Source organism: Crinia signifera, chromosome 2 (assembly GCF_055691185.1).
Source record: "Crinia signifera chromosome 2, ASM5569118v1, whole genome shotgun sequence".
Classification (NCBI taxonomy): domain Eukaryota; kingdom Metazoa; phylum Chordata; class Amphibia; order Anura; family Myobatrachidae; genus Crinia; species Crinia signifera.
This window is the reverse complement of record NC_139218.1, coordinates 138,864,745-138,925,692: the sequence shown is the minus strand read 5'-3', so window position 1 is coordinate 138,925,692 and position 60,948 is coordinate 138,864,745. Positions and strand designations below refer to the sequence as shown.

Genomic DNA, 60,948 nt, shown 5'->3' with positions numbered 1-60,948 from the left:
TAATGATGTGTGATAAACATCCCCAGTGGTAAAAACTTTGCATTTTAGATTTAGTTATAAGCAGGGTAACATGGTATTATATGCTTAAACGCAAATATTTGCAGGTTATTCAAATATAAGTTTTTGGCTATTTAGCGCCAGGTGGTAATCACAGTTTAAGGGTCCATTAGTCCCGTTAACAAATATATTTCGAATGAACATCCAAACATAGGTATGAAAAACTAATCAGATGGAGCGCCTTTTCAGGTCATAGTATGATCATTAGACATGAAATTCAGTTCAACACATAGTTTAATATTAAGTCTTACCGGAGGTGTACCACTGGATCGTTCCACGTGTCTGACTGCAGACTACTGAACCGTCTGTGCCTCATATATAAGGCTACAGGCGTGTGACATCACTTCCGGTTAGATGTATCGTTATTAGAGTTTAAAACTATACTTTTTAGGGGTTGTTACTGACTTCAGTCGCGTCAGTTCGCCTGTCTTTTCAGACGTTTAAGTGTCCCGGTTTAATAGAGGTGCTTGGATAGAGCATATCGCTCCATTATTGGTATGCGTTCCATATGCGTTCCACTGCGAACGCTGCGGGCATTTCCTCCTTCCGGGAGAGGTACTTTCTGCTATTGGAGGAGGGAATTCCTAGAGTGACGGGCGGTATCGGCCACATCTTTACCCTTTGTTTGCTGGATGAAAGTATTGCTATATTAGCTTCATATTCTCCTTGAATGGACGGCACATTTGCTTAATGTTTATCGTGGGGGCTTTATGCAAGCGGAATTAGTGATGATGATTAATTTTAATGCCATATACTTTTGGTTAGCAACATGATGTGTTACGATCTTACTTGCTCCTCTGAATGGTGAATCATTTACACTTATGATACATTGCAATGAAACAATATTACAGTGTTGGTATTATGCGCTCTAACATTTGTTGCTAAATAGATTGCTATATTTGCCTATTCATCACAGATATTACAGTGTTGGTATTATGCGCTCTGACATTTGTTGCTAAATAGATTGCTATATTTGCCTATTCATCACAGATACAATTTATGCAGTCTTAAACTCATGTACCTTATAGTAGGCTACATTTTTTCCGTATTTGTGAACCTGTTCTGATATTAATTTGGTTCAGCGGGAACCGACGTTCTGCTATTGTAGGTTTTAAATTCATAAATTAAACTTTAAATAAGCTAGTCCCTTTTCTGCATATATATACGAAAACGGAAACTGCACATTTTATGATTCCAACATTCCCAAGTTATACATTTAACATAGACTAGTTTGATTCCATTGTCTTCGTATACACGGAAACGGACAAATGTACATTTTTCAAATTACACACTTTTTGCATATTACGTGGTGACGCCTTTAATGAAGGTGATAAGCCTGCAGTGTGCAATAGTGACGGCTTGATAAACGTGACTGGGTCACTGTTCTTAGTGATAGAGTTTAATACTCTTGTGAATTATATTAGGGGGTATGCTTACGTGATTATTCTTAGCGTCCGTGCTCTTATAAATGGCTAATATGGATTGTGACAGTGAAACATAAAAAAATCACAAATAAAAAATAAAGAATAATGATAATAATAGAGTTGATAGTCCGTGATTTCATCAAAACTTAATACAGACAAGGTGCTAAGTGATGTCTGTTAGTGGTAGCTATTTTGTGCTAGTCTGGGAGATGGTGCATGGTTCATTATGTCCTTGGGTATGTACTTATGAGGAACCATTTGTTGTGTATGTTCCTTATGTATAATGGGTCTGCTGACTATTGGAATGCCAATTATTATATGAAGAAATTGATTTGCGAAATTTTTTTTTTAAAAGAGTTTACATGAATTCATTATAAACGCCTATAATAGTATTTGTTTCGATCTATTGTGAGTGTGATGTAGCTACTCATGGATTCTAACCAAACTTTAGATTATTTTTTCCCGGAGGAAACTAATTCCCGATTTTGTTTGTGGCTTGGACTGCAAATTGGTTATTTTTTCCCTAGAAAGGAAACTATATCCAGATTTTCATTTAGTCCTGCTGGTTGTAAAGCATTGAGGGAGTATATCCAAAATGTTTCTTTGCGTGACAGATCTTCGTCTCTGTTGCCTCCCCTTGGATTGATGGTTATATGCTCTAGTACAGTAAATGTGAAGTTTTCTTTATTGACTGTGGATTCATGTTTTTCTTTGAAATGTCGAGGGAGACTGTGCGATGTTAGTTTATGCTTGATGTTTCGAATGTGCTCTTGTATCCTTAATTTCAATTGTCTTTTTGTTTTGCCGATATAATTCATACCACAGCCACACGTAATTCTGTACACTACGTAGGTGGATTTGCAGGTACAAGAAATGTTCAAAGAGTAGGACTTTTGATGTATCTTGGTTTTGAATGTTTGTCTCTCCATATGTTTACAGCAGATACAGTGACCGCAGGGGGTGCATCTGATGTTATTCCCAAGGAACGTGGTTTGCTGAGCGGGGGGTTCCAGTTTGGTTTTGATGGTACTGGGAGCTATTAAACTTTTGAGGTTTTTCGCCCGTCGAAACACAAGGTTGGGTTTTGATGGAAGTACCGGACCCAGAATATTATCTTTCTTCAAAATGTCCCAATGTTTGTTGAGAACTCTCCTGATAAGATGACTTTCTTTGTTATACTGTGTGATGAATGGTCTTTGATGTTGTTTCTGAATTTTTGTGGTGTCTTTTGGCCTGGTTGTGAGGAGTTCTTCTCTTGGTTTAATACTTGCTTTGTGTTTGGCCTCTTCTATTTTTACTGAATCATACCCTCTTTCCACGAATCTGCCTGCTAGCATGGATGCTTGTGTTTGGAAGTCTTCCATAGTGGTGTAATTTCGTTTCAATCTTGTGAACTGGGCGTAAGGGACATCATCCTTCCATCTGACATGGTGGCAGCTGTTGTAGGGGATGAAGCTGTTTGCATCTACCTCTTTGAAATGAGTTTTGGACAATATTGGCTCGCCAGGATTGCCCATTAGAACAAGATCTAGGAAATCTATGTTTGTTTGACCCGTTTTATGAGTGAATCTGAGGTTGAACTCATTCTGATCCAAAGACCTTATGAATTCATGGTGTCCCCACTCCATATAAATATGAGATCGTCAATGTATCTCATGTAGAACTTAATGTGTTGTTGAAAGGGGGAGTTGTTTAGGTGTTGTTCCTCCCATATTCACATGAATTGGTTGGCATATGATGGGGCGAATTTTGTCCCCATCGCAGTGCCCGTTATTTGAAGGTGGAACTTTCCATTGAACTCGAAAAAATTCTGTGTGAGGATATACTGAATGCTAGATAATATTAGTTAAATTTCCTCTTTCGTTTTCCCGTCATCTCTTGAGAGGATGGTTTTGACAGCTTGGATTCCTTTGACGTGGGGTATTGATGAGTAAAGGGCTTGTACGTCCACTGTTACCCAGGTGAAATGGGATTCCCACTGGATCGTTGTCAATTTATTCAGCAAACTCCCTGAATCTTTGAGGTGTGATGGATTTTCTGATACGTAGGGTTGAAGTATCGTATCAATGAAGTGGGAGAGGTTGCTGCTTAGCGACTAAATGCCCGCCACAATGGGCCTCCCAGGAGGTTTCTCTTTGTTCTTGTGCACCTTTGGAATATGGTAAAACGTGGGTATGAGTGGGTGTTTAACATAAAGGTAATTGAATTCTTCTGAACTAATGAGGGTATTACTTTTTGCATCAAGGAGTAGTTTATGTAGTTCTTCCTGGAATTCTGCGGTGGGATCTTTTGGAAGTTCTCTATAGGTCGTTCCATCTTCCAATATGTTTTCAGCTTCTTTCAAGTACATTTCCTTGGATTGGACTACCACTGCCCCTCCTTTGTCAGTGTTGCGGATGATGATGTCTTTGTCTTTCTTAAGTTGTTGTAATGCTTTTTTTTCCTGAGCATTTAAATTGCTGTTAAACTTGGTGTTTGTAGTTTTGATCTTTTTAAAATCTTCATTCACAAGATTAAAGAATATATCCAAATGACTCCCCCTTGATTCAACCGGGTAAAATTTTGAAGGGTTACAGACCCTTGGTTGGATTTTGTCCATTTGTTCAGGTATTGGGTTTTTGAGAAAATGGCGTTGCAGAGTGAGATTTCTCACAAATTTATTCAAATCTATGAACAGATTGAATTTGTCCAGGTGACAATCAGGAGCGAATTTAAGGCCTTTATTTAATAGAGAGACCTGGGTGTTAGATAACTCCCTCTCAGCGAGGTTAATAAGCCCTGTTTCTGACTGGTTTGTTGTGGTGCTTCCTTTTTCTTTTTTTGGGCTTCTTTCGTCCTCCTCTGCATCCTCTTCTTCTGTACAGTTCAATATTCTTTTGGTTCCTTTGGGGGATGCGATTCTGTCGAATAGGACCTCTTCTTTTTGAAGTCTGAAGGGTCTCCTGGCTTCCCCTAAAAAATGGCTTTGTGTAGATCTTTCTTGTGAGGGTGATCTTCTAGATCTTTTTGGTGTGGGTGATCTGTATATTTGTCGCCTTTCTAAAGGTTTGTTTCCATATGGATGGCCATATGTGTGGTCATGATGAGCGTCCTCCTTTCTATCTCGATATGATCGGATACGACTTCTATTTCGCCTGTGGTCATCATTGTAAGATGTAAATTGCCTTTGGTAGGATCTTTTGTATTGATCATTGTGTTGTCTTCCTGGGGATCTTCTATGTTGATCATTTTGGTATCTTGCTGGAGGTCGAAAGGGTCTCTCTCTATGTTCGTTGATTGTGTAGTTTTCAAAAACTGGTTGCTGCCATTTTTGTGCATTAGAACGTCTTGTATTATCCTGTTGGTGTCTGTTCATATTAGTATAATTATACCGATTGTCCATGATGCGTTGTTCTTTATTGGATCAATTTTGAACTTGACCGTTGATGTAGTCGTTTCTATCCCGGATAAACTTTTTTCATTTTCAGATCTTATTTCATTTTCAGATCTTTTTAATTTGTGTTTCAGGTCTTGAACATCCCGCTTGAATTCTTCACTTTCAGAGAATTTCTCCACTAATTTGTCCAATTTGTTGATTTCTATTTCAATTTTGGAGATTTCTTTTTTTCTTTCGTTAACGATGAGGGTCATTAGTTTGTTAGAACACTCCTCCAGTGTGTTGTTCCAATTTGTCATGAAAATTTCAGTAACATTACCCAATGTGGGTGTTTTTATTATTCTAAGGCCCCTTGGTATCCTTTTTACTTCCAAGTATTTTTCAAGCGTGGTAATATCGTACCAGCATTTCAATTCCTTCATAGCCAGTTTTTCCACGTTATTTAAATGGCTACAGTAATCCTCATCATCAGATATGTATACATGCTCCTTCTCCTCCAGAAAAATATTCTTAGCTCTAAGTGACCTTTTAGATCGATCATTGAACATGGGCATATTGGATGTAAGCAGCAAACTAAGTCACTAACAGTTGGAATGGTGTATATGGGAAAGAAAGACCTTCGTTTGCGCTATTGTAAGCAGCTACTCTAAAGGACCTCCCTGTTAGTGAAGGACAGTAACGATGGATATGTGGAAGAGAAATAGATATAGAGAGCGCTATTAAGGAACCTCCACCTTAGTGTATTGTGCAGCAGTAGGTACAGATTTTTACAATTTGTAAAATGACTTTATTAAAACATAAATGGTGTAGTCGATGTCAGACACAATTGACAACATTGATGGTACATTTATGGTACATGAATTTCAGGTGAGTCGAGACCCAACGCGTTTCATCGCTGCACGACTTCCTCAGGGGTGATAGACTCTAAAAGGATATATACAGCCCTTAAGATATTTAACTTAATTTAAAATCACTGGTGTTTAACGGTATGGATAATTGTATATACATACCGAGTTTTCTGAGCTTTAGAAGATGTGTGAAAAGTTTAAAAAAAAACTTTTTTTTGACGTTGTGATGACGTCTAAAATATTAAAAACATATATATATATATAAGTAATGGATGAGGAATGAGCATGTGATGGGAGGATATGAATAAGTGAAGTGGTGGCGCTTTCGGCCTCTTAAAGGATACATACCCTTAGATGACGGAAAGTGAGATCCTGCAGAAAGGCTGGATTCGCTGTCCGGGATTATAATAAATACCTAAATGATAATGTGTCTTATTATTCATGAGTGGAATATCTGCTTTGGTAATATTTTTAATTTATTACTTATTTATACCACCCGATATCGCTTAATATGCATGACATACAATCACACAACTCTTCCAAATAACGCACCTTTTAATAAGAGTTAGAAGTTGTCTCTAGGCATAGATCCAGGAGCATATATTTAAACATCCCAGCATCTTACTGTATGTGTTCCTCATCTAGCATGTATAACATTTCACATTTCTTAACATATAACTAAAACTGAAATAACGACTCAGAGACTTTGGCAGAAATTGTTAGCTGATTTATTTATCGAACTTTTAAGCTAAATTTATTAGTAATAATTGATTAACTAATGGTGGCCAAGAAAGAATGGCTAATTAACTAAAACTCCACCCAGTGGTGTAGCTAGGTGCCACGGTGCCCGGAGCAAGGTCATGTTTCGTGCCCCACCCCGATTTGTAGTAGGTGGGGCTCTGGTGAAAAGGGGACGCGGCCTAACATTATACCACACACCGTAATGCCCATTGCACATAAAGCCACATGCTGTAATGCCAATTACACATAAGGTCACACATGATTCCCATTACATACTCCAGGGGCGGAACTACTGGCAGTGCAGACGGTGCAGTGCACCGGGGCCCAAGGAGTTCATGGGCCCACTGACCATCTGCACCACATACTGCTGTTCCAGTTTTTGTTTTTTTTAAGTATGGCATGCGTCCAGGGGCCCGAAAATGGGGAACTCACTGCAGACTGTGTTACGCGGCGGCAGTGGCAGGTGGGCTGTGACGGATTAGATCTCTGTTGTGGATCCAATCCGTGCTACTGCTCCCTCCTGTGACAGCCGTCACAGCCGCTGCAGATTCAGTGCGGCTATGACAGCTGAGTCTGAGCACTGTGATTGGGCAGCCTGCGCCGGGAGTGCAGGAAGAAGACCAGCCTGCGCCGGGAGTGCAGGCAGAAGAACAGCCTGCGCCGGGAGTGCAGGCAGAAGACCAGCCTGCGCCGGGAGTGCAGACTGATTCAGCCCTGCAACTAACATCATCCTGCCCGCCCGCACAGCTCCCCCGATGTGCTGGTAAATGTGGCTATCAGAAGGGGGACCATGCGGCTGCCGTGCGAGCTCCAGAGTAACAAACTTAAAAAAGGTTAGAGAGAGAAATGCGGTGGTGATGGTTATGGGATGGTATGTTGGTTACAGTGGAAGAGTAGGTTGTGTAATTGGAGTGGTGCGTGTAGAGGATTATGGAGTGTATGTGGAACAAACGGGGACTAGGGTGTATATGGGAGTAAAGCATTATAGGGGGGCTGTGGGTGGAATAGGGTGTTTGTGGTGAAGATATACTGTAGGGTTATGGGGTGTATGTTGGGGGACAGGGACTTAAGTGTAGGACGTGTTGGGGGTAGCGGTATATGAGTTAGGTTGGGGGTAGAGGGGTATGGGATGCGTGTAAGAAGACACTTTGGATGGACAGGGGGAGAAGGGTGTGTGGGTATATGGGTATGGAGATAGGTGTTAGGGGTTGTATGTGGGTTGTGCAATGGTGGTGAATAGGGGGGCAGAGAAGTGCAGGGTTAATGGGGGCGCAGAGATTCAGGGGGATGGAGAGGTTCATTGGTGAGAGAGAGGTGATGGGAATGGAGAGGGGAAGGGAGTGAATATGAAGGGGGCGGTGAGGTGGAGGGAGTGAGAGATGCAGGTAAGGAAGGTCTAAATGGATGAACAATACCTTAGGGCCCTCCTGCCTTAATTATCCCATGTCCTCCAGAGCCTTAATCCTGGTCTGCAGAGGAGTCGGGAGCAACATATCTAACAGCCAAAGGTATAAGTTAATATAAGGGGAGGGGTGTCTGCAGAAATCTTAATTAGAGGACAGGGGGCTGTTAAATTTAATAATACAACAGGGAGGGGGCTATTAACACAACTACAGGGAGGGGCTGTTAATAAAACTACAGGGATAGGGCTGATATACTGTATTATAATTATACTACAGGGATGGGGCTGATATACTGTATAATAATTATACTACAGGGAAGGGGCCATGGCCTGATAAACCAAAAGGCTGATCAGGCTTCAGCCTAGAGCGCTGGGTCCTCTGGGAGGGGTGCACATGGCCACTAATCGCCATGGCTCTTTGTGGTGTGCCCTCAGCTCCTTGGCTGTTGAGGAGCTCAAACCAGCGCCGACGGACATTTGATATATTGTTCCTGCCCACCAGCCTATCAGAGCTCACGGACAGGCAGCCACAGTTAGTGATTGGCTGCCGGACCATGAGCTCCAATTGGCTCACTTGCCTGTGCCATAGTTGAAATGTCTGTCGGTGATGGTATGAGCCGCTCAACTGCGTAGGAACTGAGCACACATCACACAGGGACGTGGCAATGAGTTCTCTCCTCCCCTCTTATATGGAATTAATATGGGAATGATTAAGGGGCACTACGGGGGGAATTATGTGTAAGGGACAATACTGCGGGCGTAATATATCATGGGCATTATGTGTGTGGCATAATGTGTAATGGGCATTACAGTGTGCACCAATGTATAATGGGCATTCCGGTGTGCGCCAATGTGTAATAGGCATTATGGTGTGCAACAATGTGTAATGAGCACTATAGTATGCAGTGTAATGTGTAATGGGAAGAAGAAGAAGAACAGTATGTCCTTTTTGTTGGTGCACCTATATTGTTAAGATTTAAATTTTATTAAGTATTAGTAAAATAGCTGCGAAATATAAAAAAACACATTTAACACAGAGTGAAATAAAGACACAACAAGACAATCGAGTGTTTTTAAAACAAAGGTGGCGAGCAGGTGGCACATTAGAATAAACAATTTTGATTTATACAGTCTCAGTGTTCATTCTTTATTAGTTGTGGATTTGTTTTGCTGTGGCATATGGTTTATTTCTCATGCTTTCCCCTAATGCTGGCTAAATAGCCTGGGAATCAATTGCAACAAATTTACACTATCTGTAGCAGAGAGAGATTTGCAACAATTTGTAGCAAGTGCTGAGTGTAGAGAGTGACAGTTTTAGTGGTTGTATTTCTAAATTCTTCTGGGCTTGGGGATAATCTTTAGGAGGTGTATATTCCACAATGGGTGTATTATATATTAGCCCCTTAGAGCTGTCGTTACTGTCAATCCTGAGCCACACTGGATTCAAATTGATCCAATGCTCTTATCATGTGTGTGATACAGCTGAGGGGACCGACTTAGGATAAGATGTATACTCAGTACTCAAATATCATTAAACACAAAGCATCCAAAGCTGTTCTCAGAGTTTTGCTAATTCTACTCCACAGTTTGATGCAGTATATGTTGTGTGTTCAATTATATGACATACAGCGGGCAGCACTTTCTCAGTGTAAGTCCGCCCGTGTGTCTCTCAACTGATATGGTATGCTGGAGTTATAGTATATGCCGGCTTAAATTAGCTGCCGATTATTAGTCTATGATATCTTGGCTTGCCGGACATACAGTGAGCGGCACTTCTCAGTGAGTGCGCTCTGTCAGTGTCCTCTTATATAGCCCAATTGACTGTCGGCTTATTTCATATGATAACTTTATCCACTGCTGTCCCATCTCTGAAGATTCTGCGCCAGTTTGGTGATCTTGCTGTTAATTGTACTGATCAGATCATAAAGGTAGAACAATGATTGCGCTGAATAAAGCTGCTGGTTTTGAGAATACAAATTTAAATGATTTTGCTAGGCAAAATATAGCAACATAGCTGTCAAGTATAGCCTTTTTAAGGCCTGGATATGAGCCTTTAAGTCATCATGCAACACTTGAATCTGAGTTTGCAGGCTCTGCATTTGGTCTTAATGTTTAGCAGCCAGATCCTGTTGCCATGCATGTATTATCTGGACCTGAGCCTGCTGTCCATCATATACCATCTAGACCTGACTCTGCTGCCTAGCTTCCAGTTCAGCAAACTTTTTTAGTAACTCCTCCATATTGCAATGCGCTTCCCCTTTAAGGGCAAACTTAGGGTGCTTAATATACTGTACATTACAACAGACCAAGTTGACACCCGCCTGCTTTGCTGACTAAATAACAAAAAAAACAGCAAACAAATTTTACAGTGTTAAAGTGGCCCTTTTAAGGATGGCTGCCTTTTACACACTGCTATCAACTCTTAAATTGCTCTGTTCTAATAATACAGGCTTAACATGGGGATGGGGATATTGGGACAAATAACCTGTGCACTAGTACCACATTTAATTATCAATACAGTATGCGTATGGTATGTAATGATCCACTATTTAAATATATCAGGTGCCTCTGCACTAATAGGTATTGTGGAGGTGCTCCCCTGAGAGTAATGTATAATGCAAAAAGAAGGAAAGAAAGTACTCTCTTTTTTGGGGGGCACGCTTTGAATTAAAACTTAACGTTTAATAATAAGTTTATTTAAAAAAGATTTTAACATGACATAACAGGACGAACACACATTAAACATACAAATTACTGAAAACTCTTATTTGTGAGAGTTCTATAATAATTGTGGATTGGTCTATATCAAAAAGGCTTGTCAATCTAGAAAGATTCTGATTCGGAGCTGCCAATCACACAAAAGGGAGAGAGGTACCACAATGTATGGAGTGGACCGTGAATATGTATATACATTTTTACACCAAAGAAATATATATATATTTATGTTTGTAAAGCCTTTTCTCTTACTAATATTTCAAGAGATAAGGGAAGGAATCCCTTCTGCTGGGGTGAAAATACGAGATTTGTATGAGAGAGTACTCTCTAAAATTCTTTTCTGCTCTTGCTTTGTTTCCACCTTTTCCTATATAGTCCTCCTGCTTGTATTTTTCAGTTGCACTTAAAGGGAGAGTACACTGCTCATCGCCCACCAATACTGAAAAGCATGTGGGAAAAAGCAACGTGTACAGACACCCAATAGTACAACACATCTGCTCCTAATCTGTATACACTTTCGGGGTAAAACCTCTTTGATTGTGGGTAGACTTCCCTGCAAGGGCATTGCCAATCAGGGGGTCACCCACTCTAACATTGAGAGATTGAATACCTCAACTTTTTCACACCCAAATCTGCAACTGTCACACGGATAGACCCGCTCAATTGTAAGGACTGGTAGAGCCAGTCCGGATAGAGCAATCAGCAGCAGTCACCGTGGAAACAAACAAACTGCAGGGATGTACTGACACTAATTTACTCTATTTCTCTTTCTTTTTGTGTACCAATTTATGGCTGCATAGAGAGTACTCTCTCATACAAATCTCGTAATTTCACCCCAGCAGAAGGGATTCCTTCACTTATCTCTTGAAATATTAGCAAGAGAAAAGGCTTTACAAACATGATATATATATATATATATTTCTTTGGTTTAAAAATGTATATACATATTCGCGGTCCACTCCATACATTGTGGTACCTCTCTCCCTTTTTTTTGTGTGATTGGCAGCTCCGAATCAGAATCTTTCTAGATTGACAAGCCTTTTTGATATAGACCAATCCACAATTATTATAGAACTCTCACAAATAAGAGTTTTCAGTAATTTGTATGTTTAATGTGTGTTCGTCCTGTTATGTCATGTGAAAATCTTTTTTAAATAAACGTATTATTAAACGTTAAGTTTTAATTCAAAGCGTGCCCCCCAAAAAAGAGAGTACTTTCTCTCCTTTTTTCTAATAATACAGGCACAAACTGAGTTGGTTTTCACAGGCTAACCAACCTTTTGAGAGTTAATTTGGCCAAAACCAATGAGTCTCACAAGTTTTTACTTCCTTGTTCATGTGCATCCATTCTGTTGAATGGTCTGTAATAAGCCAAAATGATCACCCAAGCAAATTCTATTTTAGTGATTCTACTGCCCATTTCATCGATAAACACTCTTGTTCCACAGTAGAATATTTGCTCTTGGGGCAGCATTTCCGGCTGAGGTAAAGGATTGGTTTCTCCCCCCATCTACCTCTATGGAAAGGACTGCCCCTAACCCTGTTCCAGAGGCATTTTCAACTAGTTCCTCTACAGGGGGCATAGGATAGGAGTCAAACTGACAAACTTTATTCAACCTTCAGTCATTACAGTACCTTAATTAATCCAAAGGCTTGGGCACTAGGACAATATAATTATTTAATTCACTATTTGACTCCTCTATGAGCCCTAGACACAGCATCTCCTCGACCTCCTATTTTACTGCTGCCCTTTATGCCTCAGGTATATGGTATGTTATATGGTATGGTTTTATCACTGATCTAGATGGAGTAAGAATATCATGTTTTAGGATTTCAGTTTTTCCTGGGATAGCCGAGAACACATCCTGGTATGGGGCCACTAAGCCTATGACTTCTTGTTGCTGCATGGGACTCAAAGTAATTTCCATGGGTACCTGACAATTTGGCCACTAAAAAGTGTTGCCTGGTATCTTCTTTCCAAGGTTTTAATAAATTATCATGATATATTTAGGTTTCCTTCTGTCTACCCTCTTGCCGAACCTTATAATTAATAGGTCCACTGCCTCTATGATCTGGTAAGGGCCTCACCACTGGGCACACATTTACTCCTAGTGCTTGACATGAGAACCAATAATTTATTTCCTGGTTTGAAGGATTTTGCTGCTGCTGAGCCCTGTTCATGTATTTGTTCGTTTGCCTAAACGGTCATATAGTTGTGCCACAAACTAAATGATCTTAGGCTCTTGAGGTGAATGTTGCTCCCACTCTTCTGTCACCAGATCTAAATACCCCTGGGCTGTCTACCATATGGAAGTTTGAAGGGATTGAACCCATTAGAAGCTTGGGGTACCTACCAAACAACAATTATCAATGGAGGCTTCCACCACTGGAAAATTAAGCCCTGAAGGGTCACTTCCGCTCCTTCATAATGCCAGCTGGCTCAGAAAGCAAGTATCCATGGGCCCCCGTCATCAGCCACGGATCGCAGCACAACAGTAATAGACAGCCAACGGCGTTGCATAGCTGTACTGCAAGTGGTTGTCCAGTAGAATTTAAATCTGCAGCCTGTGGTTCGAGAATAGGATGGCGGGCAGGCTGCAGTGCAGGAGCGGGCAGGAGGCCTTTAAGGCACATACAGCTGCACACAGATAAGAAGCACACAGAGCGCTGAAGACACAGGGATTTTTGTCACTCAATGCAGGTCCTGCGGCTTCTGGCACCATGACTGCAGTACTGTCGCTAAGGTAAAGGCTGCTGACGGAGGTCTTGCAACAGTATACTCCTCAATGCTGTACTCTCTCCCAGCAGGTAACTCTAGCATGTGCATTACCTACCTGACCCCCCCTCTCTCAATCCTCTCTCCCTGACAGCCCCTCTCTCTCTCTCTGCCTCACCCCCCTCTCTATGGGCCAGATGTACTAAGCTTTAAAAGTGATACAATGAAGAGTGATAAACAGCCAGCCAATCTTCTCCTATCTGTCATCTCAGTCCATTTTATTACTTTTCAAGCTTAGTGCATCTCGCCCTATATGCCTAACCACTCTCTCACAGCCTCTCTCTCCCTCTCTCTGTCTGCCTGACCCTCTCTGAGCCCCCTCTCTCTGCCTGACACTCCTCTCTCTGCCTGACCCCCCCTCTTATTCCTCTCTCTCCCTCTGCCTGACCCCCCTCGCTCGCTCTCTCGGCCTGATGCTGCTCTCTCACCCATTGCTCTCTCTTTGCCTGACTTCCCCACATTCTCTCTGCCTAACCCACCTCTCTCACTCTCTCTCTAACTGACCCCCTCTTTCTCAACCATCTCTATCTCTACCTGACCTCCTGTCTCACAGCTCTCTGTACCTGCCCTCCTCGCTATCCCTTACAACCTCTCTTGCCCCCTTCTCTCTATACCTGACACCATCTCTCACACCCCTTTCTCTGTTGCTTCTCACCCCCTCTCACCACCTCTCTCTCTATCCCTGACACCATTTCTCACCGCCTACTTTCTTTCATCCCTTTCACTCACCCACTCTCTTTCCATCTGACACCCTCTCTCACTGATCTTCATCTAACCCCTTCTCTCACCCCTCGCTTTCTATTTCTCTCTCTGCCTCACCACCTCTCTCACCCAACTCTCTCTTTGCCTGACCCCCTCTCTTTCTGCCTAACCCACCTCTTACCTCTCTCTCTACTTGACCTCCACTGTCACCCCTCTCTGTACCTACCCCCTCTCTTTCCCCCCCTCGCTATCCCTTACAACCGCTCTCACCCCCTTCTCTCTATACCTGACACCATCTCTCACACTCCTTTATCTCTTCCCTCTCACCTCTTCTCTCTCTATACCTGACACCAAATCTGTCACCCCCTCTCTATACCTGACACCCTCTCACCCCCTCCTTTCTTCCATCCCTCTTGCTCACCCACTCTCTTTCCATCTGACACCCTGGGGGAAATTTACTAAAGGAAATTTGTAAAAAAATAGGTGTATTTGTATCCAGAAATACACTTATTTTTGACATTTACTATCCCGAAAATACGGCAATTCGTATTGATGTGCTATCAATACGAATATGAATTGCCGTGTTTTCGGGATAGTAAATGTCAAAAATAAGTGTATTTCTGGATACAAATACACCTATTTTTTACAAATTTCCTTTAGTAAATTTCCCCCCCATCTCTAATCCTGACCCCCTCTTTTACCGATCTTCATCTAACCCCCTTCTCTTTTCCCTCTCTCTCTCTCACCCGCATCCCATCTCTCTATCGATGACACCTTGACAGTTAGAGACCCTTGGACACAATGTGCCAGGATTACGCACACTGGAATGCCCATTACACATTGATCCACACATCGTAATGCCTATTACATATTATACCACACACCATAGTGCCTATTACATATTATAATTCACACCGTTTTGGCCCATTTAAACCAAACATCGTAATGCCCATTACATATTATGTCACACACCGTAATTCCCATATCACATTATGCTGCACATAATCCCCGCCCCAGTACTATGGCTTATACACCTAATGTCCCCAGTAGTGCCCCTTAGACAATACACCAAGTACTGCCCCTTACACAATGCCCCCAGTACTGATCACCACCACCTTCACTGCTGCTGCTGAAGATGGGAGAGGAGGAGAGCGGAGTGCCCAGTCTGTATGCGGTGTACCCTCCACTCCTATGCAATTGAGCAGCTCACATCACGGCTGATGGACATTTCAAATATGGAGCCAGCTTGTAAGCTCTAATAGGCTGAGGGATCGGCGCCATATTTGAATGTCCGTGGCCCTGGTGTGAGCTGCTCAGTCACATAGGAGCTGAGAGCACACCAGATATTGGGATACAGGGATTCAGGGCAGCGCTCTGCTTTCCTCCCCTCCCATTTTCACAGCAGCAACGGCAACAGAGTTGATGAGCAGAACTAGGGTCAATGTGTAAAGGGCATTACTGTGGGCACTGTGTAAGGGGCACGATTAGAGGCCCTGCATAAGGGGCAGTATTGTGGGTATAGAAGCTGTGCACACCACATACATGGCAGCGGTGGGCGTAGGCGGGTGGCGGTAAGTGGCCCTTCAGGTGATGCTGCCAGATAGTGTGAAACAGTGCAAATATGCTATGGACAAGGCACCACCGGCCACACACCCAGTTATGGGCCACAGTAGTAGGGCAGCTTATACACTTAATGGCTACAGTAGCAGTACAGGTTGGTCTAGTTCCTTATGGTATTGCTGCCTGCAAAATGTATTTTCTCCAATAAATAACAGATACCCTTAGATCATGATTCCTTATTGCTTCTTACCTTGTGTGGGTGCAGGGGATGGCCCATCCCCTGCAACCACACAAGGTAAGAAGCTTTTTAGTTGTGTGGCAACTCCATTCTGGTTATGGACTATGGTCTAAGAGGTTAGCAGAAGATAGTCCATCCCGTATGGGCTATCTTCTGCTAACCTCTTAGACAATAGCCCGTAACCAGGATGGAGTTGCCACACAACTAAAAAGCTATCATCACCTGCAGCTCCATGTCAGCAGTCTGGGCTCAGTTTGGGGGCAGGATGAGGAAAATACAAACATAGAAAGAGCGACATTGTGTCACCCATTCAATGTTTTAGGAGTCCCAGCATCTTGGCACCCTAAGTTGTGGTAGTGCTGGCCCAGAGTATAACCTTCTGCAGTTTATCTTGTAGGTGTCTCTGCTAAACTGATATATACCCATTTGTAGTAAAGTTAGTAACATAATGGACAGGATTTGTTGGGGTTTATTGTGTATACAAAGAGTGCACATTAAGCAGAATAGCATACTGAATTGCAACTTTATTATGTTGTCTTAGAATAGGGAAGGGGTGCTCCTAGATAGGAGGGAAACAATGGATAATCATGGCCAATTGCAGCAGTTGCATGATTTATCAAACACTAAGCTATCTGAACACTTCATAGCGTAGGTTCCCCCAGCTGCACATATGTAGAATTTGTTTGAGTTTAATGGGTTCACATGTAAGCCATCACTTTTACCCTCACAGAAATTGGGGTCTTCATCATTGGTTGGAGGAACAGGTGGAGGGGTAACTGGGGGCTCCGGTGTAGTGCCTCCAGGTGTAGCTGTAGTTGTAGTACTGTCTGGGGGACTGGTTGGGGGATTGGGTGGGATGGTTATATCCCCACATACATCCCCAGGGCAGTTTAGAGTTGAACCTACAAAGTAAAATAAAACATTTCTAATAAATATACTAATAATTTCATCCATTAACATATACTAATCTCTATAATGCAACAAACTTAAAATGTAAGCAATATAAATAAAATACTGTGGATATTTTATTATGAAACTGGTAATGTTCTGAAAAAATACAGAGAAACAAAACAAAAGGCAACACAGTATTCCTAAAAAATGTGGGAGGCTAGCATAGAAATAGCCACGTAATCAATAAATAAAAATTCTGTAAGTGAATAGTAACAAATATGTTAATAAAACAGAAAGGGGAAAAAAGTAATAATAAGTGAACACAGTACGATAATCATTAATCAAAGTAATCATGTGAATGGGGATGATTTGACAGGAACGAGATTTCAAGGTAGCCATTTTGAATTAAAACCACAGTTCAGTTTTGAAAATTACATTTAGGTGGCCTGGGGGTGGGAGCGGGTGGATATTTATTGTTTTTCTTTTTAGTTATAAGTTTCCTTATGTTGTTGTTGTTATTTTTGTTATTACTGTTTTTACTAATACTATTTACTGATTATTCCTTTGATTTTTATTATTCGCAACTGCTGTTTAGTAGTGGTCTGGCTGTGAGTCATATATTTAAACCACTTTTCTATTTCATGTAACTCCTTTTTGATGCTTATTTCTTTATTACTGTTTGACAGCAGGAGTCACTTTATTAAAAAAAATTCTTGATCGTTATATATTGTTGGAAAATATTGGAAAATGGCGGATTGTTCCTCAATCATAATGTATTATGCTCTTATTTTCTGTATTTGTTATTATCTCTGATTTTTGAGGTCCAATAAAATATATTTTGGGGGGAAAAAAGAAAGTCACATTTATGTACAGGTGTGTGTAATTATAGGAAGGGGAACCAGGCTGGGGTGCTGCAAAGAGGAGCAGCCAGTTTGTTTACAAATGAGAGGCTGAAGCTCCTACCTGCTATGTTACAGGATGTGTTTGAAAAATGTCAGACAGGAGCTGATTGGCTGGCTGTTTATCACTCTCCATGTTATCACTTTTGAAGCTTAGAGAATTTGGCCTACAGAGAGAAGATGCAGGGACAAAGGTTCTTGGAGTATTGAAATGGTTTGGGAAGCACTGAGCTTTAGGAACACGAGCTTGGAGACGCATTATATTCTCATTATGTCACACTTAGCTGGTGCTGACCATTTGCACAATTTAGTTCCGTAATAGATTTTGATTTGCTGTTTGTTTCATTCCCAACATTCACACTGCTGCAGTCAGGACTGATGGTGCCAAAAAGAGGGCATGGCTTTGCAACAGGGGGTGTAGTTTCATTGGGCTGATGCTCCTGCAAGCCACGTCTACTGTTGTCATCACTATGGGGACATGGTAAGCATTCTTTAATCTATTGGACGAGCACCCAGTCCCACTGTCGCTTTATAGATGCTGTGCGTGGGGGACTCCCAACTGCCCATCCCCAACCGTGGGATGCTGCTGCCTCTGGGTGGGACAGCGGGATGGTCCCAAATTAATTAGACTTCACCGCAAAAAACGTGAGAGGAGGGAGGTATGCAACAGTGTGTGTGTGTGTGTGTATTCATGTTAGTGCGTATACATGGTATGGTGGCTGATGTATTGCCTTGCTTTTACATTTCTCTAGTTTAAATTTGTAGTGTGTTTATTTTGCAAATCAATACCGTATGTAGCGTTCCCTTTAAATCTGGGACACATATGAATTACATAGGTTCTGCTTGTAACCTGGTTTTAATTAACCACAGGACCTGAGTAAATTAGAGGTGTCCCTGTTTAATATGATGTCAAGAGCATACTAATATATAAATTCAACCATTTTTAAGGAACAGTTTTCAAGTAGTACAGCAATATATGTGTGTGTGTGTGTGTGTGTGTGTGTGTGTGTGTGTGTGTGTGTGTGTTTATTTATATATTTGCCTGCACAGGGTGCCAGCAATACTAATCATGACAATGGGGTTTATTTATTTAGAAGGGAGTTCTATTGAAGATGGGATGTTGCTATGGGCAATCTATTATAATCTATCTATAGTCTTCTAGAAGGTGATAAATAAATAAGAAATAGATTTTGGCGGGATGCGCTAAGGCAAAAATACGGTAAAAACCATGTTACCAGGATTTTGCTGCATTATGAAATGCACTAAAACCTGATCGCTCGGTTTCGCAACGGGAGGTATCGCCAGTAAAAGCTGGCGATACCCCATTGAAGCCTATGGGAGTCTTCTCTTGACCCACAACAATGCGCTGTGCTGCCTGGACCAGTGACCTCCCTAGCCATGTACTTCCAGGTGCAGGTGGAGGAGGCGGTTCCTGCAGCAGCACCCGGCCGGGGTGGAGGGGGAGCTGCCGGGGACCCGCTGCCGCATCGCCGGGTGCATCGCAAAAGGCAGCTCTTTACTCATTATCGCATATGTTAGTTCATATGCGATAATTACCTATGCAGTAGCTGGCAATGTGCAGGGGAGAGGGGCTGCGGATAATAGTGCATCCTGATTGGTTGCTATGGGCAATATCCCATCATCAGGAGAACTTCTATCTTAGTAAATTTACTAAATTACTGTGCACTAGTTCCATGTTTTATTTCACTGTACACAACATATGAATCACTGGATTGCAGGGAATATGTTTGTTCTGGATATTTACAAAAAAACAAATACCGGTAATATAAAAAATATGCCAGTCTCTTACCTTCCAGCAAGGATTTCAGGTGGCTGATCAATGGATATTTCCCTTCACTGCAGAATGTTCCCTGGAAATCATCTAAATCAATGGCCCAAACCATAGCACCACCAAAACCACTTTCTTTCAAAAACTTTACCTAGAAAAAAATGGAAAAATCATTACAAATAGTAAAGTATTCCTTTCTATGAATAATTTGCATAAAAAACAAAACATTTCCCTTGAACTATACAAGCCACATTGGAAGGAACACCATCTTACTTTGCAGTCATAACTCTGCGTATTGTCAAATCCAACCCACTCGTTTTCCTTGCAGGCATATGGCACCCTCTGGTCCGGAATCCATTTCACAGTGGTCCCTCTAAGCCAAGTACAGATCTAAGGAGAGTTTAGCATAGCGTATAGTGTTAAAAATGAGGATATGATTGCAGTTAGCAGAGTCAAAATAAATATGTTACATTGTGCATTTAGATGACAATACATTTACATATTAAAATATGATATTGCATTCTAATTATGTATATATGCTAGCAAGCTGCATTGCCTAATGGTGCAAAGTTTTTTTATATATATATATATATATATATATACAGGTAGGTGAATGTCCGGCACTCCTCGCTTATTGATGGTATAGCTTGCCCGGGTGCCTTCCTATGTGGCGTTGCAGCCACCAGTACACTTTCCAAAATAGAGGCGTCACTCCGGGGCTTGTGAAAGCAAATATGATTTATTAGCTTCTAGGTGGTCAACGGCGTTTCGGGAGTTAACCCTTCGTCAGGACCAGAAGACAGTCAAACGTTGCACGTTTGACTGTCTTCTGGTCCTGACAAAGGGTTAACTCCCGAAACGCCGTTGACCACCTAGAAGCTAATAAATCATATTTGCTTTCACAAGTCCCGGAGTGACGCCTCTATTTTGGAAAGTATATATATATATATATATATGCATTTCTCTATAGTTAAAATATGTTTCAATGTTATTAGGGAGGTAATTATACACTACTAATTAACATGCTAAAAAGCATATGCACACACATCTATCTAAAATTATATCGAGCACACACATCTCTCTAAAATTATATCGAGCATCGTTACGATTTATTGGACAAGCCATTCTAACAGCCAACTATAATTTAATCATACAGAATAATATGATAATTACAAATCTATTACAAAATCCAATATTGCAGTGCAAGATGTTAATAATAGAAATAATGAGCATCCATAAAAGAAAATGAAAAGATGTTTAGAATAAATTCACATTAATTGGTTAACATTGGTTTCCAGGACGTTAGACTTAAGGGAGTGTAAATTTTAAAGGTACCCCTAAACCCTTTATTTTCATTATTGCACTATGATTTCAGATCCATAACAAAAAGGACTGGTGTCCCAGGAAATCAATTGGATTTATGGCACTTGTATAGCTCAGGGTTGCCGACTTTAACATTCTCCTCTCCGGGAGAAGCCCGGAGAGGAGAGTTTCAGCAGCCGCTCAGGGGGCGGGGCTTACGAGCGACATCACTAAGCCCCGCCCCCATACTGTTAAAAGCAGCGAATTCAGGTATCTCCATGGAGGGGGCGGGGCTAAAATGACGCGATTGTGCCGTTTTAGCTCCGCCCCCTCCTCTGAGACCCGAGGATTGCGGCATTTTAATGCCGCGATCCGGGGGTCAGCGGGGGTCCCCCCTGAATCCGGGAGGGTTGCCCACCCTTCCGGGGGCCGGGAGGGGGTACCCGATTTTCGGGAGACTCCCGGAAATCCCGGGAGGGTCGGCAACCCTGGTATAGCTGTGTGCCACCGAATCTCTGATCCTGTACATGAAGTGCAGCAGATTTTTCCCAATACCTGTCCTGTTCTGCTCCATATAAAGACTCATTCACACAATATATAGAAGTGTCATATATGAAATGACACAGCACAGTCTCCTTCTGCATACTAGTTACATTGTGTAGGGATTAAGATGAATCATTTTTGGCAATAAAGAAGCCCTGACGTTAGCAGAGCTGTTTACTCACACCAGGCATATTAAGCTGCATATAATATTGAAAATGTATGTGGACACGTCCGTAGGTAAAGTATTTTTAATATTACTATAATCTTTTATACATATGGATGACCAAGCAACCTGTAGCAACATACAGGGAAAACTCATCAATGTAATAAGGCAAACAGCAATAAGAGGAAAGTCAACTATTTGGATATACTGTATACAAATTAGGTGAGTGACAGTAATTAGCAGTGCCATTGGAATGGCAGGTGGGAAGTATCGCTGAGTGTGAGCACACTAGGAAAATACATGGCCTGAGAAAGGGCATGTAGACCTTATGTGGACATTCACAATGTTGACAATGTCAGTTTTAGGAATGAGTTCAGGCTGCAGGGCCACCTGGGTTGGCTTCTTTCAGACATCATATGTAATACTTACTCTAGAACCTTTTTTTTTTTTTTTAGCACCTAATTATTTTTTTTATATGTACTGTAACACATTTTAAAAATCTAATTATTACTTCTCAAGATTGTAACACTCCTAACACATAGCTTCTGCTTTTTATTTAGTTAACACTCAAGGGCAGGCATGTCCAAACCAGTGTTCCCTCTAAGCTGTGCGCTGTGCGCATGAACTCGACGAGCGTGCGCACAGACATCACAACAGAGCGCACAAAGCAGCAGTGGTCCCTTTTTGCAGTTGTGGACTCAATTAATGTGTGTTTCACCCATTAACTACATTGTGTGCTGTGTTTTGAATGTTTAATATCATTTTGAAGCAAAGTTAACACAAATGCTGAATGTCATTTTCCAGATATATGTGACGCACAAAATTTTAAATTTCCTTCCAAAGTTGCACAGTCAAAATCTTTTGCCGCACACAACCTTTGTAAAATTAAAAACATTGGTCCAAACTATGGCCCTCCAGCTGTAAAACTACAAGTCCCATTATGCCACAGTTTTGCTATTAGGGAATGCTAAAAGTATGGCAAGGCATGCTGGTATGTGTAGTTTCACAACAGCTGGAGGGCCACAGGTTGGACATGCTTGCTCAAGGGGATATTCAATCTCCGGCAGCCATCTCCCATCGGGGGAGATGGCTGCGGGGCCCTATTCAATGCTGTCTTCCCTGACAGCATTGAATAGGGGATCTCAACAGAACGAGACCAACTTCACAATAAGTCGGGCTAATTCTGCCGAGAATGGCCAGGAATTGACGAGCTCCCGGCCATGCCCCCTTCTCATCCTGCGGCAGGCAAAACATTGAATCCCATTTGCAAATTCTCGGTCGAGCAGACAGAGAACGGGTCAGGGTCACGGCTGTCAGGCCAGGCCGACAGCCGTGACCCAACATTGAATACCCCCTAACACTTTAACCTCTCATTAGTGCGATGCTCTGATGCATTTGGCCTGTGCTGACTTGGGGGGTCCAGTGTCTTGGACTTAAACCTAAATGTTAGGAACCCACCAGATGAGGTCAACTGGTCGCAATTGATAGGCCCATATATTTTTAGCAAAAATTATGCTAAGCACCTCAGTATTGCTCTTTGTTAGATTGCAGAGTTTGTTATGATTATTCTAATTCACAGATGTTAGTACAGGTCGAGTATCCCGTATCCGAATATCCGTTATCCGAATTATTCCGAAAACCAGACATTCCAGAAAGTGAAATTTTTTTTTTTTTTTTGCTAAAAACTCACTGGGGACATTTGTAACAGCATCACTGGGGACATGATATGTAACTGGCACTATATATGTGCAAGACAATGATTGCTTGGCATTCAAATTCAGTGCTGAGATAGTACACAAATTTTGTTTCACATTTTGAAACCTTGTTTTTTGAACAAATAAAATATATTTGTGTGTATTTTATGTGGTAATAAAATATATTTGTGTGTACATTATGTGTTTATACATCATAAATGCAAGATACTTCAAAATACATCATTGAAATATTAAAATATTCCGAAATACGGAATAATCCGTTATCCAAAATTCTCCTGGTCCCGAGCATTTTGGATAAGGGATACTCAACCTGTACTATAGAGTGTACATCTGCATGTTCTTTTTTTCTGTGTGGTACTTCAAGTCTAAAGTTTCGTACACATGGAGCAATATATTGCTCAGTGTCCCATTTTCATCAGTGACCAGAAATGGTCGCTGATAAAAAGGAAACTCTATGCTGGGGGAAGCCACTGGTCACAGGAGCATGCTCCTCGGACCAGCGACCACCCCAGGGCTGGTCGCGGGAGCGCACTCCTGGTGACAGTCGCCGCACAAGGGGCCAGGTGTACAGGGCTTTAGCAGGATATCACTTCTTATTATGTTTGGAATTAGGGTGTGCAGTCCAAACCCCTACCATATAGTCTAAATGTCGACAACCAGAATGTTGATACATACATGAATTTTGGGTTAGGCTTCAATGTGAATGTCAACAAAAATGGACATGTTGATATTCTAAATGTTAACATACTGTAATAAGCCATTGTCCCATGCAAGCATACTGTAGGGGACTGGGAGAGTTTATCTATTATGTATAGATACATTTCCCAACTACAGTTGTGTATGTTTTGCAGATATCCCAGTTGGTGCACAGGTGCAGTCATTTCTGGCTGACCAGAGTGGTGTTAATTATTCCACTTTACTGAGAAGCTTTGTAACACATGTGCTGACAGAGGGGCCTGAGGATTGGAGTTGGAAAAGACTACTACTGTATAGAACTTTTAACCACTCACCATCAACATGTTACTATATATAGTAATTCATATAAAAAATATACCTCATAGTAGGCCCAGAAGCCAGCCTCTCGGGTGTATGGACCAGCTGATCCCGCTCCAGACACAGGGATCCCCACATCACAGTTATTAGGATTAGGGTTCCGGAATGTTCGTCCGTAAGTTGGGAATCCAATAAGGAGTTTTTCTGCGGGTACTCCATTATCTTTCCAGTAATTCATTGCAAACATCTAAGAATAAGGAGGTCATATCAACAACCCACAACGCCAGTAAGGTAAAACAGATATTTAAGTTTTTAATAAAAATGACCATTCTGAGAGAGCTAACGATAGAGTAGGTAAAACATTTGTAGCATTGTTTGGCTTAATCATTATTTTCCACTTATATGATGTATTGTACTATTAATCCCAGTTTTTACACTTTATTACATCCCAGAAATGCCCTCTTCACTCCAATTGCACAATTTAAGTTATAGTTCATTTGTGTATTTTTCAAGGTAATGTTGTATTGTTATATTTTTAATTATTTGTTAACTGTATCATCCTAGGATCAATGGTCAGCATGCTTACAATATTAAAGTATATTAAATCTCCCACGTCCGTGGAGCCTCGGCACAGGGGGCTGTTGTGTCCAGACAGAGTGTCCCACCCACCATGGAAATCGTATGTCATCACACTGATGAAATCCAGGACTCTATAGAGAAATATGGGGAAATAGAACATCACAATGTTTACTCTAGAGCAGATACAGACTTGGTAACCTTGTCATACAACACAAACCACAGAGACACATGACAAACCAGTCAGTAAAAAAACCATTTTTTTTTTCAAAAAATAGATATGTAATGTATGTTAGTTATAGTTAGTCTGTATTATGCCACCTTGTATCTCACCTTCCTATATTTGCGATCTCGTATCCAGCATCAATGGTTCCTTTTCCTGCAGACACTGCAGCTGTAATCAGGAGCCGCGGGCGACCCGAGTCTGCTGCTTCTTTAGTAAATGCTGCAAGCATTTCCTGAGTGTAAAGCAATAGGTTATTATAACTACAATTCCATCAGCCTGTAAAGGGCACATGAACCTTCTATAATGGCTACAGACACTGTGCCTTACAAAATGTTTGCTACTTGTGTATTATCACGGCGCCCATCGCATCGCAGACCATAAGGCATGCGATGCGATGCGATATTGCGTGATGTTCCCCAATGTCATACAATTTTAAATTTGTATGGAATTGTATATGGCATACAATGCCATACAATGCGATGGGATGCAATTATAACTTGTATAAGTACCCTAATGGGTGCTTACAATGTTAAATGCACCCACACTATGAACGTGAACCTGAAGCGTGGCGAGCGCAGCGTGCCCGCGAGGGGCGGCGGTACGCGACCTTCCACTACCCCCACTATCCACGTCGGTGCAAATTTGATTTTCTAAAGTGTGGCGAGCGCAGCGAGCCACCGAGCCCGAAGTGTGGCGAGCACGGCGAGTCCGCGAGGGGCGGCGGTATGCGTCCTCCGACCTTTTCATACCCCCACTATCCACGTCGCCGTGGAGTTGATTATATAAAGTGTGGCCAGCGCAGCGAGCCACCGAGCCCGAAGCGCGGCGAGCGGACGCGTATAACTGTGAAGTTATGCGCGTCCCCTCGCGTGGCTAGTGGGGGTATGAAAAGGTCGGAGGACGCATACCGCCGCCCCTCGCGGGCTCGCCGCACTCACCACGCTTCGGGTTCACGTTTATAGTGGGGGGGTGGCGTGGGGGTGCATTTAACATTGCAAGCACCCATTAGGGTGCTTATACAATTTAACATCGCATAGGGGGCTTAAATCGCATCGCAGTGCATCGGGTGTATGGCATGCGATGCGATTAAAAATCGCGAGACTAAATATCGGGGGTGCCGTGATAATACACAAGTACCAAATGTTTCTGTTCATTTTATACCTAATCACTCATCCTGGGTATATGCCTGGCTGGTGGATTCTGCATACAGTGATCAGATATTTGTTAGCAGCTAAAATGAATTGACAGCCTGTTGTACAGGTGTACAGTGATAACATCATGTCACAGACACAACTTCGGATTTGGTACACTGCCGTTGAGAACAGCAAGAAATAAATTCAAGAGCAGTAAGCAGCGATATGGTCAGCCAAGCATGTCCACTACAGGCAGTGCACCAAATCCAAACCTGTTTCCATGATATGATGACACATTGGTGATGAATTTCCGCTGCTAATGTCTGACCATGTTTCTGCCAGCCCTGTCATCTTACAACCGATGTTAGGAGCATATGACTGATATGAGGCTTAGTCTAATGGCCGTGAGTGGAAGCAATGGTGTACTTGCTCTGACCTGCCAGGAAATTAGAATGAGACACATGTTGAGGGGTCTTGTTACCTTATTTATTAAACCACCCTCATACTATCCCTGAGGAAAGTAATAACTTCCTATGTGCTAGCAGATCATGTAAAGTGAGTAGCAGTAGCAGCCCACCTGTATCAGTATAGTAAACCTTTGCTTGTCCTCAGGGGGGCTACCTCGAGATCCTGGGTACTCGAAGTCCAAGTCTATTCCATCAAAATCATATAGACGGAGATATGAAATTACAGATGTAATGAAGATGTTACGGTTCCCAGCACTGGCAACCATGTCTGTGAACCTAACAATAAAAAAACCCCAGAGGAAATCAGCAATATGAGTTATGAATATTTGCATTAAAATGCTGAAAATGATGCTTACTTCTGGGTCCCAAAGTTCCAACCACCGATTGCCAATAATGTCACCAAATTTTGATTCCTAAAACACAGAACACGACAGAACTAGTAACATAAACTGCATTTTGTAATCAGTGTGTTATGTGGCTGACTGTAGAAGATAAATCAGTAATGCCCTTGTACACAGGTATATGATAGTGCACTACAGCTAGAGATAGATAAGGCTATACAATAAAAAAAAGTATTAAAGAAGGAGATTTCAGGGTCATTTCAGGCCACGTTTAATTTGTTTCAATGTGATAAAACAAATATTTTTTTTTATTGAAGTAAACACTACTACTTACATTTGAGATGCCTAAACTAACACAAAAATTATCTTTTGGTAATTTGTAGCCAACATCTTTTTATTTGTGTTTGGGTCAACTCATATTAGGTCGACTACTGACGGTCGACATGTCTTAGGTTGACACATGAAATATGTCTACGTGGCTAAGGTCGACATGGATGGAAGGTCAACAATGGCTAGGTCGACATTCAAAGAGTTTGGGGTTTTTACACTTTTTTTGTCCAGATTGTCGACTACGGACACTATCAAAGTGTACCACGGCCCCTTGCATGGTTCGCTGCGCTCGCCATGCTTCGGGCACACTATTCTATTCTCCCTCCACGCCCTAGTGGATGGTAGGGCATGAAATACTGCCTGTCGGCACATGTTGGCTCAAAAAAAAAAAGTGAAAAACCTGTGTCAACCTTTTGAGTGTTGACCTAGCCTATGTCGACCTAATACTATGTCGACCTTAGCCACGATGACCTATTTCACCTAAGCCATGTCGACCTTCACCAGTCAACCCAATGCATGTTGACCTTACATGTGTTGACCTAAGGGCCGTATACATTTTATTTTACCACTATAATAACATATAATTACTGTCCAAATTAAGCAAACTGAAAACTTCCAAATACCTAATTAGTCATTGTACAATGGAATTTGGATAAAGTCATGACATTTTTACAGTAAATTAAAGATTTTCCCTATCTATTCGCCAACTCGGGGGAGGGGTGGACAAAAAAATCGTTGAATTTTCTCAGAAAAGAAATGTAAGTTTGGAATTAAATTGAATTCCATTAATTCGGATCGCAGGACCAAACTCACACCTAGTTGTATTCCTGCTTAGTTTTTTCAGCACTAGATTAGTTATTAGAACTGTGGACTAGTTCATTGTAATACAAACCTTTGCTTTAAATCGTTGAACTGCTTATAGAGGACATCATCGTTCCACTCATATGGTGCAATCTTATGCTGGCTCATGGTGGCGAAGGCATATACGAGATGAGTGCAGAGCTGCGGGTCAACATGTGCTGGCATGTACTTTGCAGGCTCGGGCCGATACTGTGACCAGTTTGTGTAGTAACAAACCAGTTTGTAGGTAGAACCTGAAAAAGAAGATTCTAAGTATGTTTCATTTATAAATTGTTACCACGAAATGACTCAGTGGCTAACATTGAGGGCATCATGACACAAAAAGAAACAGAAATTTAACATCAGACAGCAACAATTCCTGGAATATAAGTACAGCACAGCTTTCTGTACTGAAACTAGAAGCAATTACTACCTCATTATTGATGAAGACCCTGTTCAGTTAACAGGGGATGCATTCAGCATCCAGCGGTCAGAATGCTGGTGTTCACAATACCGATTACTGCCAGGAGACTGGCAACAGAATCAATGAGGATGCCAGTGCCAGAAAATTAGGTTTAGGCAGCAGGGTACGTGTATTAGGAACTAGCAAGGAGGGTTAGGATCAGCCTTTGGAGGGGAGGAGGGAGGAATAGGGTATAAAATACCGACAGTCGGCACCCCTATTGGCAAGTGTGTGGGGCTAGCTAACATGCAGCCAGTGAAGGGGAGGTTAGGTTTAGCCATTACTGGGGAAACTCAAAGGGCTTTGGGGAGGGAAAGATTAGGGTTAAGCTGCAAGGGGTCAGGTTTAGGCACCAAGAAGGGTGGGTTTAAGGTTAGGCTGCAGGGCAGGGGGGGGGTAGTTTAGGCTGCAGGGTGCAGTAGTTAAGGTTAGGAACTAGCGGGGTGGGTTAGTATCAGGCTGTAGGAGGGTTAGGCTGCTAGAAGGGAGGGTTAGGGGGCAGGGTAAGTATACTTACCTGACCCCTGCCGGGATTCACTCCATTGGGATGCCGGCGTCCGTATCTGACCGCCGCCATCCTGCCCGCCAGTTATCCTTATGTATCTCCTAAGGTACATGCATGGGAATGTGTACTGATCATAAGTCTAACTGTTAGAACAGATCCAAGGTTTATTTTAGAATTTTTCGTTTCTAATCTACCACCATAGAGAACGTCCCTGTTGGGAGATGAACTAAAACCATTTAGAGAAGTTTCTGGAATAAATAATTATATTTGTCCCCTCTCCTTTTGGTTACCTGCCAAACAAGAAACAATCGTATATGCCCTGAGGATAAAAAAACCTTAGAAGAGACTAATAGATATTACACCTCGGACTGGTGCTAAGTGATATTCATATTTTCACCCTATATTGAATGGTATCTTAATAAACTGCTTTGTATGTCTACAGAGTTAGGTTAATCGTGTTTACACTAGATATAAGACCTAGAGAACAATCCCAGTTCTACAGAAAACCTAAGATTTAGAGATTTTGGGGGTGTATTTTCTAAGCCTTGAATGGAGATAACGTGGACTGATATAAATGACCAGCCAACCAACTCCTTGCTATAATTTTGCCATTCAGGAGCTGATTGGCTGGTACTTTATCTCCACCCACTTTATATCCCTCCAAGGATAGTAAATAGACCAATATTGTATGTTGATACAACTCATTAATAAAAGTTATGTCTTAATGACTTTAATAATATTATATTACCATAAAAAGGAGTTGTTCTTTCTCTCTCTGCACTCAGCTGAGGAGCACTTTTTTTAAGACATTGCTCATTTTTATTGACTCAATATAAAAGGCCTATCTACTTCAATAGTCATTTCACTAGTTTGATGATGTGCTATGGAATAGATAACAATCATTAAAGACAAATGTATGTGACTAGTAATGTATTATATAAGATTTATATTTCTATAGAAGCCTCGTGATTTCGCCCTGTCACACATCCTTGAATTTCTTCATGTATCTTTTGTTTCTTCTTCTTAGCATTGCTGGGATATTGAGTCATTCAATTTTCTTAGCAAACATACATCACATATTACATAAGTCACGTCCTTACCCAGCTGTACATTCAGCAGCAGGAAAAGACCTGTGAAATATAGAATGAAGTAAGAAGCAAAACAAAAAAAAACAATAATAAAGTAATATTTTGACATCATGTACACACAGACTTGCAAACTGCCCCTGAATGTCAGGGAGACTCTCTGAAATACTAGCAATCTCCCTGACTCCAGATAGTAATATCCCTGATTGCAACTTACACCCATTATGAAGCTGTTACATACTTGGAGATAAATAAAATAAAATCTGAGATATATACAGGGCAACCCCGAGCCTCAAGGCTGAGGGAAGCCTACCGAGGGTATCTCCAAGCTTCGGTGCGGAGGACCCACCCACCCTAATCCTTCCGGTGGTTGAGGGAAGAGGGTCTCTCTGAGCTTCGGCGAGGAGGACCCACCAATCCTTATGTTCCCCTCTGGAGCCTTTTAGCTGAGAGAGGTCAGGGGAGTAACAGGGCCTTTCTCCTTAGGGAGAGGGTCCATACGTACGTTTGCCCCTATGCACAATTTAGGTCACTGAACTGGGTGTTTAGAGCACCTCCTCAGGCTCCAAAAAATATAAGACCGATATATAAAATATTTCTCTTACCCGCCCAGAGCAACATCTTCCTCATGACTCTATCTGTCTCAGCACTGATGGTTGGTTGATCAGACCTTTATATAAAAAGAGAATGGCTGGTATCAGTGTGGGAGCACCACAGGTGAGAGCAGTAGATAAAGTAACTCACAGATTTGAGATCATAAAATTTAAACCATTTGGCAGAAAAACGGATGCAGCTGGGAGACTGAGAACACCGGCCAAGATTCAGTTACTGGGGCTGATAACACGGCCTGACATTGTAGTGGACAGGACAGCAGATGTAAGAGCACACCATGACTTAACACTACCTGCTACATAGAACCAGGGCTGCCAAGAGAAATCCTGGGCCCCGGTACATCAACTTCCAGGGGCCCCCATGGGGGTGACACGGCACGTTAAGGGCGTGTTTAGTACATGAGAAGAACCCACTCCCAGGAGCATGGCAGCATAAATATACACACAAAAAGCCATTCACTTACCCATATAAATACCCCCACTGTAGACCCATCTCTCCATCCCCGCCGGGCGCCCGGGTCCGTCCTACCGGAAGTGCTTTGCAACGTACTTCCGGTAGGAAGTCAGGGCACACTCACATGCGTTCCACTTATCCTGCTCCACTTTCAACTGGCCGGCAGTATCCAGCTACATTATAAAGGCAGATCCACGGCACCCATTCACTGGGGTCTAAATTAAAATCGCCTCATCTGTTACATCTGGGTGCCGTGGATCCACCTGTCATGAGCTGGGTACTACCAGCCAGTGAAACGCAGAGGGGGAGCAGTGGAATGCACGTGAGTATGCCCTGACTTCCTACTGTGCGCGATAGGGGAAGTAGGGTGCCGAGCACTTTTGGGAAGATGGATCCGGGTGCCCAGCGGTGACTACAGTGGGGGTATTTATATGGGAAAGTGAATGTCTTTTTGAGTGTATATTTATGCTTTGGAGAAGACCGTTCAGAGTTAAGGAGCCCATAGACGCTCCGTTCTTCTGCCGTCCTTTTAGTACTATGCGATGCGCACTCCCGCGCATCACATAGTACAGTACAAAAAGTATGTGCTGCACATACTTTTTGTGCTTGTTTTACATCGCATTGCATCACATTGCATGCACAATGCATGCACCAGGCATGTGATGCGATGCGATGTGTACTTTAAAAGTACAAAAGGGACAGGAAAAATGGAGCGTGTATGGGCTACTAAACTCACATCTGAAGAAAGCTAGTTAGACATCACTGACTCCACCACTATGTGGCACATTTATAGAAACCACTCTATAGGCAACTGCAGAAAAAGTGATGATGACCACAGCAGAGACATTCAATATGTTTTTCTAAAGTGTGCTTGAAAAATGATGGAATCTGTTTGGTTGCTATGGAGAAAGTCACCTTTTATATTGTAAATAAATGATTTTCATGAATGTAAAAAAAAAAAAAAGCTATATATATATATATATATATATAGATAGATAGATAGATAGATATCTAGATATCTATCTATCTACTGTATATATAGATAGATAGACAGATCTATAGAGATTGATAGATAGATCTATAGCTGGGGTGGGGAACCTTTTTTCTACCATGGGCCATTTGGAAAATTTGAAAACCCTTCGGGGGCCATATAAAAATTATCAATTATCGGCATATACGCGTGGGCATTATACACAGGGCAGCGGCATATACATGTGGGCATTATACACAGGGCAGCGGCATATACATGTGGGCATTATACACAGAGCAGCGGCATATACATGTGGGCATTATACACACTGGCAGCGGCATATACATGTGGGCATTATACACAGGGCAGCAGCATATACATGTGGGCATAATACACACGGGCAGCGGCATATACATGTGGGCATTATACACAGGGCCGCGGCATATACATGTGGGCATTATACACAAGGCAGCGGCATATACATGTGGGCATTATACACAGGGCAGCAGCATATACATGTGGGCATTATACACACGGGCAGCGACATATACATGTGGGCAGACACACCATAAAAAGTGACAGTGTGGAGGAAGGGGGGTGTCACCCCCAAACAGGTTAATGTGATTATGTCTGATTATGATAATCAGACATAATCACATTAACCTGTTTGGGGGTGAATCCAGGGGTAAATGACAACCCCTGGATGTGTCAGTCACTGGGAAAGGGAAGGTGAGAGAAGCAGCATTTACCTTTACAAGTTTACACTGATTTAGCTGCGGCACCACAGCGTGATGGCTGCTGCTGCTGCGGCTGCTGTACTCTGACCTCGGATGCTCCCGCCCATGCAGTGCAATGCATGGCGGGCGCATCCCAAACCTCGCGAGTCCCCCTCCCTACCGCCCGCATCACGCCTTCTGCACATCTCCCCCGGCTATATTACCGATTAATCAGCCGCCCGCCTATATTACTGATGTATCAGCCGCCCGCCTATATTACAAACCAGCCGCCGGGGATGGCTGCTGCCGCCGGGGAGATGTGCAGAAGACGCGCCCGCCAATCACAGTGGCTGTGGAGGTGATGCACCAGCAGTGATTGGCGGGCGCGTCTTATGCACATCTCCCCGGCGGCAGCAGCAGCAGCCATCCCCGGTGGCTGGTATGTAATATAGGCGGGCGGCTGATACTTCAGTAATATAGGCGGGCGGTCGGCTGATTAATTGGTAATATAGCCAGGCGGGTGGCTGTTTAAAAAGTAATATAGGTGGGCGGGCCGGACATACTGGGTGCGGGGGCCATATCCGGCCCGCGGGCCGGTGGTTCCCCACCCCTGATCTATAGAGATAGATAAATAGATAGATCTATAGAGATAGATAGATAGATCTATAGAGATACATAGACAGATACATAGACAGATACATAGATAGATAGATCTATAGAGATAGATAGATAGATAGATAGATAGATAGATAGATAGATAGATAGATAGATAGATAGATAGATAGATAGATATGGAGAATAATTAAGTATTAAGAGGCAGGGCAGAAAAAAATGTACTTACAGGGCATGACTCGGAGGCAGCCAGTTTCAGGAGCTCCTCTGGCTCCAGCCTGCACTTCATCTTCCCCTGTCACATGCCGTGCGTCCTTGCAGTCACGTGACCTGACCTTCTGACCTTCCCCTCTCGCGTCTCAAGAGCTGTGCTCTGCAGCAGACACAGTTTCTCTGCAGACGCTCCGCAGCTGGATGCCGGCCTCTGTCACTGTCTGCAGACCTGCACACAGTGAGAGTGACACAGGCTGCCGCTGCTGACCCGCACCCCCGCTAAACCGCTGCCTTAAAAAAAGTTTTTTTTTCTCCAAAAAGTGTGTCTTTGTGTCCCCTGGCCCGGGCCCCCCTGATAGGCCCGGGCCCAGGTAAAATGTACCCTCCCCCCCTCCCTCTCGGCGGCCCTGCATAGAACCTGACTCTAAGTCGCAGCTAAAAGGTGTATACACACTTACAATATCATTAATTTTGGCCCTTGGTCAAAATATCGTTCAGTGTGTATGCTACGAACGTCGAATGATGATGTGGGTCGTTCATGTCATTCAGAAAATGCTATAGAGTCTAGCTAGATTATTCATCGTACGACACATGGTTCAGTGTGTATGCAGCACATCTTTCATCTAGGACACTGGGGAAGTTCAAGGGAAATTGGTCACCAATGTCTTTCAGTGCATCCATCATCCAGTGTGTACGCACCATAGGTTTATAAAAGTGGTTTACACACTCATTCCATTGTGAGCTATTAAGCCTTAATTTCTTTTGATGCCACTCTTGCTGTCAATTGATATTAGTTCTTTATTTTTATTCATGAGTGTACTGCTTTTATTGGTTGTATACTGATTCACAAACAATTTACAAAAAAATATATATATTTCTAATTATCTATCAATCATAGTGTTAGGACAGATTAGCCTCATTTTATTACTGTATTCCATAATGTAGCAATGGAATATTTTGCCACAATATAAATACATTTTAATAAATAATAAAAGTGTGCTTACCTTGGGGTAGATTTACTAAGATGGGAGTTCTATTGAAGATGGGATATTTCCCATAGCAACCAATCAGATTCTATCTACTATCTTCAAAAAAAATAAGAAGTAGAATCTGATTGGTTGCTATGCGCAACATCCCATCTTCAGTAGAACTCCCATCTTAGTAACTTTACCCCCTTGCTCTCTATATCTATTGGTCTTGTATCATGATGCCACTAATCTGCCTCTTCAAGTACAAGATCCATGCAACTCTAAATATGGACAGTAGTTGTATACATAGACAGTTCAGAAATGTATCATCAAGATGTATGTTTATGACATGCAAATTCACTTTATATGCATCTCAAAATCACGCCTTATGGTATATCTCTAATATATTGGACAGAATGTGAACAGCATATGTTGTCCTGAAAACAAAAGTATTTTAGGGACCTAAACTGGCCATACACTAGTGTGATTTGGGCACTTTGCACCCAATTCCGACGTGTCCAGCCAAGAATGAGGTCGAAAAGTACCAAGTCTGATTTTGATTCGATGCACATCGGATTGGAGCCGGAGATCACAAGGGCTGCAGGTAAGATTTCTCGGATCCTGCAGCCCTTGCTGAGATCCCATGCAATATATCGTATGCAAAAGGACCATATGCAAAAGGACCCGGGAGGTTCAAGGGGGATTGCGTGTGACTTTTAGATCCAATCATTTCTACTAACAACAAGAAGTTGCACATACATTTTTTTACATAAAACTACAATGTAACTCACAGCACCCAAATATAGTTTTCATGCATAAAACTCAATTCAGTATGATAAAAGAAATTTATAGCGGGTCAGCACAGATGGCTTAGCATATGAAGGCAATTAAGAACTTTAATTCTTGTCAATAACCAACAGCACGGATAGAACATTGTAAAAGTTTAAACAAAAATACTGAATACAAATTTACAAAAACTGAGTTTTCAGTCAGTAATATATAAATACTAGTTACCAGCCCATCAAAATTATGGAACATAACAGTAATGTCAGCATCGACGGCTGTGTGCGTCTGAACGTAGCAACACTTGACGTCCTCTTTCGGGTGACATCTAATAGCTGCCAGCATGCACTTGAATCACCTCCAGAGAGGCGAGAAACACTAGAGTCTTTTATATACAATATAAGACAGTGGTTCCCAAACTTTCTTGAATCACAACGCCTTAGAGCATGAGCATTTTTTTCACGGCACCCCTAGGATAAAAGTTTTTGTAATGATACATTTTGAAAAAAAATTACATTCTAAGTAAATTGTACCTACCTATTGGCGGGAAATTTTGGTTGATTTGCTCCCCAGCGCGTTCGCACATGGGAGCGATGTTTTTAATTTGTGCATGCGCTTAATGAATTATGCGCATGTGCAGGGTCCCTGAGCGAATGGACTCGGTGACTTGCATACGGTGTTGGCAGGGGGTGGTGCTTCGGCGAGGTGGGCCCTCTGGGGATCAGTAAACTGCAAGCTTACCGAGTCAACCAGAATCATGTCCATAATCTTTAAAGTAAATTAAATGTTGTAGAATTGTACTTCTGGGTATAAAAATGATTACAGGACCCAGCAATTTACCTCAGAATACCCAACACATATTGTCAGCAGACCGAACATGCAGAGTAGCATTGCAGATGCACAAAACAAATGAACCAACCAACCGCTAATGTGTTAGGGAGGCAGTGATTATTGTGAGCTGGCTAATCTGAGTCTTACTGCGGACTAGCTGGTTTATATGTTAGTTTCCTATAGGTCTGACTCCTCTACTCATGAGGAAGGCCACTGCCTTGACCTTGTTTTTAACAGGCTGTGATCAGTCTCTGATTTTACTAACACTCCCTTCCCTCTCTCTGATCACAATCTCATTACCCTCTCGCTCTCCTCCATTACCCAAGCACACTGACACTGAAATCATGCAAGCCTACCCTAACCCGCAGAAATACTAATGGTATTAATTTTCCACAATTTTCCACCTCCCTGCAACAACAGCTCTCACTAATTTCTACATTTACCTCTCCTGACTCTGCTGTTTCCCACCTCTACCAGATACTAGAAACAGCCCTTGATGAAGTGGCTCCAGCTTCCCATTACACCCCACGTAGGCTTAGATGCCAACCATGGCACTCCAAAACAACAATCTACAACACACAAATTATAAAGTGCAACGGGCGCTCAGAATTGCTCCAATAAATCCAATCACTTACACTATCAGTGTAGGATGTCAATATCTTAAATCCTTTAGTCCACGAATAAATCTTTAATCTCTGTTGTCACAGAAGCTTATCTAGAAAGAGAGATAGCCAGTAGTGCAAGACCTCTAAACATTTGGAAAAAGGTTTTATTTATACATTGCACTCACATGACATTATTAATAACAAGCATATCATCACAATCTTGTGATTAAAAACAGGATGTACACGACTGTACTCTGGATCTCACCACCCGCCTCCTGGATAGCTGCCTCTTTGAAGTTATCCGGATACTCCAAATAGAACTGTAAACAGTAGGTTAGAGATGGCTTTTCTCCTTAAAGTGCTCAGTGCGTGCCGATAATCTGGTGAAATACTCCTTCTGCCGGGGATGTGTATGCTTAATGCATTTCGGAACTAGCGTTCCTTCATCAGAAGCATATCACATATCCCGGCTGAAGGCTTTATATAGGCAGGGGTTTCAATCAGAAAGAGCGCCAAAACCGTTTCTTCCGGTCACCCACGTGACCGGAAGCGGAACTGCGTCATCACTTGGAGTCGGATTTCCCGCAGGACTTGGAGCTTGCGTTCCAAGTTGCGCTCCGTCACAATACCTACGGATATGGAAGTTGTCATGCTCTACAACCAGATATGGAAGACGCTTCCATGTCAGAATGCGTTCCACAGAACCCGGAAGTGTCTTTACAAAACACATATAATCTATGCACAGACTGTCCATTATTATATAAAATCTGGGTCTTTATTCTTCTTGATTAGGCTCTTCATTCCTTTTCCGTATTTATAAGGTATATTATTCTTAGTCCATTTTCAGTCCATGTAAATGTCCATATAAAAGTCCATACGGTTCCGAAATAACGCGTTATACAAAAAAATAGAAAAAGACATACTATAAAAAATCATGTAATACGATGGATAAAAGATTTTTAAAACAGGATTTAAAATATCATAAAAACCATTTCAGTTCAAATTCCCCGTTAAGACCATTGGGTACTAATGTTTGAAGTTTAAAAATCCATCGCATTTCTGTCTGCGCTAATTTAGTTTCTAGATTTTTGTTTCTCCATGTAGCTGTAACTAAATCTACTCCACAGAAAGATTTAATATTGCACTCTTTTGAAAAACCAAAACTAACTTGATGGACATAGAGGATCTTTTAAAAGAGAAAGCACTTATACCGACCAAATCAAATAATAATGGTCTTTTATTTGTGACTATAATCCAGGTTTTAAAAAGGTTGAAAATGTTTTTAGAAAGAACTGGTGCCTTTTAAAGGAAGATCCCATCATTGGTAGTCTGATCCCCGATCGTCCAAAATTTATTTACAGAAGAGCGCCTTCGTTAAAAGACAAATTAGTAAGAAGCTGCTTGGAAACAACAGCTAGGATGAGTGACAATGTAATGATATGCCCCGGTGCTGGGACAGCTCCCCTGCTCCCAGCACCGGAGCAGCAGCAGAGACGAGGAGAGGGAGGGCTGGGTCCCACACGGGACACCACCTTCCCCGGCGCAGGGATCAGCTGTTTGATCCCTGTGCCAATAGTGCAGGCAGCGACAAGGAGGAACAGCGCTGGGATCAAAGCACCGATCCCAGCGCTGACAGTGCGAGCGGCGAAGCGCCGCTCGCGTCAGTTTAAATCTCCCGCCGTTCGGGAGCCAATCATGGCTCCCGAATCGGCGGCCAATGACAGACGGCCGCGGCGAGCCAATCCGCGCTCGCCGCGCCGTCCTAAAGCCCGCCCCCGGCGTCTGACGTCAGACGCCGCCGGGAGGCGAACAAGCAGAAAGGTCCCACGCCGGCGGAGCGCAGGAGCGCCCCGGCTGAAGATAGAACACGCCGCAGAGAGCAGCAGACAGCGGCGGCGGAGACCAGAGTTCCGGCGGCCGCTGAAGAGGCCAGAAGACGCCGGGATCAAGAAGGGAGATCTCCGGCGACTCCTGGAAGAGCAGAAGAAGCAGCGCCGCCGCTGGCCAGGACAGGCCAGTGGCAGAAGAAGGAAGATGGCTGCCGCGCACGGAGAGGCCAGCGGGGGTGGAAAGCATCAGAGCTGAGGAAGCTCCCCCCCGCGGCCTCTCCCAACCCCAGGTAGGCGGCCCCAGGCCACCTACCCCCTACCCTTGACCACCGGGAGTCGGGCACTAGGCCCGTGGGTACATTCAGGCCCCTCCGGCCTGTGGGATTTGTAGTCGGGCCCTCTTGGCCCGTGGCCACGTGATTGTTGGGCCCTCCTGGCCCTGTTGTATTGTGTTGAGTCTCCTCCCCGTGGCCCACTTAGCCGGGCATTAGGCCCGTTGCACCGTAGCCGGGCGTAAGGCCCGAGGCCCTCCATAGTTCGGGGGGCTAATTGAATCAGGCCCCTAGGCCTGTGCACCAGGCAGGCACTAGGCCTGTGGACCCAGACAGGCACTAGGCCTGAGCCGTCAGTTAGAAGCGATTGTGGTAGCGAACTGGTACTGATTTAGAGTGAGCATACGCTGGCCAGCTCTAGCCAGGGAGGGAGTACATCTGAATATAGGCAGAGGTTAAAGGAGCAGTTGGTTGGTAAGGTCGTGTACTGTATTGTATGTTGTCCGTGCAGAGCAAAGTTGTTTAGGTTTCCGTAGTTGTGTTGCACCACACACACTTAGTCAGTTCTAGGGCTTTGTGTTGTAGTTATGTAGTCGTGCCACGTTTAGGTTTGTTAGGCTCTGCACGGGTCTGGTGTTTGTCTCCTTACAGGGACCTGTGAGGAGAACCGTGGGTTAGAGTACAAGAGTGTGGACGCAGTACAAGAGTAAGGACGGTGAGTGTCGTCTTGTTTGTTTGTGTGTTCCTGCCTATCTCCCTTCCTTCCTCCATCCAGGGCGTACGCGGACCTTGTACCCCGTGCAAGGTCAAGGCCTCACCTAGGTGCGCAAGTGCCAATAGGTGACACTCCGGGCTCTGAGGCAGTGCGCCGATGATGATGTTTCCCGGAGCCCGGAGGGTGCCTCTGTAGAGACGTCGCGGGACGGAGGGCGCATCGGTCTTCATCAAGGAGGAACCGCTCTCACCTACTCTCCTTCCTCCTAGGTGTTCGTGTCCGGGTGCCGGAGAATTCCAGGACCGTGATTCGGCACGGCCTGAAGGTGAGAGGGTGCGGCGCCAGGTAAGTGGTCCGACGACACCTGCACGGCAGCAGGCACCACACCGCACCGGCCCTACACCCACCTCACATTTGGCGTAGTCGGCAGGATACGCACCGCGGACACGATGTGGAACGTCCCCAGGAAGACCCCCCAGCGGATTGCGTCGGAACCGATCCACGCCCCTGTGGTTGACGACGACGGATGGGCGACTGTGACAGGAGAAGAATTTAGGATGATGGTGGAACGGTCAATACAGAGAGCCAAAGAAGAGCGCCGGGAGAAGGGGCGCAAGAAGGCTGCTGTCACCCCCTGTAGGACGTGCCAACAGGTCGGACACCTCACCAGTGATTGTCCCTACGACAGATGGCTGACAAGACTAGAAGAAGTCCGCCAGCAGGCAATCCAGAAGGTCCAGGATGTCGTTCCAAGGCGTCGACAGAAGGTTCCGGTGAAGAAACAGCCCCGTTGTAAGCTCTGCGGGGAGTATGGACACAAGGAATATAGCTGCCCATGGGAGGAGCCGTATAGTGAAGACGACATTGGCCGGTGTGAGTTATGTGAAGATCCGAGACATCTGCGTCCGGACTGTCCTTTTGGGGACTGGCCGCCGAAGACCAAGTGGACAGAGAGGCCACAGACCGAGCAACGACGGAAACACGGGGACTCGGGCCTGATGGATGAAGAGTGGATGACCCCTGATGGCGGAGTCCAGAAACGACAGAAAGAAGCCAGAGAAATGGAGCGGAAGAGCCTGTTTGAAGCGGGTTCACAGGTGCCCATTTCGTCGGTGCCAGCCCCGAAGAAGAGAGGCGCTCGTGTGAAGAAGGTGGTCATGGTAACACCAGCGGAGTTCACGTGGAAGCCCCCCTGCTTGGAATGTTGGCGGCAGGGACGCTGGACTTATGAGTGCACCTGTGAAGATACCATGGCGGTGTTGTGCCCAGAGAAGAAGTCCTCTGGAAAAGATTCGTTCCCGTTGAAGGCGGACGTGAATGACCAGGAGATGAAGCAACCACGCATTGAGGAAGAGCGTGAAGACCCAGTGGCAAAGAAGCCCAGAAGTTCCCGAGGTTGGCAGAGTCCTCAACCTAGACGGTTGGAACAGGAGTGCCCTGGGTATCGTGAAGTGCCAGCGGAAAAGAGGGAGTACGCTGAGGAAGGTCGGCACCTGGCGCCGGAGTCTGTAGAGACGAATCCAGACTCTGAAGTGTTACCCATGCCTGAAGAACCGGATTTGCAGGATGTGGAGCAGTGTTCGCAGTTGATCGCCCTCAGGGAAGAGGAAGAGAAGATCCTGGCGCAAGACCCCCTGCTGGAAGGATGGACTTCGATGGAGGAAGGGGAAGGAGAGGATGGTGATGCCATGGGAGGGACCGTTCCCAGAGATATGGAACCGTTGGAAGTGCCCCATGAAGAAGCTTGTCCGATGGTGACGATTGCCCGGGAGGAAAGAGATGCCCCGGAGGAATTTGCCATAGGTTGGTGGTCAGCTCCACCCCATGGAGCCCGCGATGACGACCCAGACCAGGTGGAGGAAGAAGCATGGGTGAACGCTGCACCCATTGAAGAGGATTCTCCCTGGTGGCCTATGGTGAATGGCCATAACAAGCAGCCACTTCCCCAGAGGATCCGGAGAGTAGTGTCAGGAGGGACGGAGATTAGTCCGGAGCCAGTGGAAGAAAGTGGGGCCACAGTCGGTCCAGACTGGGCTCCCGAAGACAACTTCCCTGAGAGGACTTCAGAATGCCCTGACCCCCGGATATTGGTGAGTGAGGACTTTGTAGGGACTACAAAGGAAAAAGGGGGGGGTAATGTAATGATATGCCCCGGTGCTGGGACAGCTCCCCTGCTCCCAGCACCGGAGCAGCAGCAGAGACGAGGAGAGGGAGGGCTGGGTCCCACACGGGACACCACCTTCCCCGGCGCAGGGATCAGCTGTTTGATCCCTGTGCCAATAGTGCAGGCAGCGACAAGGAGGAACAGCGCTGGGATCAAAGCACCGATCCCAGCGCTGACAGTGCGAGCGGCGTAGCGCCGCTCGCGTCAGTTTAAATCTCCCGCCGTTCGGGAGCCAATCATGGCTCCCGAATCGGCGGCCAATGACAGACGGCCGCGGCGAGCCAATCCGCGCTCGCCGCGCCGTCCTAAAGCCCGCCCCCGGCGTCTGACGTCAGACGCCGCCGGGAGGCGAACAAGCAGAAAGGTCCCACGCCGGCGGAGCGCAGGAGCGCCCCGGCTGAAGATAGAACACGCCGCAGAGAGCAGCAGACAGCGGCGGCGGAGACCAGAGTTCCGGCGGCCGCTGAAGAGGCCAGAAGACGCCGGGATCAAGAAGGGAGATCTCCGGCGACTCCTGGAAGAGCAGAAGAAGCAGCGCCGCCGCTGGCCAGGACAGGCCAGTGGCAGAAGAAGGAAGATGGCTGCCGCGCACGGAGAGGCCAGCGGGGGTGGAAAGCATCAGAGCTGAGGAAGCTCCCCCCCGCGGCCTCTCCCAACCCCAGGTAGGCGGCCCCAGGCCACCTACCCCCTACCCTTGACCACCGGGAGTCGGGCACTAGGCCCGTGGGTACATTCAGGCCCCTCCGGCCTGTGGGATTTGTAGTCGGGCCCTCTTGGCCCGTGGCCACGTGATTGTTGGGCCCTCCTGGCCCTGTTGTATTGTGTTGAGTCTCCTCCCCGTGGCCCACTTAGCCGGGCATTAGGCCCGTTGCACCGTAGCCGGGCGTAAGGCCCGAGGCCCTCCATAGTTCGGGGGGCTAATTGAATCAGGCCCCTAGGCCTGTGCACCAGGCAGGCACTAGGCCTGTGGACCCAGACAGGCACTAGGCCTGAGCCGTCAGTTAGAAGCGATTGTGGTAGCGAACTGGTACTGATTTAGAGTGAGCATACGCTGGCCAGCTCTAGCCAGGGAGGGAGTACATCTGAATATAGGCAGAGGTTAAAGGAGCAGTTGGTTGGTAAGGTCGTGTACTGTATTGTATGTTGTCCGTGCAGAGCAAAGTTGTTTAGGTTTCCGTAGTTGTGTTGCACCACACACACTTAGTCAGTTCTAGGGCTTTGTGTTGTAGTTATGTAGTCGTGCCACGTTTAGGTTTGTTAGGCTCTGCACGGGTCTGGTGTTTGTCTCCTTACAGGGACCTGTGAGGAGAACCGTGGGTTAGAGTACAAGAGTGTGGACGCAGTACAAGAGTAAGGACGGTGAGTGTCGTCTTGTTTGTTTGTGTGTTCCTGCCTATCTCCCTTCCTTCCTCCATCCAGGGCGTACGCGGACCTTGTACCCCGTGCAAGGTCAAGGCCTCACCTAGGTGCGCAAGTGCCAATAGGTGACACTCCGGGCTCTGAGGCAGTGCGCCGATGATAATGTTTCCCGGAGCCCGGAGGGTGCCTCTGTAGAGACGTCGCGGGACGGAGGGCGCATCGGTCTTCATCAAGGAGGAACCGCTCTCACCTACTCTCCTTCCTCCTAGGTGTTCGTGTCCGGGTGCCGGAGAATTCCAGGACCGTGATTCGGCACGGCCTGAAGGTGAGAGGGTGCGGCGCCAGGTAAGTGGTCCGACGACACCTGCACGGCAGCAGGCACCACACCGCACCGGCCCTACACCCACCTCACAACCGCACAAAGGGCTTCCACAGATGTGGGTTATGCCTTATGTGCAGAACCACTAATACCCCTTTTCCACTTGCAAAAATATCCCGGGTTTTTGCACATGAACGCGCATCAACCCGGGATTTAGTGCAGTGTGAAAGGGTCTTTGAGGGATATCCCGTGTTCAGCATTCCGGGATCTCTACCCAGGTCCTGACCTGGGTAGGACCCGGAATCGACACGGGATGCGGCCAGTGTGAATGGTCCCGTACCCGGGATCGGGTACACGGGACTTTAAAAAAGCTGCTGATTGGAGCTTTGTTTGGTCTCACAATGCTGATGTCATCTTTAATCGCACTGCAAAGCGGAAGAGAAGCCCTGGACGTGCGCAGATCGGAGCAGACAGGCATCATGGCGAACTGGACGGACCAGGAAGTGAGAGAGCTCCTGAGTATAAGGGGTGAGGAGGAGATAAAACGCCAAATTACTGGCACAGTAAAAGATGCCGTGGTGTATAAAAACATATCAAAGCTGCTTGAAGCCAGAGGCTTGATCTGGACACAACAGCAAGTTGTCAATAAACTGAAGACCCTGAGAAAGAAGTTCATGAAGGTGCATGACAACAACCGTAAAAAGAGTGGGGCTGGCCGCATCGAGTGGGAATATTATGACATCTGCGCAACAGTCTTCGGCCACACAGCTCTCTGCAATCCTGTGAGTCTGTCTTCAAGTTCAAAGTCCATTGCTGCAGAAACCAGCCAAGGCCCTGAAGATACACAGACAAGTGAAGTCTGTCACTCATCACCCCTGCTAATTGAGGACACACCTGATTGTAGTGAGCATGAAACATCCAGCCACCTGCCCAGCCCTGATGGCAGCATATCCGTCACCGGTGAAGAGGGCGTGGAAGCTGCGACCAGTGACAGTGGGTTTCCACAAAGTGCCGTCTCCCCAACTTTGCAGAGAAACAGTAAGTTTATTTTTTAAAGACACATAGCACACTATAGGGTTAGGTTGGGGGTGGGGTGGAGGTGGAGCATAGGGTTATGCACAGCATGACCAAATAGTGGTCCTCCAGCAGTTGTGGAACTACATATCCCAGTATGCCTTGGCACAGTTTAAGCATTGCCTAATAGCAAAACTGTGGCAAGGCATGATGGGACTTGTAGGCTGTGGGAAGGGGGTTTACAGGGTAAGGGGGGTGACATAATGTACAGTTATCAAAGTATAACCTGCAGTGATGTCGCAGTGTTAAGCAGTGTGTACAAGGGCGTAACTACCATGGGTGCAGGGGGTGCAGCTGCTATGGGGCCCAGAGCTGAGAGGGGCCCATTTTGCCTGTCAAATTATTATATGCTTTATGCATTTTTTAGCATTAGGTGAGAAATAGGGGCCCTTACAAACTTTTGCTATGGGGCCCACATGTTTCTAGTTACGCCACTGATTAAATAGTTTGCCAAAGCTTCTATTTTTATGTATGGTCATTTTGAATTTATATCTTATCTTTACAGTTTACAACGTTCCACCTAGAACGAAGAAAATGAACAAAGCGGCGCAAGCAGCTAGAGCCATGACAAGTGCCCTTGTTGAAGAACTCCGAGAAATGGACAATGCTATGTCCACACAGGAGAATGCAAGGATCAACACATTTTTAGAGGCCGAGCGTGAAATGCAGGACTCATTTCTTTCTAAAATCCTGTCAATGCAGGAACGCATGAATAGAGAGGCTCTTGAGCGTCATAGAGAATTGCAGCAAATGAACATGGCGTTCATGGAACGTTTGTTCAATAATCCAAAAGCTCCAAGCCAACACCACAGCTCACAATACCCTGAACCGGGTTATTCCACGTATAATCATGCACCATACTTTGGTTCAAGCAATGCTGCAAATGAGCAAACCTCAGAGTTTTCAGTTTTTCGCAATTTGTCTTAAAGCTATAGGCACATTTATTTAATTTTTTTTTGTTTGTTTTGCACTTAAAGTGCCTCGGCACTAGTTTACCTCAGTGTTTATGTACCTGTAGGTCATTGTTTTGCACTTAAAGTGCCTCGGCACTAGTTTACCTCGTTGTTTATGCACTACTAGTACATTTTGTGGTGCACTTAAAGTGCTTAGGCACCAGTTTACCTCAGTGTTTATGTACCTGTAGGTCATTGTTTTGCACTTAAAGTGCCTCGGCACTAGTTTACCTCGTGGTTTATGCACTACTAGTACATTTTGTGGTGCACTTAAAGTGCTTAGGCACCAGTTTACCTCAGTGTTTACATACCCTCCAACATGACCCACTCCATTAGGTACAAATGTTCTGCTCCTGGACTTCCCTGCCAGTGGCATTTACAGAGGTTGGACTCCAGCATAGTCCGCAATTCAAAGAGGGGGGTCACATCATGAGTCCAGGACAGTGATGTTTGGAGTGGCATTAGGTGTGGCTCCCCTTTTTGAACATTGGATTGTGCTGCAGCTCCAACTGTGCAACTGCCACTGGCAGGGAAGTCCAGAAACAGGGCATTTTGTACCTAATGGAATGGGCCATGTTGGAGGGCATGCGTTTATGTACCTGTAGTTCATTGTTTTGCACTTAAAGCAGGCATGTCCAACGTTGGCCCTCCAGACGCTCCGAAACCACACATCCCAGCATGCTCCGCTACAGTGTTGCTATTTGAGAATGCTAAAACTATAGCAAAGCATACTGGGATGTGCAGCCTCAAAACACCTGGAGGGCCAACGTCGGACATGCCTGACTAAAGTGTTAATGCACAACTGGTTGTGCATTCGGTTAGCTTGAAATGCTAAACTTCAAGCAATTCTTGTTTGGGATGGGGGGGTTGGGACGAGGGAGGTTGGGATGGGGGCGGTTTGGACGGATTGGGATGGGGGCGGTTGGGATGGGGGTGGTACGGGTGGAGGAGGGTTTCTTTATTGTTTTATTGTTGTGTCTATACAAAGGCAAAATGAAAGGCAAATAAAAATTGCACCTATAATCCAAAGGTGCTAAACCAAATAAAAAAAATATAATTTTAAACACCCTTGTCATCACTTTTTTTTTTTAAAATGACCATTTCATATGGTATTTGCAGGGATTTCCCGGGATCAGTATGAATGGGGCTGTCCCGGGTCGATCCCGGGTCTGAATGCAGTGTGAAAGGGTACATTCCCGGGTAGTGCCCCGGGAAGCATCCTGGGACACATTCCCGGGTCTGACCCGGGACTGCAAGTGGAAAAGGGGTATAAGGGGGTCAGCAAAATTCAAAGTTTTACCGTGAATAACCAATGTTTTAAAATAAACCAATTCATAACTTGCAATTCTAAAAATGTTGTGTATCTTATAGAATGTAACTGCAGTCTTTTTTACGTGGGAAAAACGAAGTGTAATTTGAAAACCAGACTCGCAGAACAAATATACAATATACGCAAGGGATTATTGACCCACACTGTATCCTCTCATTTTAAAAATGTCCACAATTCAATATAGTGCAATATTAAATCTTTCTGTGGAGTAGATTTAGTTACAGCTACATGGAGAAACAAAAATCTAGAAACTAAATTAGCGCAGACAGAAATGCGATGGATTTTTAAACTTCAAACATTAGTACCCAATGGTCTTAACGGGGAATTTGAACTGAAATGGTTTTTATGATATTTTAAATCCTGTTTTAAAAATCTTTTATCCATCGTATTACATGATTTTTTATAGTATGTCTTTTTCTATTTTTTTTTGTATATCGCGTTATATCGGAACCGTATGGACTTTTATATGGACATTTACATGGACTGAAAATGGACTAAGAATAATATACCTTATAAATACGGAAAAGGAATAAAGAGCCTAATCAAGAAGAATAAAGAACCGGATTTTATATAATAATGGACAGTCTGTGCATAGATTATATGTGTTTTGTAAAGACACTTCCGGGTCCGGTGGATCGCATTCTGACATGGAAGCGTCTTCCATATCCGGTTGTAGAGAATGACAACTTCCGGATCCGGAGGTATTGTGACGGAGCGCAACTTGGAACGCAAGCTCCAAGTCCTGCGGGAAATCCGACTCCAAGTGATGACGCAGTTCACGTGGGTGACCGGAAGAAACGGTTTTGGCGCTCTTTCTGATTGAAACCCCTGCCTATATAAAGCCTTCAGCCGGGATATGTGATATGCTTCTGTTGAAGGAACGCTAGTTCCGAAATGCATTAAGCATACACATCCCCGGCAGAAGGAGTATTTCACCAGATGATCGGCACGCACTGAGCACTTTAAGGAGAAAAGCCATCTCTAACCTACTGTTTACAGTTCTATTTGGAGTATCCGGATAACTTCAAAGAGGCAGCTATCCAGGAGGCGGGTGGTGAGATCCAGAGTACAGTCGTGTACATCCTGTTTTTAATCACAAGATTGTGATAATATGCTTGTTTTTAATTATGTCATGTGAGTGCAATGTATAAATAAAACCTTTTTCCAAATGTTTAGAGGTCTTGCACTAATGGCTATCTCTCTTTCTAGATAAGCTTCTATGACAATAGAGATTAAAGATTTATTCGTGGACTAAAGGACTTAAGATATTGACATCCTACACTGATAGTGTAAGTGATTGGATTTGTTGGAGCAATTCTGAGCGCCCGTTGCACTTTATACTTTGTGTGTTGTGGATTCTTGTGGGAGGGTTAGTCAAACCATCCCTATAAAGTGTGGTGCAGCCCAGATCATTCAGCGCAATTGGTATAAAAATTCTGTATTTTCCACTCCAAAACAACAAGGCAACTACGAAATCAGTCACGTAAAGTAGAACACCAATGGCTTAAATCTCGTAATATGACTGACTTCCTCACATATAAGACTAGCTACCACTCTTACAGCAATGCTTTGAACACTGCCAAACAAACATACTACCAATCTCTCATCTCTTCTCATGCCACCAACCCTAAGCGACTTTTTAACACATTGAAGTCACTTCTGTACCCTCCCCCTCCTCCCCCACTGGCTACCATCAGTGCACATGAACTTGCCTCCTACTTTAAGGACAAGATTGATAACATCCGAGATTAAATGGTATGCTCTTCCGGCGACTGGGAGACTATCTATTAGACGACCCAAGTATCAAAGAATCGGTGCAGGAAAGTTTGAAGTTGTTCTTGGATACTAATGACCCCAGGGATACCACGGTCTTTAATTTTTGGTGCACGCTGAAGGCGGTTCTAAGGGGCACACTGATACAAGCAATAGCTAGGCGACGTAAAAAATTGAACAGGCAGATGAGTGAGATTGAAACTCGAATGACAGAACTAGAAGCTAGGTTTAAATCCTCCCCCACGAATAAATCCCTGTATAAAGAGTTACTCAAAGTAAGAGAGGAATGGAACATACTCTCCCTGCAGGAAGTTAACAAAAACTTATTCAGGCTAAAACAAAAATTTTACTCACAAAATGACAAAGTAGGGAAACTCCTGGCGCGCAAACTTAGAGGTAAAATCGCACAAGAGAGAATTAAGGGAATAGTGAACTTAAAGGGAACAAAACTGTCGGACCCAGCCGACATAGCCAATGCATTCGCAGAATACTATTCTTCACTATATAATCTAAAAGATGATGCAAACACACCCCAACCCACTAAGGAGAGTATTGCAAACTTCCTAGAAAAAATATCCCTCCCCTCCTTAGATCAGTCCTCCTTGGAATCTCTAGAGAATCCCTGGACAGCGGAGGAAATAAGCAAAGTCATATCAGATCTCCCTTCAGAGAAAGCTCCCGGCCCTGACGGATATCCAAATAAATTTTATAAAACCTTTAAAGACACTCTGGCCCACCCCATGCAATTGGTATTTGAAGAAGCGACCCTGAGGGGAACATTCCCTACTGAAATGTTGGAAGCTAAAATAGCTGCCTTTCCCAAACCAGGGAAAAACCCCTCTATGCTGGCCAACTACCGCCCAATAGCACTCCTTAATACGGATGTGAAAATTTACGCAAAGCTTATAGCTAACAGGCTCGCAAAGCTATTACCATCCCTCATTAATCAAGACCAGGTGGGATTCGTGGGGGGACGCCAGGCGTCTGACAACACTAGAAGGGTGATGGATGTACTCGACGCCTTCTCCGCGGCCTCGGAACCGCTACTGCTGCTTTCCCTGGACGCGGAGAAGGCATTTGACCGTCTGCACTGGGGATATATGACAGAGGTGTTGGTGAAGTTTGGGATTAGAGGTAGGGCCTTATCATCAATACTGGCTCTCTACTCGAACCCCACTGCTAAAGTGGTAATTAATGGACTGTTATCAAATCCTTTTTCTATAACAAACGGTACCCGTCAGGGCTGCCCGTTGTCCCCATTGGTCTTTGCCCTTGCAATTGAACCATTAGCTGAGACAATTAGATCCACTCCATCAATCTCAGGGCCCTCGCTGTTTGGTCAATCACACAAGATTTGTTTGTTCGCTGACGACGTCCTCTTGACCCTCACGGACCCATATACCTCCTTGGAGAGTTTGCATAGAGTTTTGGAGGAGTATGCAGCAGTGTCCTTTTATAAATTAAACTGTACCAAAACGGAGGCACTGCCGATAAACTTCCCCTCCCCCTTGGTAAACCAACTGAAAAATAAATATTCATACGCCTGGCAAGAAACTAGTATAAAATATTTAGGTGTACATGTCCCGAAAAAGACACAGGATTTATTACTAATGAACTACATCCCACTGCTGTCAAGCTTTAAAAAATTGACTCAGGAATGGATGATGCAACATGTATCTTGGATGGGACGCATAGCAGCCCTAAAAATGGTCCTTATACCAAAATTACTGTATCTATTTAGAACTATACCAATCCTGCTAACGGAAACCCTACTGGCTAATTTCAATAAATTATTTACTTCTTATGTTTGGAAGGGGAAAAAGCCCAGACTAGCAAGGAAGACCATGTCCCTGCCTAAATCTCATGGGGGCTTGGCATACCCAGACCTCAGGGCGTACCAGTTGGCTTCGGTGCTCTCCTCCTTGGGAGACTGGATGGCATCTGATGAGCCCAAACCATGGGTTTCAGTGGAGAGGGGAATGGTCTCCCAGTTCCCGCTAATGGACCTTCTGTGGCTTCCACCACAGGAGGCTAAACACGTCATACAAAATTCGGTTGCTGTACAAACGACATGCAGAGCCTGGTATGCCTTGAGGTCAATGACGTCAGAGGGAACTCAACTTACCCTAGACTTGTCTATAAGGGGAATAGCACGCTTAATACCAAATCTGTCCCTGGATACATGGACGACCAAGAACGTTAGGACACTGAAAGATTTATTTGAGGCTAATACCTTATTATCTTTTACACAAATGCAGGAAAAATTTGAAATACCTAAAACGGATTTTTACAAATACCTGCAAGTAAGACACTGGCTGCATACGATATCTCCATCACCCCAATCTCTTAAGACCCTACCCAATGACATACGTGCATTACTGCTTAAAACTAACTCAAAAGGAGCAATATCTAGATGGTACACTTGCATCAACACTCCTAAAACACACGTCAAACTAGCATCCCAGATTAAATGGGAGAAGGATATTGGAATAAGCCTGTCAGAAGAGGAATGGCTAATGGCATTCCAAATATGCTTTAGGCTTTCTAATTGTACAACTCATATAGAACAACACTTCAAAGTACTGCATAGGCTATATATCACGCCAGCCCTTCTCAATAAGATTAGTAACACTAACCCATGTGCATGCTGGCGCGAGTGTGGAGGAATAGGTTCCCTCTATCATGTATTCTGGTCCTGCCCATTACTTACAAACCTTTGGAATCAAATTTTCAGATGTATCTCCATTATACTACATGAAACCATTATACCCCAACCAAAAGTGGCACTACTTCATATCCTGCCTGGGTCGGCTTTACCTCCTGACAAATATGTAATAGGCCACATACTGGCCACCACAAAGCGACTACTAGCCCGCTGCTGGAAAACAACGACGGTGCCTGGCTTGGCAGAGATCTTGAAGGAGGTGCAATCCCACTTCGAATTTGAAGCAACAAGATGGCGCTTCTTCGTACCGCCTAACACCAAGGCGACCAAATTGTGGTCACCATGGGTAGAATTTAAAATGAGCAAATTTTACGAAATATGGGCAGAGTGAGCGAACAACACACAGGGAAGTTTCAGTTGCTAGGTAAAATATGAGTTTAAGGATAACTCTCAAGAAAGGATAACTTCAAAACTGTACCGTACCTTCCCCCCTCCCCCTCCCCCCCCTTCCCCACCCCTTTTCTTCTTCTTTCTGTACCCACTCCCTAAAAAACGATTGTTACTCATTTGACTTGTTTGTATTGCTTTATTGTAAAACTGGACTTGTAACAATCAATAAAAATTTAAAATTTAAAAAAAAAAAAAAAAAAAATGGTATGCTCTTCCTCAACCTCTAACACACTTTTTTCCCTGCTGAACCCTCTGGCACTTTCTCTTCATTTGAGCCCACAAATGAAAAGGAAGTATCCACACTCTTCTTATCCTCCTACTCTACTACCTCTCCTCTCGATCCTATACCTGAGCAAGTCATTAAAAATCTATCTCCTGTGATTATTCCAACCTTAACTAAAATATGCAATCTCTCTCTTGCTACTGGTACTTTTCCTTCTCTGCTCAAACATGCAGTGATTACTCCCATTCTCAAAAAAACACAATTCCGACCCTAACTCTCTCTCTAACTATAGTCCTATCTCTCAGCTCCCATTCCTCTCCAAACTACTGGAGAGACTTGTCTACTCTCGCCTCACACACTTTCTTAACTCTCATGCCCTATTAGACCCGCCTCAGTAAGGCTTTTGCTCTCAACACTCCACTGAGACAGCACTGACTAAAGTGGTGAATGATCTGGTAACTGCTAAGTCTAAAGGCCATTACTCACTACTTATTCTTCTAGATCTTTCTGCTGCGTTTGACACTGTGGATCACACTCTTCTCTTACAAACACTACACTCCCTAGGTCTTAATGATACTGCCCTTTCCTGGTTCTCATCTTACCTATCTGATCGCTTTTTCAGTGTTCGCTTCTCTGACTCTACCTCCTCTTCACTACATCTGCTTTTCTCAATCTATACTTCCTCTCTTGGCAAACTAATCAGCTCTTTCGGATTTCAGTATCACTTATATGCGGATGATACTCAAATCTATCTATCAACCCCAGAGTTGTCACCAGTGGTTTTGGGCAGAGTATCTGAATGTCTCTCTGCCATCTCATCTTGGATGTCTTCTCGCCAACTCAAACTCAATATTTCCAAAATGGAATTACTTATATCCCCACCAGCCAAGAACAGTTACCATCCTGACATCTCCATCGCTGTTGACAACTCGACAATCTACCCTACCCCACAAACTCGTTGCCTAGGGGTCATCCTTGACTCTGAACTGTCCTTTTTCCCCCACATTCAATCTGTCTCCAAATCATGCAACATGCATCTAAAAAACATATCCAAAATACGACCCATTCTCACACAAGACACTACTAAATCTCTTATCCATGCACTCATTATATCCCGCATTGATTATTGCAATAGTCTCCTAACTGGTCTTCCCAAGATCAGACTCTCACCACTGGAATCCATTTTAAATGCTGCTGCTAGGCTGATCTCCCTAGCAAGACGCTCATCGTCTGCTGTTCCGCTCTGCCAGTCCCTCCATTGGTTGCCTGTATCTTACCGTATTCAATATAAAACACTTCTACTGGCATATAATGCTATTAAACATACTGTACCAGCATATATCTCTCTACTTATCACAAAATATCTCCCATCTCGCTCGCTCCGCTCTTCACAAGATCTGCGTCTCTCATCTGCACGGATCAGTAGCTCACATTCACTATTACAGGAGTTTCATTGGGCTACTCCCACCCTATGGAATGCCCTTCCACGCACAATAAGATTTTCCACTAGCCTTCAAACTTTCAAGCGTTCCCTGAAAGCCTATCATGTTTAAGTACCACAAGCATAACCCTCTGAGGCACTTATGTATTTTATAGCTTCCCTTCTGGACTTGTAACTTGGTGAGATGGCTATGCTATTACTGGTGCCTATCCTTGTGTTTCCCTCCTATGTCTCTAAAGATTGTAAGCTTGCAGCAGAGCCCTCTAACCCCCAAGTCTGTCTGTTGTTACCCAGTTTGTTTTATCACTGTTTACTATTGTAAAGCGCAACAGAATCTGCTGCGCTATATAAGAACCTGTAAATAAATAAATAAATATAGGTCAGAATCCCCAGGACCCAGGAGTGCCCTCACTGCCAGCCATGTGCTCCCTGTGGATATCTACATGCAGAAGAGGGATATAGCAGCCTGCTTGTGGCAGGAGCAGTGATGCAAGAAGTTGCTGTTGGGCGAGACAGGAGAATCAGAGCACTGGAGTGGGGGCGGAGCTGCCGGATTACTCCTTGGATCTCTAAACCAGTGATTCCAGGAGTCTGCAGTAACATAAAATTCAAAAGATTTTTCAGACTCCTTGGATTATTGGCAGAGAAGTCATTAGCCTTCACTCCATGCTAGGGTTGCCACCTCAGGCATCTTCGATTTCTGGAGATTCCCCCCCACACCTTCATGTGCGCATGCGTTTCTGGAAAAGTGGGCGTTGCTTTGTAAAACTGGCATGACCTCTTCAGTAAAGTGGGCGTGGCCTCTAATACAGACATGTATTGAAGTCCCTATTGTTACATTTAATAACACATTTCCCCTACTGACAACTCCTCCACAGAGATATCTCCCCTCACCCTGACACCAGTGACAACAACTTCACAGCAACCTTCCCAGCTCCCTCCCTTCTCTAGCATGCATATCTGGCCCAAACACTGACCGTCCACACACACAAATCCCCCCCTCCACACTGGCCTCACCATTTCCTCGCCTGACAGCACAGAGGGCTCTGCCCTGGGACTGATACACAGTAGCAGCCGGCTTATCTCTCCTCTGAGGCTCAGTTTGGAAGGAAGCATTGCTGCAGCATCCTCAGCTATTTGCTGCACAGTGCTCCTCTGTCCTCTCCTCTCATGCGGCCAAGTTAAAATATTTCTGGAAGTAGGAGGGAGCTGTGGGGCGGGCAGCAACTTGCAAGTGCTGGAGACGCACTGTGCATGCCCTGTGGCCTTTCTGGCGCCCGGTGCTCGCACTCCACTGGGAACCACCCTCCCTAAGCCCCTGACAGTGTGCACACTCAGTTGGGAGACTTTCAAAGTCACCCGGATTCCTGGAGAATCCCTGAATCCGGGAGACTGCTAAAATGTCCTGGAGGGTTGCCACAAATTCAGGAAGAATCCAGGAAATCCTGGAGAGGTGGAAACCCTACTCCATGCTGATATGAAAGGGAAACCTCATTTGAGGTCGCAATCCACAGAACCGCTGGTCTACATGTTTAATGATTGCCAGCCACTAGCTATGGTTTTGCCTATCACTTGACCATAAATAATTTAATTTAGTCTATACCATCAACCCGAGCACTCCTGCAAGAGTCTCGTGGCAGCCCCGGAGCCTAGGCACACCGTTTGGGGACCACTGATCTAGGATATTACTGTTTATACATATGTTCATTAAATCACTCAGCTAACATGGGTAATGTTTCTTAAACTGAAGTAATGACACAGAATACATGACTAATAGAACGTTTTGCATGTAGCATATATTTGACATTAATTTATATCTACTAGATTATTCAGGAAATGGTGGGATTTTTGGTACTCACAGTTAAGGTGACTCCCATAACCCCAACCAGAGTTTATAGAACTTCAGTTGAACTAATTGACTTTTGCAAGGGAGTTGAGAGTTCAACATAAACATGTGAGGCTTGCACAATATCCAGCAAGGACAAGTCATTGTGGTCAGCTGACAAATACTGAGACATAGAAAGAATAAAACTTTCTTGAATTAACTAAAATGGAGACAATGACATTCGCTGAATAGATGGTGTAGTGAGCCCTACACCATCTATTCAGCGAATGTCATTGTCTCCGTTTTAGTAAGCCTCTTTCCTTCTGAAAAATTATATAGAGACCAACAAAAGAGCTGCCAGTTCTGAAACATTTTATGGAAGAAATTTGAAATAAAAAAAATTACCAGACTTCTCTGCCATCATTTTCTTAACCCAGTGAATCAAAGGAATTGTCGGGAAAAGAAACAATAGCTGGAACCAGATGTTTACCAAAGCAGCCTGAGGATCCTTTTTCTGAGATCTGCACTGCTGCACTTTGTAATTGAGATGAGAGGCCATGGATCCCCCCTAGTGATTTACTAACTGGGGGGGGGGCACCTGAGTATAGAGACCATTCCCCCATGTGAACGCCATGTCTGCTTCACAGTTTTCTACAAATGGGATGAAAACTGCCAATATCAACAGAAAAGATCTCTCTGCCCAATTATAAATCTTGCCCATATCCACCATTGGGTTACATATGCCGTGGATGTGACATTGTCACATTGAATTAGCAGAGGTCTGCCCTGAAGAGTTTGAGCAAAGCTGACAAATTACCTAAGCTATGGTGCTTTGACTAGGTTCTGGAGCACAGGCCCTGAAATCAAAACTGCTCTTCACCCAGAGAGACGGGCATCCGAGGTTACTATTATCCATGTATCCACTTAAAGGAGTAACAATTGACTGAGCTGACTCCTTGCCAGCCAACAAAGTACTTCAAACACCAATTAGTCAATGGGTACATTGGGTTCTTAGTACTGATTATCCAGGCAAGGATTCTATCTGGACCACATTACTAGCAAATGAGCCTGAAAGGACCAAGAATGGAAGTGTGTAAAGGGTACCATTTCAATACAGGACACTTTCCTTCCTAACAATTGCAAGCACTGAAGCTCTGATCTAAGGATATGGTCTCTAATAGAAGGCCCAAGAACACAAGGCAATGTCGGTATTGCCAAAAGAAGATGGACCTGAAGAAGTGAAGCTGCCCTCATATTGATCAGCAGGTTGTTCATGTACGTAATAGTCACCCTTTTTAAATAAAGAACTACAGTGGGGAGACATGGTCAAACCTGAGTAAGCTGTGATTTTTCTATATTGCAACAGCATCTTTACAGCTTGCTGGCAGCCTTAGGAATCAAATTTGCCCTCTACCATGGTGACAACCATGGGAGATGCCAGAATATGCTCTGAAAGGAGTTCCTTTGAGTCACCTAGAGGCCCAAAATTCTGCACTGTGGGCCTAATTCCAATGCAGTCGCAAAGTGGCCATTGTACACACATAGGTTGATGTCCTTATTGTCAGCTGCATCTGAGCTGCAGTGCGCATGTGTAGAAACTTAATTGCGTGACAAGGATTTAATTATAAAGTAAGTGAAAGGAAGACTGCTTTTGGTTGTAGTGACCTTGGGTAGTCGGATAAATGCAGACACCTCATAAATCGCAGCTGCTGATGTGCCCTTTAGATCACACTATACACCCTAATGTCTGATCATGTTTCCACCAGCCCAGTCATCTTACAATGTTGGGACAGTATGACTGACAAAAGGAATAGTCTAATAAGATTTTTAGTGCTCATCGTTGGAGCATGTCTCATTATCCATCTGGAGGGAAACTGGATATCAATGGGTGTAGAGGGCACTATTGAAGGAGGAGGCTCAAATATAGACTAAACGCTCCTCCCTCCTCTACATCCTTTAGTTTCGACTTTAAGAAGCCAATAAAATATAGAGATAACACACAAAGAAACTAATCTTCATTCAGTTTCAGAAATCATATTGCATAATAATTGTAGTCCAATTGTTTAATGATGAGCAGGCAGCGTGCGAGGGGGTGAGCGAGCACCTACAGTTTTCAGAATAATTGAGATACTGAGCCTGTATATGATTAAGATGAAATCAGGACACTATTTCAGCTGAGATGGTCAGTGCACAGAACTAACCTTTGTTGAGGAAAAATTAAGAATGGCGTTTTGCAAAAAATTACTCAACTTCGACTCACATGGCAGATTAAAGAGCCAACATAAAATAAACTTTTCAGGTCCAAATGTTGGGATCCATGTCAACCAGAGGTTCAAACTGTTACTGTTCAAGTGCAGATGAGACCTAATTGAGATCCTACTGAACATGCTAGGGAACAAAGGCATGTTGCATGTGATGCATCCCTGAAGAAAGGTCCTCCGGGGTGGCTAACTTACGTTGGAAGTATATTGAAAGGGCTTTCACATTTTTCAGCATGGGGGAAGCATAGAAAATGAGACACAGGTCTCAGAGAGGATCTTGTCCCAGGGATGTGTTAGAAGTTATAGCTAATGAGATCATTTCCAGGATCCTGCCACGCTACTGCACATGCACAGTGAGCTTGGACCAAATTCAGACACAGTAGCAGCCATATGTGCATCTTTTTCCACAGTGATGTTTGCATCCTGGTGTACATCTGGGCATCCGAATGTGTAAGAACTGAGAATCCACCTGTCAACATTCATACACGTGAAAATATGGAATGGGTAATGTATCCACCCTAGTTTGGCCTCTTATTTGAAAGGTAAAGCACCTGTGTACACAACTACTTTCACTGACACTCCCATAAACTTGCTCATAAAATGACCGTCTCCATGCATTTGCAAATACACCTACCTGTCAGCACTCACTACGTTATCAATACTTTTGGGACTGTGTATCTCCTGTGTTCTTAAAGCGCAAGTCCAACACTGTGCACATATTATCTAGACACATGTGCAGTGCAATAGACAGAAATGCAGAAAAAGATTAAACAATGGCAAGGCTCTTCGGTGAGTGGGTCAATGGGCTGAAGGACAGGCCATCTCTGCAGCCTCTTTCTGTGATCATTGCCCATCATTGTCAGTCCCATACCATTTTAAATAAGTTTATTGATATAGTTTTTTAAGTCATCAAAATGGGTTGATTATATCTGATCTGCTTATAAAATTTCCTTTCAACTATTGGTATTATTGGCCACTAACAGCAGTGTTCACACCCCCTTTATTTGTAAATAACCTCTTTTGAACAGAGTGGTTCCTAAACTCTGTACTCAAGGAGCACAAACAGTCCACATTTTAAACATATCTATGGCTCAGCACAGGTTGGTAAATCAAACTGAATGAAGTGCAATTTAAATAATCTGTGACCATGATTGGATATACTTAAAACCTGGACTGAGGACTGAATTTTGGGAACCACTGATCTAGGGGGTTTCCCTTTTTGTTTTTAGGAAACTATCACAGCCTTTCTTCTTTAAAAATGTCTACAGTCCATCAGCGATCTTTGCTGCCTAAAAGATTCCCAAACACATGCAGGCAGTCAGTGGCTCAGAAGAAATTCAATCCCCGACAATTTTTTCACTGTGTAGAAAAAACAGCAAAAGATTTGTCTATCAGTATTCAATCAAGGGCATTTTCACATTAATTTGCGGCATATTCGCTGATCCACACAGTTTTCGCCAATGCAGGATTTTTCACCCAGGGAAAAAGCAGGCATGGGGATTGAATAGGATTCGAATTCACTCTTAAAACGGGCAAAAATCACAGATTTATCTGGGGGGCGGGTTTGTTTACATCAGGAGCTCCACCCCCAGACCGGAACTTAGCACCGCCCGCCAGCCAATCATGGTCCGGCATGGTTTTCCTGGACCATGATTGGCTGGCGGGGCTATGTCCCGGTCTGGGGGCGGAGCTACTGATGTAAACAAACCCGCCCCCAGATACCGGACAGCATTGCGGAGGGTCCGGAGAAGCCCCGAAGATCAGCGTGGGGAGTATAATTTGCTTCTACATCTACCCCACTATGGATTCTACTGGAGAAGGAGACCGATATTCTATCAAGACAGGTGAGTTGGAATGAATGGGCTCCGTGTGTATTAAACTTGTACTGTAAGTGTGTCTGTGTGTTTTTATTTAACTATTTGTACTGCTGGGGCACTACTAGTCCCAGCGGGTCCTTTACTGCCCCGCATGCTGGGACTTGTGGTTCTCCAAGTCCCTGCACGTGGGGGAGGCTTGTATAAAAAGTCTCCCCCCATTACCTTGCTGGATGGTTGGGATTGGGGCTGGTTTTAAAAATACGGGGGACCCCTAAAATTATTTTCTTTTCTTTTTTTTTTTACACCGAAGCCTGCCCGGATCTGACTGATATGTTCAGGCTAAAACCAATACGAATTTGTATTTTAAAATACGAATTCGTATTGGGAAAAATATGAATCAATATGCCATCGGATAATACGAATCAGCCAAATACAACTGATAAGTAAATTATCCTCCGGAATAGGAATGGCATTCAAATTCAGTGCCTGTGATAAGATACAAACTTTGTTTCATGTTTTGAAACCTTGTTTCATGCACAAATAAAATATATTTGTGTGTATTTCATGTGTTTGATTTGTTTAAACAACATAAATGCAAGATACCAAAAGATACCTCATTGAAATATAAAAATATTCAGAAATTCAGACTAATCCGTTATCCAAAATTCTTCTGGTCCCGATCATTTTGGATAAGGGATACTCAACCTGTATGTACAACCATTAAAACAAAAGTCTTCTCAATAGAAGCTATTGAATATCTGGCTGGTATTTTTGGGTTGGTGGTCCAGGGCAAATTCAAATTATATATGGTCAATGTCATAAGGAAAATCAGTTTGTGACTTCCAATTATAAAATATGTGGATAAACAGAAGTGAATCATGTTCCTCACCACATAACTGGACCTAAGTATGCCATATAAGCACAACTTATTTAATTTAAAAAAACATTTCTGAAGTACCTTGGTATCTAACATTTAGCCTACGGGTGCTGTGAAAAAAATTCTGATACTCTAGGGTGCCGTGATTCAAAAAAGTTTGGGAACCACTGGGCTAGGAGGTCCAACATTGCTAAAGTGTGTTTTTTAGATCAGAATGGAAAACCCCAGTCACATCAAAAAATTCAGAGCAATTGTAAAATAACCTCAGCAGCAGTGAGTCGAACGAAGACGTGACACAACTAAAATGCCGCCTTTACCCAGTTATGAGCCACTGCTGTCAACTGCTATAATATTGGTATGTGACGAGGGTTTACACTCCCTTGTTATAATTACATACAAGTGTAGAAACACTGAATAGATTTATCCTGGGAAGATATTTATTTATGCCATAGCTGTGAAACAAATTATTTATGTGCACTTTACATTCAATTTATCAGTGGATCTACATTTGGCACACATGGATTAAGTTGTATTTTTTTATTAAGAAAATCAACACAATGTATATTTTGCCCTAAACTCAGGGCAATATAGAAAAACAAAAACAAAACAGAAAACCCATCTCTTCACCCATGGAAGAATCCGGATACATATGACAGTGCTAGGGTCTGACATAGAAGTTTTTTAAGAGATAGATTCTTGCAATACTGACTGGACAATATTTGTCACAAGCCAACCCTT

At 43.9% G+C, this 60,948-nt stretch overlaps 2 protein-coding genes across 3 annotated transcripts in view; both read right to left on the bottom strand.

Annotated features, from left to right (window-relative positions):
* Positions 1 to 16,290: 16,290 nt before the first annotated feature.
* Positions 16,291 to 36,994, bottom strand: LOC146060097 (acidic mammalian chitinase-like). 2 transcript variants are annotated; one of them, XM_083172979.1, is made up of 12 exons: positions 36,894 to 36,994; positions 30,706 to 30,770; positions 30,116 to 30,145; positions 28,100 to 28,301; positions 26,893 to 26,949; positions 26,647 to 26,812; positions 25,044 to 25,168; positions 24,721 to 24,844; positions 24,196 to 24,381; positions 19,692 to 19,808; positions 19,440 to 19,569; positions 16,291 to 16,741 (listed from the first exon to the last, which is right to left on the bottom strand). In XM_083172979.1, exons 2-12 carry the CDS (start codon positions 30,728 to 30,730, stop codon positions 16,425 to 16,427), a joined length of 1,479 nt encoding a protein of 492 aa, XP_083029105.1. In that variant the 5' UTR covers positions 30,731 to 30,770; positions 36,894 to 36,994; the 3' UTR covers positions 16,291 to 16,424. The 2 variants fall into 2 exon arrangements, with proteins under 2 accessions (XP_083029105.1, XP_083029106.1); XM_083172980.1 differs by lacking the exon at positions 36,894 to 36,994 and adding an exon at positions 33,693 to 33,773.
* Positions 36,995 to 60,625: 23,631 nt separating this feature from the next.
* The window catches only part of TAF8 (TATA-box binding protein associated factor 8), a 12,493-nt gene continuing 12,170 nt past the window's right edge, over positions 60,626 to 60,948 (bottom strand). Inside the window, exon 8 of the mRNA XM_083172977.1 lies at positions 60,626 to 60,948. This exon is cut by the window's right edge and continues 330 nt beyond it. The gene's annotated coding sequence lies outside the window, so the exon portion shown is untranslated.

Excerpts from the sequence above, each read along its gene's own strand:
- LOC146060097 (XM_083172979.1), bottom strand. The coding sequence starts at position 30,730 with ATGAGGAAGATGTTGCTCTGGGCGG. Across the intron at positions 24,382-24,720 it reads ATTTAATATACTTTAATATT|ATGTTTGCAATGAATTACTG; the intron begins GTAAGCATGCTG and ends CCTTATTCTTAG. Across the intron at positions 19,809-24,195 it reads GCTTCTGGGCCTACTATGAG|ATCTGTACTTGGCTTAGAGG; the intron begins GTATATTTTTTA and ends AACTCTCCTTAG.